The sequence below is a fragment of the Falco rusticolus genome, chromosome W (genome assembly GCF_015220075.1).
Source record: "Falco rusticolus isolate bFalRus1 chromosome W, bFalRus1.pri, whole genome shotgun sequence".
Taxonomy (NCBI): Eukaryota; Metazoa; Chordata; class Aves; order Falconiformes; family Falconidae; genus Falco; species Falco rusticolus.
Genome location: NC_051209.1, coordinates 22,925,222 through 22,997,310, shown reverse-complemented (window position 1 = coordinate 22,997,310; position 72,089 = coordinate 22,925,222). Strand labels below are relative to the sequence as shown.

General features: G+C 40.5%; 1 protein-coding gene across 4 annotated transcripts; it reads left to right on the top strand.

Moving 5' to 3' along the window:
- Positions 1-40,539: 40,539 nt before the first annotated feature.
- LOC119140772 (AN1-type zinc finger protein 5-like) lies at positions 40,540-66,062 on the top strand. Of its 4 annotated transcripts, none has more exons than XM_037372346.1 (7): positions 40,540-42,951; positions 48,271-48,428; positions 48,814-48,925; positions 49,060-49,245; positions 49,721-49,818; positions 63,808-63,933; positions 64,150-66,062. In XM_037372346.1, the coding sequence occupies exons 2-7, from the start codon at positions 48,278-48,280 to the stop codon at positions 64,296-64,298; spliced, it is 822 nt and encodes a 273-aa protein (XP_037228243.1). In that variant the 5' UTR covers positions 40,540-42,951; positions 48,271-48,277; the 3' UTR covers positions 64,299-66,062. The 4 variants fall into 4 exon arrangements, with proteins under 4 accessions (XP_037228243.1, XP_037228240.1, XP_037228241.1 ...); XM_037372343.1 differs by having other exon boundaries at positions 40,540-43,054; XM_037372344.1 differs by having other exon boundaries at positions 40,540-43,356.
- Positions 66,063-72,089: the final 6,027 nt, after the last annotated feature.

The following is a 72,089-nucleotide window of genomic DNA, read 5'->3' as shown; positions in this document are numbered from 1 at the left end:
AGTATCATTCTACTTGGTGACAACCAATGATGCCCCTTTTGTTCTAAACCTGCTAGAATGGCATGAGTAACATATACAGTGATAACTTGTCCCAAGGTCAATTTTTGAGCCTCCTGAATCAGCAGCACTGTTGCTGCCACTGCTCAAAGTCATGCAGGCCATCTCTTGCTTACTTCATCCAATTGTTTGGAATCCAAAGTAGGCAACTAGTCTTTTCTAATGTCCTAACATTTTGGTTAGCATTCCCAATGCTGTGTGTCATTATTCATGGACATATAACAGGAAAGGTTTAGTAAGTTCTGGCAATCCCAATGCTGGGGCCTTCATCAAAGTCTCTTTAATAGAATCAAAGCCTTTATGACATTCTGGTGTCCATTCCCCAGCCATTTTATAGCTTCATACTGTTATAAATTCCGAATCAATTTTTAGTTTTATATTTTTTATTTATGGGGTTAATAAAAGGCAAGTAAACAGCGCTGGGTGCGCGGGGAGTCAGGGGTCCTCTAACATGCACGCACGCGTTACATGAGGCGGCTGGTTTTTATGTTCCTAAGCTAATACATATTCATCACTACTTCTAAGAAAGGCAGGGTTATTACAATTAGTTTCCGGAATTCGACCCCTTCCACTGCCGCATGCGTATCAGTTCTCGATGGTCCCTCTGGGGGGTCGTTTGGGGTCTTCCTCCCAGGCTTTGTCCTCCAGTCGTCCTTCAGTTTCCTTTTCTTCCTTATTTGGTAATCTCTTGGCTGGATGTCAGTGACTTGTGTAGTGTCCAGTGCAATAGTTAACAGTCATTTTGAAACTCCTTTGTTCTCCTGTCCCCTAGATCCAGGTCTCAATGTTTACCTTTTAACCCCTCTATTGACACGAATTGCTGGACCATTTCTTACAATACTAAGGCTTAGCCATTAGTTCATAATTTGTAATCCACATTCTGCACCATCCAGCCATTCCCAGGAAACTTTGGAGTTCCCTTTTTGTCTGTGGGGGAGCTATCCGGCAAATAGCTTCTTTTCATTCAATTCCCAACCATCTTTGTCCTTTTGAAATTTAAAATCCAAGGTAAATCACTGTTTGCTTTACTAATTGTGCCTTTGAGACACACTATAGCCTGCAAGTCCTAGGAAATTCAACAAACATGGTTGTTTTTTACACTGTTGTTCAGTTTCAGCTCCTAAGAGTAGATCATCCACATATTGTAACAAAGTAATTGAGGGATTCTTACCTTGCCAATATTCTAATCCTTTGGCTAAGGCATTACCAAATAAGGTCGGACTATTCTTGAATCCCTGAGGCAACACAGTCCAGCATAACTGCATCTTCCAGTAGTCCGACTTTCCCATTCAAAGGCAAACAACTCCTGGCTCTTAGTTTCTAATGGGATACAGAAGCATCTTTCAAATCAAAAACTGTAAAATAAACATCCTTTTCAGAGACATTAGACAACAACGTACACTGATTAGGAACTGCCAGGTGTACATCCACAACAATTTGGCTGATCACTCGTAAATCTTGAGCCAATCTGTGTTCCTGCAAACAACGCTTCTTCAATGGGACAATTAGGGTATTATATTTGAAACTACATTCACATAACAGTCCATATCATAAAAAAAATTATTTATCAAGGGTTCAAGACCAATTGTCACTTGCAGTTTTATAGGATACTGGCTTTTTCTTACTGGTTTTGAATTAGGCTTCAGCTCTACCTTAACTGGAGTTACATTCTTAGCTCTTCGGCGTCATTGGGTGGCCCATATCATGTGAAACACTGCATTCAGAATTTCCTCAGGTATTTCTTTGTTCATTTTGCCCTTAGCATCCTTGTAAGGGACAAAAATAAATTGACCTTGTAGAGAAACAAGGCTGAATTGGCAGAGCTGTTAGTGTACAGATAAGCGGCCAAATTTGGCAGTGAAACCACAAGCGTGCGAACAGCTCGTAATGAGCAACTGCTTTGCTACACATAGACAAATTCCCAGGTGCTCTGCTGCACGTAGGCACATTCCAGGGCAGAACGTGGGTAGATAAGTGATTATATATAACCAGCACTTATGTATGCAATAAACGATCTCACTTCTTCACTGACTTGGGGTCTGTGCCTTCATATGCCACAAATGGCACCCGAACAGGGGCTTGAGGGATAAAAACTGCAACTCCAGTGGCATAGCCCAGCTGAACCAGGGAAAAAGGGAAGATGGATACCCAAGTGCTCTCATCACCACCACAGGACGGTAGATGAGCAGCTGGGAACCATGGGACAATCATTAACATGGGAACAGAAAAATCATATGGATGTTTTGCAGAAAATTTTAAAGACTTATGGGGAGAGTGTGTCTTAACTATCCCTTGTAACCCTCTTGACATAGGCTCAGGACAATTGTTCTTGGTTCCTTAAAGAGGGCACGCTGAATATCACCATATGGAAACATATCGGGGATGAATTGGGACAGCAAAATGATGAAAAGTGGAAGAGTTTGCTGATAACGTGGCAGCAAGTGTTTTCAGCTCTTAGCTGCTTACAGACTGTTAATGCGGCAAAACTTCCGAATTAAAGCATGACAGCCTCATCAACAGCAAGTGGAGATAAAGAACAGCAGCCTGTCTTTGCATAACGATCCTAAGCCTGATGATCCTTTCAACCCAGGGAGCCAGATCTTTACCCACCAGATGATAATGATGCAGGTGTAATACCTCTGCCTCCAACTGAGCCAACAGCTCCATTTAACCCATTTCTAAAGTACAGTGCTTAGGCTTTGTAGCTGGCTGCACTTTCTGTGCAGAAGCCTGAGCCAAATTTTTGGCTGGGCAACAGTGGACCAATCTGAAGGAAGGTAAATACTTGTGGTCCTCGTGGCAAGTAATTAAATAGATTTTTTAGGACCTCTACCCTGAACTCCAAATAAATGGGAAAACATTTTAACCAGGGTAGAGATTGTCAGCGGTTTTAGGTATGGCCTACCCATGTCCTCAAGCTAGTATGAAATATGTAACTTTTTGATTAGGACAATGGTTTACACACCTACCTCTATCCTCTAAATTTCAATCAGATAATGGATCACATTGTAAAAGTAAAGATATACAGACATGGTCAGAAGCCCGAGGGATTAGGTGGATTTTCCGCATCCCTTATCATCACCAGACTATAGGTATTAATGAACGATGGAATGGACTAATTAACATTTGACTACAAATTCTCACTTGTACCAGTGAATAGAAAACCTCAACTAGTAGCTCCTCATATCATGGATGGCAACATCACCTTAATTATGCAGTTGCTGCTTTGAATAACCAACAGATTGTGACTGGTAGTCCAATCTGGAAAGCTTTTGATAGCAGCCATGGTGCAACTTCAACTTCAAGTGTAAATAATAATCATCAATTATCTATTGGACAGACTGTCCAGGTTATTAATCGTCTACAAAAAGGAAGATTTCCTTGCATATTACAAACACCTCTTTGAAGCAACATGTGGAAGGTCTTGGCTACCAGACCTCGGAGCACGGGCACAGCTCAGCTTAATATTAGCTCTCATTTTAGCTGTTGGAATTGTGCTTTTTTGTATTATATCTTGTATGAAATCACTGTGTGTATCACTTTTAACTAAACTGGTACTGTATACTCATGTCTCAATTGATAAACCCTCTCAGGAGTTACAACAACATTGGGCTTGATGTGGATATAAGTCTCTGCCTTACACACTAGAAGGCAAGGGACACACACCAGATATAGTGTAGTCTCACTCCTAATGACCCATAAGTGTCTATAGGCCAAGGGGTGGAGTGAACCAGTAAACATACTGACAAAGAAGGATATCTCCTTAACCAGAGTCTGAGACATCCCTGATAAGTTCACATGAAGCTTCCTTGATGGGGAGTATTTGGCAGGACAAAGAAAACTTGATGGGTGGCAGGACAAAGAAACTGTGATGATGAACTGACCTTCCAGGAGAACAGAAGTCAGCAACAACTATTCTGAGAACTGATGTCCTATACCCACTTATGTATCTACACTAAAAGGTATAAAAAGTAACTCACTGCCTACTCCAAATGAGCTTCTCTGCAAAAGCCTCTCTGCATGAGATCTCCCAGACAGACCAGACCCTCTCTGAGGATGCCTGGCTGACTTGGGACTGTGAGTGGATCGTCTTTGTGAAGTGAGACTTTTTCCGTTGTCCGTTAGCCCCACTTCTGGGAGTGGTTTGGTGAGTGTCCTACCAGTAACACCTCATGTAAAATATTTATAGGCACACACAGGTAAAGGTTCATAAGTATATAATTGTTTCACTAGTTTAATTCTATAATATCTTGAAATATACATATATTTCCTTTACTCTTGTTATATCTATATTTATATTTATAAACTTGCTTTCCTAATGGTAATTTTGTAGTGACTTGCAGTATATATGCATATATATATGTTTTTACTAACAGTAGTTTTGTATAGCAATTAGTAATAAATAAATTCTTAGAAACCCAGAACTCTGTATCCTTGTGTATTGCAGAATTTGGAGACCCCCACAGTCATGATCTTTACACACCTGTGGATAGGGTAACCCTCATAGGTTGTGAAAATGACTGTTACAGGTACAAATCCCCTTTTTGAAGCTGCTAAAAAGTGAATTGCCAATCTGAACAGAAGCCAAGTGGCAACCTGGCTTGCAAGCAAGGATGCTTACAGCTTACACAAGGCTGCAAGAAAGCATTTTAAAAGATACAGAGTGATTGTGGCACAAGTGGATGTACAATGGCAGGTAGACTTGATGGTTATGCAACAGTTTTCCAGAAACAATGATGGTGTTAAGTACATCTTAATGGTGACAGACATATTGTCCAAGCCTGCCTGGGCAATTGGTCTAAAAGAAAAAACAGGTTCTGAAATAGCTGGAGTTTTAAAAGTAATTTTTAGCAGGGGGCACAAGCCTCAGAAATTATAGACTGACTGGGGAAAAGGATTTTTAAACTAGCCTTTAAACAAGCTTTTAAAGCAGTGTAATGTTCACCATTTTGTTACTAACTGTGGAGTGGCTGGAAGAAAATGGGCATATTATGAGCAATCCAGACCAAGTAACTTTGTTGTAATAGCAGGCCAAGCAGGCTGAAGCTGTAACAAGCGGCAGCTGTTGTGAAGGACATATGCAAGGCCAAGAGAAACAAAGAAACTGTGTACTGGCAGAGAGATAAGAAAGTTGGACTATTAACGAACTGTACCTGGGAAAGAGATAAAGGAGTTGGACTGAAAAATAAGAAAATAGAATGTCAAAACAGAATGTAGGTGAGGAGCATGGATACCACGCCGTGACCAATCATAGAGTGCAGGAGAGTGAATAGAAAAGCAGCTTTAGCCTATAATAATAGGGAATAATAAGGAGGATGTAAGGAAAGAAAGCATTCGACTCCTAAACTTTCTTGCACAAAAGGGACTACGGGTATCACAAGAAAAGTTACAATTTGTGGAGGAAAAAGTGAAATATCTGGGGCATTATTTGTTTAACGGCAAGAAGATATTGGATCCAGAGCGCATTAAAGGAATTCTGGAATTACCTATGCCTGTCACTAAGAGGCAAATTCGGCAGGCATTAGGGCTATTTGGGTATTGTAGGCAATGGATAGAGAACTACAGCTTTAAAGTTAAATTCTTATATGAACAACTGTCTAAAGACAAAATGCCCAAGTGGACCCCTCAGGATCAAGAGCAGTTTGCCAGTCTCAAAAGGGAGCTAAGTCAAGCACCGGTTTTAAGCCTCCCAGATTTAAAGCGGCCATTCCATTTATTCGTTAACATACATGAAGGAACAGCATTCGGAGTATTAACTCAGGAATGGGCCGGACAAAAGAAACCGGTGGCATACTTATCAAAGCTGTTGGACCCTGTGAGCAGGGGTTGGCCGAGTTGTTTACAAATCATTGTTGCTGCTGCCCTATTACTTGAAGAAACGAATCGTATTACCTTTAATGGAGAAGTTGTCCTATATGCGCCTCATAATATAAGGGGGGTGCTTCAACAAAAAGCAGAAAAATGGCTTACAGATAGCCGACTACTAAAGTATGAGGGAATACTCATAGAATCTCCAAAACTATCCCTAAGGACTATCGGAGCGGTTAACCCTGCAGAATTTCTATACCCAGGGGAAAGTACTGAGTTAGTACATGATTGTCTTCAAACGATTGAACAACAAACACGAATTCGACCAGACCTAGAAGAAGAGGAATTACAACATGGAGAAATATTTTTCATAGATGGGTCATCTCGAATAGTGGCAGGTAAACGATTGTCCGGATATGCCATCGTTAAGTTAGAAAAAGGAGAATTTAAGACAATAGAATCGGGCCCCCTGAGTGCCAGCTGGTTGGCTCAAGCCTGTGAGTTGTATGCATTGTGGAAAGCATTAGTGTCACTGAAGGGAAAAGATGGAACTATATATACAGACTCACGCTATGCATTCGGAGTGGTACATACCTTTGGAAAAATATGGGAGGAAAGAGGATTTGTTAACTCACAGGGAAAAGAATTGATACACCCTGAATTAATTCGGCGAGTTCTGGGGGCATTGAAAATGCCGAATAAAATAGCAGTTGTACATATAAAGGGACACCAGCGAGGTACAAGTTATCAAGTTAGGGGAAATAATGCAGCTGATACAGAAGCAAAACGAGTGGCAGGCAATTATAGTACGATTTTGACTATGCAACAAATATCTGTTAGTAAAAATTTGAGTTTTGAGTCTGCAGAAAAGGAAAAACTAGAACAAATGGGAGCTAAGGAACAGGATGGTAAGTACATATTGCCAGATGGGAGAGAAGTCTTGCCGAAGGGCATAGCACTTGAAATATTTTCAAAAATACACAGTAAAACACACTGGGGAACCCAGGCGTTAGTTGATCATTTCAATCAACAGTTCGCCTGTATAGGCGTATATAACATAGCAAAGACAGTCATGGCAGCCTGCGAGACCTGTCAAAAGGTTAATCGAAACAACATGAGACAAAAACCTCTTGGAGGATGTTCCCCAGCATACAGACCTTTCTCACACATACAAGTGGATTTTACTGAACTACCCAGGGTAGGGCGTTACAAATATTTATTAGTAACGGTGGATCATTTAACACATTATGTTGAGGCTTTTCCTACCTCCAAGGCAACTGCTAACCAAGTTACTAAAGTGTTACTTGAACACATTATACCTCGATATGGAGTACCTGAAGTAATCGACTCAGACAGAGGAACACACTTTGTGTCAAAAATTGTTAGAGATCTAACAGAAAGCTTGGGTATTAAGTGGGAATACCATACGCCATGGCATCCACAGAGTTCGGGAAAAGTTGAAAGGATGAATGGAGAAATCAAAACTATTTTGACTAAATTAATGATAGAAACCAAATTATCATGGATTAAGTGCCTACCCATGGCACTATTAATTCTCAGAACCAGACCCCGAGCAGATGTAGGAATATCAGCGTTTGAAATGGTGTATGGAATGTCCTATAGAATTGAAAGTCCACAAACAAATGTTTTAATTCGAGACCGTGTGATTAATGAATATGTTTCACAATTAGCAGAACATCGTAACAAGCTTTGGGAACATGGACTGATTGTGCAACGACCCCCGTTGGACTTAAAAATTCACAATGTTAAACCTGGGGATTGGATATTGGTTAAAGTGTGGAAGGAAGAAACCCTAAAACCCAATTGGGAGGGACCTTACCTTGTTCTGCTCACCACAGAGACCGCCATCCGGACTGCAGAGCGCGGACGGACACATGCCAGTCGCGTTAAGGGACCAGTAAATCCTCCACAGTGGAAGACTGTCAGCTCACCTGGAGACACCAAGCTTGTGTTAAAACGATAAGTAATGATACAAACTGTTTTTCAGTATTTAGCAGATCTACCTTTTAGAAAACAGTGCGTTTTAGGATTGATTTTTGCGTTAATAATATCTTTGATTGTATATTATCTGTGGAAAATAGTTAAGTGTGGAAAAGGGGTATGATAAATTTATGCCTGCTCAGTTTGTAACCCTGTTTGAAGCCTTTTGGGCTTGCCCGTTGGAAGTTAATCAACAAAAATTTTGTTATTTGAAAGTCACCTCAACTTCTGCCACCTATACCTCTGATGTGAGGGTCAGGTGTGAGAAACCTGACTGTGAGTGTTATCCATTTATATGTTTTAAGTGCAAAAAGTGTCAGGAAAAATGGTGGACACACTGTAAGAGGGGAACTCCTCCTCGAGGAGTTTGTAGTTCTTGCTATAAAAGCGAGAGGCACCTGACCGATTGGGCCCTAAAACGATTTGGAAACAAATTTCCAGATTGGACTCCTGAACAGTGGTTCTATTTTGCATTCGGGATAAACCCTGAATATTATTGCTATCACCCTCAGGAAAGAGTACCATTTGTAATTGATATTGTCACAGTCCAATGTAGACGGGAAGTAAAAGCCGTAGGGTGCAATGAACATATGGTAAAGGCCAAAGCTTGGCCTGCTTATGCTCACCGTTTAACCAAGTGCGAAAGGCATATTCCCACCAGGGACTCCTGCTGCCGAGAAGATGGCAACCCCCGTGGCTGGCTGCAACCCAGTCGACGGGCGAGGCAGAGGAGAACCTACCAGAGGAAAGAGCCTACAACTTGGAATGCGCAAGCGACCCTGGCTGAACTCCCCCGGGACTGGTAAGAGCCTAAAATTTAATAAAAAACAAAACCCTCTCACAGTACTCTTTTTCTTGTGCACCTTTAACACATTAGTCTTACCCACAATGGCAGGAAATCCACACGAACCTATGGTATGGAAAATATATAACTTACAGGAGACACATGCAATTCAAAATATTACAACTCCAAAGACAGTAAAATTTACTGTACCATTAACTGCAATGATTATTGGAGGACATAAAGATAGGGCAGATCCATGTAGAGCATATTATGTATGTCCTGCATCAAACCCTGGTAAAAGCTATTGTAATCAACCAGGTCAATACTTTTGTGGCTATTGGGGTTGTGAAACCTGGGCTTCTGATTGGACAAGTCCTGGAGACAGATATCTGAAATTTGAATGGGAGCCTAAAGGGTGTAAGCGGCCAGACATTGGAAAGGATGGACATGTTTATGGACATTGTAATTCACCAGGATACTGCAGAAACATTAGTATCGAAGTAAAGAATCCTACAGAAGACTCATGGTTAGGTGGAAAAATTTGGGGAATTAGGTTTTGGGACACAGGGCCAGATAGGGGGAGTATGTTTAAAATAATAAAAGAAAGACTTCCTCATGATCCTTTGCCAATAGGACCAAACCTGGTCCTGAATCCACCCACTTCCTCTGAAAAAAAGGTTGCCCCCGCAAGCGTCGCAACCACTTCTCCAAACTCTCTTTCGGAAACAACTAATGACACTGTGACTGAATTCTCCTTATCCAGGGATCTAGAGTTGTCAGAATCCAAGGACCCCTTATGGAATCTAATGCAAGCCTCTTATCGTGCCCTTAATGAAAGCAAACCAAATTTAACTGAGGAATGCTGGTTATGTTATAATGTTAGACCACCATATTTTGAAGCAATTGGAAAACCAGGTAGGATTCAATGGTCTAATGGTTCAAACCCACGAGAATGTCCATGGGATGACCAGAGGAACCATACACAAGGAATTACTATTCAATTAGTAACAGGTCAAGGAAAATGTATAGGTACAGTGCCCGAAAAGTATCAGCCTTTGTGCAACCGAACAGTCACTAACACCAATATAGAGAAACACAAGAATCAAAATGACAAATGAGCTATCCCGACACCAGGAGCTAAATGGGTTTGTTCAGACATCGGAGTAACGCCTTGCCTATCCCTAAACGTGTTTAATCAATCTCAGTTTTGCGTACAGGTGATTATTGTTCCTCGTCTGATCTATCACACCTCTGAGGAGGTGCTACGCCACTTTGAAGGAGACCTGAATAGACAAAAACGAGAGCCAATTACAGTGGTAACCCTAGCTACACTACTGATAGCGGGTGGAGTTGGAGCAGGTACAGGCATAACCTCCCTAGTAAAAAGTCAGGAATTACAAAGTTTGCAGATGGCTGTAGATGAGGATTTAGCGAAAATAGAACAATCTATCCAAAATTTAGCCACTTCAGTAAAGTCTTTATCAAAAGTAGTGCTGCAAAATAGAAGAGGATTAGATCTATTGTTCTTAAAGGAAGGAGGGTTATGTGTAGCTCTCAATGAAGAATGTTGTTCTTTTGCTGACCATACGGGAGTAGTCCAGGACACCATGTCTGAACTCCGGAAAAGGTTAGATCAACGTAAGAAAGATCGTGAGGCGGGCAGGTCATGGTATGAAAACTGGTTTAATGTTTCACCTTGGCTAACCACTTTGTTGTCCGCTTTAGCAGGACCACTTATCATGTTGATTTTGGGACTTATATTTGGGCCTTGTATATTACGCTATATTTTACACTTTATTAAAGAACGGTTTGACATAGCTAAACTGCTTATTTTAACTACGAGGTCTGGGGCAAAATATAAGAGTGTATCTATTAATGAGGATGAAGATTGTTGTGAATGCGTTATGCCACGTGAGAACTATGCCTATTGTAATTGTGAGGTATTACCTTGTGAGTGTTATGATAAATGTTGGGATTGTGGAAAAAGGTTTGCTTGCAGTGCCGAGAATGAAAGTAGTGTTTAATAAACAATAAAAGGATAAAAAAAAGAAAAAGGGGGGATTGTAAGAAACTATGGACTAGGGTATTGTTTATTAAGATTTATGTTAAGCCCAATGTAAAGGTTAGGCAACAAAAGATATGAAATCGCTTATGCAAACAGCCACCAGACACCGCTTGTGTAAGATAGGATAACCGCAATCGCTTACACAAACTAAACCAGATACCGCTTGTGCAAGATAAGATAACCGCCAGATGTCCAGGAACCGACAGAAACAGGACAAACAACCCCATATAAGGACATATGGGTGAGGGGTCAACTACGGGACAAAAGAGGAAGACTTCTTACTTCGGCCTCAAACGACCACCAGGAGGCAGAAAACGACCCCCTAACAACAACTGAAGCATGCGCAGAGTACCTCCACTACTTCATGAACACGGAAGTAAAGTTGTATAAAAAGGGACTGTTTGAACTGCTCAGTACGGCAGTTGGCGGAGCGCAGACTCCCCTGCCATCCAGCGCTGTCTTTGCTCATATTCTACTTGCTATAATTAATAAAATTTTAATTGGATTATGATCCATTGTGGTCTCAATTTATAACACTCCCCAATGCATCTTATTAATAATAGGGCTGTGGTCCATATTAAATTGGATGGTACCACTATACGACCATCCCTTAAATAAGTCCACTTATTTATTTTTATTTTATCATTCATGTCCTGAATTACCTTTAAGTTTTCTTTAGAATAGTTTGGCTCCTGATCTGTACTTACAGTTTGGATTTTATCGTCTGGTGTTAAGGATAATTCCTCCTTTCCTACCTCCTCTGTTACTTGTCTGGCCTCATGGTGGGCCAGGCGGTTTCCAATTTCCAAATCAGTGCCTCAATGGGCCATCTTATGTTCTTCCTTCCTGGATGACCCTCTTATAACAGAGGGGGCCATTCCTCACATCAAGGTCTGGCATGGCATATGTCCCCACCACTCAACGCCTACTGGGTTGCGTCCAACAGCGGAGCTCAAGATTCTTCTTGGTGGCAAACACAGAGGCCAACCCAGTCTTGCCCTTGACTATGGTAGGAGGCACCTGACCAACCTTATTCCTTGTACTTCGTTGTCAATGCAGAGTTTCATCTGCACATCCCATAACAAGTCACTGTCATGGCAAAGCACACAGTTTTACATTAGTAGAACTACTAGAGAGTGTATTTTATTTTAGTTTTTCTGCCAATATCCCCCACAGCCTTGCTGACCAAGGGATATTGTTTTATCTGAACTGGGCAAGCCTCCCCCTTATCATTTTTACTGTAACAGGGAAAGCATTTTTCACCTTTCCTGGAATTTATTTTCAGATGCACCTGGTTAAAAAATTCTTTTACTTCAGGGAGGTCCTCTTTTCCTCTTTTCTGTTGAACTAAAGATAAGCTCAATATTTCAATTACTTGATCATTTTTAACTTTTAGTTTCATTTCTCCTTCTTTAAACGTCTAGATGTTCTAATAAATCTCATCCCAACAAAGATTTTGGTGAATTTGGCATTCTTATTTGTTTTCTTAGTTTGTACTTTAAAGGTTTCAGGATGTTTTCCTGGTGGCCAGCAGCTACCACAACTGTAACAATTTTTATTTTTTTTTACTGAAGTTTAACAAATAAGTTGGTTTTGTATTCACTAAAATTCCACCTCATTTTTCCTAGTCCCTAGTTCACCAGAACCCCTTGATGGTTCTTTAGCTTAGGGCAATCTTGCTTCCAGTGTCCGCTTTCCCTACAATATGCACAGTGATCCGATCCCATAGGAGAGGGATTCACTCTTTCACTTCTGCCTGACATTCCTCCTGTCTCTGCCTCATCTCCTCTACCAATTTAGCACGACCCAGCTCTTCTTCTCTTACCTTCTGTACACGTTCCCTGTTCCTTCTATCAACTTTTCTATATCACGCTTACCTAGTAACTCGAACCTTTATCTAGTCCTATTAGATCATCCTGACAAATCTTTCATAACCAACTTTCAAGCATCTAAATTTCCCATCAAAGTTTCACCTTTATTCTCGTCAGACCCGTTGCCTACTCTAAAGGGGCCGTTACCGGTCCTGTTGTACTGCAAATGCTGCAGCAATTGGGGTGACATTGTCAGGTCCTTCTGCTCAATTGTCAGCAATAGCAACCCCCTCCTCCTCACCATCAGAAGGGTTCGGGGCAGGAGATGCTCTTCCTGCTCTGCAGGTTACACAAGCCTGCCTCTGCAACAGCACTTCTGTTTTAACTCTTTCTTACCCTGAATGCAAATCTGCTACTTGTTGCTTTAAGTCTGTGTTCTTACATATCATGCCTTCGCAGGCAAATAACAAACACCCTGCCATGCATCCCAGCATGATTCAGTCGCACCTTCGAGGGGGTACGGGGGTTTGTACAAACTCACCCCAATACTTTAACACTTTCACAAGGTCTTTGATTCTCCACCCCTCCCACCCCCACCCCCACCCCCGCCTCAGGTTTTACATACATTAGTACAAGTTTTTATCTTACAACGTGTTTCATTCTGGTTGCTCCACAGAAGGAACCACAACCTGAGCTTTTTAACACAAACATTTCAACAAGAACATCTTTCTAGTTTAGGTCTCAGGTTTTTTTTCCTGTCCTTTTCTAGAGCCATAATCAAAGATCAGGTGCTGTTAATCCCACACTCTTTCTAGTGCTAGTACCATAGGATCCCGAGGGGGTACTAATCCACAGTCCTTTTGCCACTCAGGTTTGTCCTGGAGGACAAAGAACATGTCTGCATACGATACTTCGTCCCATTTTCCTTCTCTTCTCAGAAACAACATTAATTGCAGGAGAGTGTTATAATCTAACATTCCTCCCTCCTGAGGCCATTTCGCATCACTCCAATTTATACAAAGGCCACCACTGATTACAATATTTAATCAATTTCCTTCTATTTTCGGTACCACCCTGTCCTACGATATCCCTCCAATGTTTTAATATACAACCTAAGGGCAATTTTTCACAGGGCTTACTCCTTCCATTTCTTATTTCGCAATTTTAATTACTTTGTTTTTCTCCGACCGCCTTAGCCACCCAAGGTCGGAAACGCGGATAGAGCTCCTTACTCGTTTTGCACTCAAACGCGCGTCTCAAGCACTCTTTCACTCACACTCAGTCAAAATAATTAAGCTATACACGGAAAATCAAAATGCGCATCTCAACCACACCATTCACACTCTCCGGGCAGCCCTCAGTCACACAAGCAGTATGTTATACGGTACCGTGCACTTATGTACAACTTTTAGGAACACTGACAGTTCACAAAGTATGCATTTCAATGAACAATTGCCAAAAAACAAACAACAAAAAAAACCCCAAATTTTTCCTGGTCTTAAGCAGAGTGTTAAGTTTTCCGCTATTTGCCTAGAATTACCAGAATATTATTATTTTTCAGCATACATTTCATAACTCCAAGTTTTGAACATGTAACAAGACAACACATAGAACAAACAAGACACAGAGCGCTATTTCAGTTGTTACATTCTAGGAATTCCCCAATTCTTAAGACAACCTAAAGGAAGTTTTTAGCTTCCCCCTTTTTTTTTTTTTCCCACGCAAAAGTTTCCCTTTTACTTTTGCTATGAGGTCCCTTTTGTTACTGTGAGATTCCGCCTTATTCCGTCCCGCCCCGCGCTTTCCATCACGAGGCCTCCGGGCTTTTAGGAATGACAGTAACCTCGGGTTTGCTCGATCTGCCCTCAAGATCCCTAGCGGCCACCCCTTGGTCAGCAAACCCCCTCCCAAGGTACCTTTCCTCCTGGGGACTACGCTGCGCGCCGGACGTCTCCATGCGTCTCACCAGCCACCCCGTTTCTAAACATACCGTTTTATCCGTGGATCCAGGGGTTTCTCTTCTGCTCCCGGGTGAACAGCTGAGAAGAGGAGGCTCCTCCGAGGAAATCTCCCGGGGCGCGCCTAGGAGCGTCCGCTCCGCAGCTGGTCCCTCAGCCGAGCAGAAATCCTCCTGGCTGGCTCGCCAAAATGACGTGCGGAATTAGACTCTATAACTCGAAAGTTATAGAGTAGGTATGTTTATTGCACGCAGATGCACGGGGGATCGCTCCTCCACAAGCGTGCATGCCCAAAGTGACCAACCATCTCACATTTATACAATAAAACAAATGAATATTCAGTTGACGCCTATACATATTCGTTACCTAAACCCGCTTACTCTCGTTTCGTATGTTAATTAGCTTATCTGTCCTTTGCCTGGAATGTGGTGGTCTTGCAGGTTTGTAGGTGATTCATGTTCTTGTGACCATCCGATCTTCTCCAGCAAGGAGACTTAGCATTCCCTCCCTCTAGATAGCATTGGAATGTCTCTCATCCTTTTCTCATTCTTTTTTAAATAGCCCCTTTGTTAGAGGAAGAAGGGTAGGTGTCTCCTCAAAACTGTAGGCGTCTCCTCAAAGCTTTGTGCCTATGTGACCAGACACCGCACCCATGACCAGTCACCATACCCACATTCCTGAGCAGACCTATACAATCACAATCGATGTCCATTGTCCCCATTTCACACTATTTCTCCATATCAGTACTAGCTTGTCAGGGACTTTGTACTTCCTTTATTGCGCTGTGTTCCAATTGGCAGAAATAATGACGAGATCATTATGGTGACATATAAGCCACACTACTTGCTGGTAAACTGCAGCACATCAACATGAACAGCACTGAAATAAAGTCCAACCAGAACAAGCACATCTCATTTTCCTTTGGGAAGATGATTGTCAAGCTGCATCTTCAGCCCCAGAAGCCTTTTTAAGAAAGCTGCATCTTCAGCTACAGGAGCCTTTTTTAAGAATGCACACCAAAATGGTAGTGGTAAAAAATTGTGAGGACCCGTCCTTGTACATGAATTGGTAATAGTCTCCTTAGTTTTCAATGTATACTTATGATGCATGATGTTATAAACGATAACAATTAAAACAATTTTATTTTGGGTTCAATCAATTTAGGTTGAGAAACAACAAGCAAAAACAGCGCTGGGTGTGCGGAGAACTCAATCAGTTCCACCACACACACACCTGAGTCCTAAAAGCAGCATCTTTTATCCCCGGATCTTGACCAATCTCTTCTCGACGGATGTTCGTCCTGCTCTTTCCCCATTGGGTTGTTAGGGTACACCTTCTCCTCCTATTGGCTCTCCTTTGGCGCGCTTTTTCAAATCTCAGGGTCTTTGTCTCCTTTGGCGGGCCTTCTCTGGCGTGGTTTCACTTTCCTTATCTCCTTTGGTGGGCTTTTCCAAGCAGCGATTGCCTCAGGGGAAGGGGAAGCCATCACATTGTCTTAAAGGAGAACCACACGTGCCCACTCACCACAACTGCGATACAGGTCCCAGATTTACACAGGGTACAACAATTACACTTATCACAGTACATTCTATTTTTGACATGAATCATGACTGCGTTTATCACAATGATGTGGGCGTTGAAAGTATAGTCCGTAGCCTGTTTAGAAAGGCTGTCCCACTTTTAAAAAGGTGTTTGGAAATTGTTATGCCACACATTAAAAGCACCACTCAAGGTATTGCAAAAACTGTAGATGGCTATGTTTCCAAGGTTGTTGTAGATAAGGTGGAAGTTCTGTCAAATGAGGAGGGCTTGGGACTTGCTTATATTCAAAGACAAAGCCTTAAAAAAAAGAGAGCCACATCATGTCTCCAGAGGGAAGGTCTGCCCCAGCCCTGTAAAAGACAAAGGAAGTGTGGGGCCAGACAACAGTCTGACCAGGACAGGAAGAATTAAAAGAACAAGTCGGGCCGAACCATGAAAAAGAAACAGGAATCCCAGAGAAAGAGGTTCCATTCTACAGCTAGAAAAGGAAATATATTTTAAAACGGATGGTTTCCATTCATGGTTGCTTAGAAGAATGCACCAAATTTGAGCTGGATTTGTTTGAAGTGTCCCTGACACAGACCAGCACTGAGAAAAGCCTGTTTACTGAGGTGCCTCCACTTTCAGCTATTACAGAGTCTGCACTTCTGGACTTTTTCATAGCTGGGAATGGGAAAGATTACATAGATCTTGGCTGCAAGACTGTAAAAGCTGAAAGGTCAAACCTCAGAGCTGGTGAGGCCATGGGTCTCATGAATCACCCACTGGCCTCTATTTTTAGCCAGCTGGACATTATGCTGGGAGACCAACTGATAAGCCAGAACTGTTTATGAAGAAGGTTCAGCTGGTGTCTGGAGTGCCTTTTGGGCATGCTGAGGAATTACTCATGGCCAACACTAAATACCTGATGGAGCGGGTGGGCATGAAAGTTTTCAGCATATTGACCAGCAGTCATGTCAGCAACCAGGAAAATTTGTTTCTGGGTCAGGTACCCGAGCTTGTTGTGATTGGATTTGTAGATAATGACACTTTTAGTGGCAATTATGTGAAGAACCTTTACAACTTTAAACATTATGATATAAATTTTGTGGCCCTCTATGTGGATGGTAAACAAATGCAAACAAAACTGCTGCAGTCTGATTTCAAGAATGGCTGCTGTGTGACATCATACATACAGCTCATTCAGTCAATTGGCTGCCATATGAAAGAACATTCCCTTCTGGTTGATAGGGAAGAGTTCACCCATGGCTATACCCCGTTCACTGTTGACCTGTCTCCAGACAAAGAATGTTCTGATCACTATTCCCGATTAAAACAGGAAGCCTGAGATGAGAGGTACTCTGCAGGGGTCTTGACCACTGCCATTGATATCTTCATGTATGGTGTATTTGACAACGCGACAGAAATAAACCAGAGAAGACACATACTCTTTGACCAGATGTGAAGATGGACACTGAACAGGTTTCTTGGGTTTTATTAGCAGACCCCTACGCCATGGAAACATTCCTAAGTGTTCACTCAAGTGACAGATTCCCTAGGTCCCGTGTTTCTCAAAGACCAGCAAATGTCCACAACTGAAGCATCCCCTCTCCACAGCCCGCAGATACCACTGTCTTTTTCCTACATCACCATAACGAGGAGCTACTTTCTGAATAACTTTTTTAACTGTATTATAATGATTTAGTACAAAATACCCAGATGGTGATGCATTTTTTAAAATATAAATATGGAGATTTCCCATGACCAGAGCTACTCAAAATATGTTTCAGAAGACCCAGACCTGAATCTCTTGCAATGTTTTTGATAAAAGTATTCTGTAAATAAAACTTACAACCCAACTGCAAGGAGTTGTGTGCATCTTCTTTAACATCACCCCACCCCCCCACTCCACCCCTACTCCACCCCCACCCCTCCCCACCCCAATAAGTTTTTTTTAAATGGACAACAAAGATTTTATGAATATTTTATTTTCAAGAGTAAACTTTACAGGGTGAGTCACTGGGCTTTATTTGTCTTTCTCTTTTTAGGTGGTCTGTATGGTGCTTCTCTGTCCTCCGCAGTCACTTTTAGTTGTTCCAAGAGATCCTGGTTTGCTGTATGATCCATGAAAGAAGATGGGACATTCACCCAAGCCATGGCTTCCATAAAAACATTCCAGCCTTTAGGTGTTCTCAGGCTAGAAAATCTGAAGGATTTATCAGACTAAATCAAGCAGGCTGGACCCCTTGATGACATCTCCTTTGTATACAAAAGTTCCCTGGCTGTCCCAAGGAGAAATATGCTTGTTCTGCCTTAGTTTACTTAGGAGCACTTTGCATTCCTCTGATGCCATGGATGCACATTATCCAACACTCCCTGAACAACAGGGTCAGGGGTCTCAGGAGTCTATAGGGGCTTTTGCACTTCCATCTTGTTTTCTTCTGGAAAAACAAGAGTTACTTTCCCCCTTTCCTGGGGAAAGTGTCAGAGTCCCTGCACCAGGCAATGACGGTATAGGGACTGAGCAGTCAGTTACCCCAGTGATTATGGGGACAGCAGCAGTTGTGATTTGTCTGCTGAGGAATGGACTGGAGAGTCTAAGGATGAAAATGGAAGAGCAATCCCTGTGTGCACTTTGGTTATTAACAAAGCAAAAGGACCCCCTGGGGTGCCGCAGCATACAGTATCAGCATGAGACTACGCTCAGGCTGAGCTGTGGTATTAGGCAGACTCATATCAGCAGAACTCTGAGGAGAAAATGGGACAGTGGTTACTGCAAGTGTGGGACCAAGTAGGGGAGAGTGTACAACTGAGCCCCAAGTAGTGGTGCGTCTGGAAGCAGCTTCCCAATATTCAGTGCTAACGCAATGATTAAAAAAGACTCAGGCAAATGGAAATGAGAGTTACTGTCTTTGGAAATGGTTGCAGGGGGCAGGGAAAACATAACATCCCTCCCCATTTAATTGGAATGACAGAATGGTGACACAGAAGCATATAGATGTGGGGGCAGGGAGAGGGCAATATTTGAGAGAAATGGCTATTCAAGATATTGACAAACCTGCCTTCACTAGCCCTGACCCAAAGGTATTTACTTACCTCAGGAATGCAATCCAAATTGTTAGTCAGGGCACCTTTTTGTCTTAAAGGGAACATCATATTGATCCTGAGAGGTGCCCAGGGGACAGCAGTTGGTGATGCAATTCTAGCACTGAAGCAGTTAAGAAAATACCAAGCCAAAAGGTAAGATAGGACATTACCCTTTGTGGATAAACTGCAAAAGAAAAAAGTTACTTGAAAGGAGATGTTATTATTATTATTAGGTTACTTTAGTTCCTTTAGTGAATGAGCAGTTTAGGTTAAGTCGCTTAAAGATTCACCATTTAAGGTATGAGCGAAATAGTTTAATATGAGCTTATGGGAGCACGACTTCACAAAGTCCGATGGCAAGGTTCACTCTATTACTTATTATGTGGATAGAACACACACAAAAAAAAAGAAAAAAACAGATTAAAAATCAAGTTAGAATTAAGCCAAAATGATTTACACAGGGATCAAAGATATAAGGGGTAAGGGAGACCCTACCATTGAGTAACGAGGTTTAGAGAGGACCGCCTTGCTTTCTAAACTATTTGGTAGAGTTTAGGTGCAGATATATCCAATCTTAGTCTCAGACTTGTTCAACAGTTAATGTCTAATAGAAAATATATAAAGAATAGGACAAAAGAGTAGAAGAGACCTTTCCATTGAGTCACGAGGTTCAGAATGGACCCCCTTGCTTTTTAAACTCTTAATAGAGCTTAGGTGCAGTTAGATCCAATCCTAGTCTCAGACTTGGAAAACATTTTATATCTAAGGGTATATAGGGAATGAGGGTTTATTCACAGTTTAAAGTTGATCACAAAATTGTAGCAGCATTTTATCATCAATTAATTTAATATTTGCAAAGTAATTCAATAAGATTTACTTCAGTTATAACAGTGATTTAATTATGGATTTGAAATTATAACACTTATACTGTATTGGTTATGAGGTATCTAAATCAATTCACATGCACAAACACACGCGGACACAAACAGAAAGAGATAGGCGTATAGAAATATATGTACAAATTGGACAAAGGTATACACCTGTTAAAAGTTCCCCTCAATTTCAGTGAAATACGTTGAATGCCTTTGCATTTCTCAACGGGCAAAGTGTTGAGCCTCAGGAAGCAGGAAAATCAGCCCAGGCCCCATCGTCAGCTTTCAGTGACAGTCCTCCTAGTATCTCAAACTTGGGAGTTCACGAGCTCTGAGCAGCATCCCGCTCAGAGAGAGATGCTGGTCACAGCCTGCTGCAATCCAGGAGAGCTCAAAGGGTCTCACTTGGACTGCTGTTTATAGGGTCAGAGACGACTGCCTTTAGTCATCCATAAAATTCCATCCTGGTTGTTATCCAAGTTGGTCATTTTTCAATTACAATGATACCATTCCACTTGGGCTACAGTTTGGGTCAGGAATGTCCCAAGGCTGTCAGGGGATGAACGATTATCATTTTTGTTTCCACCTTTGCCAGGCAACAAGAATTCCTGGTACGGGCAGTACTGCTCCCCACCTTAGTCATACAAGAGTTGTTGGTACGATCAAGGGGTGCTTAACTGCCCAACTCATTACTCAAACACCAAGACCTAACAGGGATTCCTGATGTCATAGAGTGATCCAGAGAAGGGGGCAAGATGCATCACCACAGTTACACATTATTATTAGGTTACTTCATCCACAAACAAAATATATTGATGGCTTTCCTCTTACTGATTCTTTTGGTTTCAGCTGGGATAGAGTTAATTTTCTTCTTAGTAGCTAGTACAGTGCTGTGTTTTGGCTATGATGTGAGAACAATGTTGATAGGACACTGATATTTTTAGTTGTCACTGGGTGATGTTTATACTAAATCAAGTACTTTTTGTTTTCTTGGGCCCTGCCAGTGAGAGGGCTGGAGGGGCACAGGAAACTGGGAGGGGACACAGCCAGGACAGCTGACCCAAACTAGCCAAAGAGGTATTCCATACCATATGACGTCATGCTGAGTATATAAACTGTGGGAAGAAGAAGAAAGGTGGGGACATTTGGCGTTATGGCATTTTTCTTCCCAAGTAACCGTTACGCATGATGAAGCCCTGCTTTCCTGGGGATGGCCGAACACCTGCCTGCCCATGGGAAGTGGTGAATGAATTCCTTGTTTTGCTTTGCTTGCGTGTGCGGCTTTTGCTTTACCCTTTTTTCCCCACCTTTGCATTTTGTTATTATTATTATTGTTGTTCTTACCTCTTTATTCTGTTTAAATTATTAAATTGTTCTTATCTCAACCCTTGACTTTTACATTCCTTTCCAATTCTCCTCTCCATCCCTCTGGGTGAGGGGGAGTGAGCAAGTGGCTGCGTGGTTCTTGGTTGCCGGCCGGGGTTAAACCACAACACTGATTAAGCTATTGGAAAAAAAAAAAGATTTTCACTGTGAAATTGCCTACCTTTTTGTGAAAATAAATAGGTCCACGTTATTGTATGTGTAATCCAGCAAATTTGGGCACCCACTACAGAAACTTCTATTAAGCCAGTGGAGATATACTCACAGTGTCTCAGGCATGTCAGATGAGTTAAAATGGTTGCAACTATATTAGCATTGATTAACCCATTATGGCCCAGTATCTTTCTATTATCCATGAAGATCTTACATGAGCTTCATTCTATCAAACTAAATTATTATCTTAGAGATGTTATTTGCAGGTTTTGACCTAAGAACTAGATATGGCAGTTTCCTTGTTTCCACTCCATGGTTTGATATTTTTTCTAGCAGAATGATATAATAAATTCAAAGGATGAACAGTATTAGAGCAACTACGTGTATCAACTGCTATTTTCTCCAAAATGGGAATCATCCACTGCCTGGTATACTACAATGGTTCCCACTGAATTAAAACTTATGTTGAAATTATTACTACTCTACTGTTCTATAGGATATTCATGCCAGCTCTGCTGTATCTATTTAATGAAGAATTTCGCTCTTAATATTTCAGTTCATACTATCAGATACACATCAAAGTGGACCTATTCATTCATTGTCTCAACTCCATGCTTATAGCCTAACTCTCCAAGGTACTGATTTCAGTAGTTGCAGCCAATATGACTTTCCATTCTGGATCACTCTCCTGTCGATGTCTGAGCCAATCTGCCTCTTAGGTTTTCTAATCTTTTAATGTCTTTGAGACATCGAGAAATACATAACAGCAAATCTGTTTATAATGACTACCTTCTGACCATCTTTATGTTGACACAAACTGCAACAATGTCATGAGGTGAAATCTGCTTTCAAAAACAGAAATTGTGTACCATCTATATTTAAAACAAACAAACAAAAACATACACAGGTTTTAAAATGGACTTAGGCTTTGGGCTTGCTATCTGACTAGAAAATTAGTTTATCCCCAAATTCATGTTTACTACTGTATCATATATTAATTAATATAGCAGATAGAAATTTACCTTAGCTAAGTTGTTCCAGAGGTTCTTGTTTTTATATTTTTATAGCTGTTTTTCTTTGAGTAACGAATTATCCCGTTCTGAAAAACTTCCTCAATCTGAAATTCCCTCAGCATATGCAATTACAAGTCCCCCACACACAGAGATAGAAATAGCCAGACCAGCATGTAAATCCCACTTTCTCTGAAATAGCTAGAGATATCTTGGAGAACAATGTAAAGCTTATAAAACTAATGGAGAATTTTAATAACTATTCAAATGTTGAATAAATAGGAATTGAGATCAAAGTCAAACATTGTCTCATGATCATTGTTTGTTTCACAGAGCAAAAGCGCACATGATGAAGCTCAAAAAATAAAGTTTTGTGTGATTAAGCTCTTTGGTTGCAAGACAGTGATACCAGACTGACTCATGCATGGATGAATAATTTGCTTACGGGAGTAGTATACAGGCTACGGGAGTAGTATAGCATTGATCAGGCAACATGGAAATGTGACTATAAATGAACTTTACTGAATTTAAGAAAGCATGGTCATTATTCTATCTACAGCAACAGATCTAAATTCAAAAGCATTTTTATGGTGACTAATTTCTTCATATTTAAAGACACATGGCATCAGAATAGTGAAAAATAATGTTCTTCATTAAGTTATGTGAAGACTTCAGCTATATAGCCATGTAAGGTCAATAAGGTATAGCACCTATTTTATAACTGGCTATTATTTTAGTTCCCTTAACATAAAATTTAAAACCATTCAGAATAATTTGGTGGTGCATATCATAGCATTATGGGTAACAAGATAAATGAATGCATGTGGGAGTCTGAAACGAGAAAAATATATTCTAGAATATCTGAATTCAAAACCTGAAGTCCCTTCCTCCTCACAAGATATTTTTTCTATTTCTATTACACGGAACAAAGACTAAATGATGAATGAATTTTAGGTATTTAGATCATTGTATGAGAGGATTTAATTATGATATTTTAGAATAAGTAGGAATCTTGGGGTGGTAAATCCATACCTACCAGCTTCTTTTTCTTTTCCTTCAGTGATCCTGAATGGTCCTGGCTGACAGTAGGACAGTGTAAATTGTGAATTTTTAACATCTCCAGTGAGGGAAAAAAAATCTTGTTTTAATTTATTTTAATCCTAACTTTTTAACACTATTTCCATGACAAAGTTCCTTTTTACATTGTCTCTATCTAAGCCAGTGTCATTGTCATTTCTAGTAGTGAAACAAATGATGAGTAACTGAAGAATTAAATCTTTATATATGAAACAAACTCACATTGTCATAAGAAACAGTATCAAATATTTCCTTAATCTGTCTGCCCTTGAAGATATTAGACATGGTGAGTTCATAGAGTCTCTTCCCATTGCTGCAAAGCAGGTATCTAACAAATAATCATTCTGGGGAAAATTTAAAAAGCAATTTTTAGATTTATTTCAAGAAAAGTGTCTTGAGTATAAAAATTCAAGATATTAAAAAAATCTGTGATATCAACCACTTGCAACTCTGGATATGCAGCATCAACAGTAAGAATTTCATGTATCTTGCAAACTGCTCATTCAGCCAGATATTCCCCCATTCCACAGTGAGTAGATTACCAAACCACTAAAATAGATTAATATACATATTCAGAAGCAGCTAAAGAATATACAAATAATTTGAAGCAAAATTAGCAGGTATAATGACTGGAAAGAGGGATGAAGAACAATGACTTTTTGCCAAAAAAATCAGCAAAAATACTTCAGACAGTGAATATCTGAAAGACAAAATCCAATCAAGAATAGAAAATCTCTTCTCTGTCAAACAAGCCCAGTGAAGCCTTCAACAAATGTGTTCAAAGCTCATTCCTATGTAGTATATTAACACATCAATCTTAGCACTGATTTCTTTTTTTTTTTTTCTTTCCTTAGGAGAGTATCTTGAGTACAATATAATATTCAGAAAACCACTAGAGGAAGACCACTTGAATTTTTTTTTTTTAAATAGAAATGTATGATGCAGGGAATACTTGTGTTGGAAGACATAAGAAGACTCAAGTTGATTCTGTCTTCACAAACCCCAGATCCAAAAGGGTAAACCCCAAAATTTTAGCTCAGTCTACTATAGGGAGCCAAACCTTGTGCCTGAATGGAAAAGCACTCAAGGTTAGTGCTTGCTAGGCTGCATTACTAGGGCTGTAAAACCTATACCTTTTAACTCACCAATCTAAAGGGTGCTTTTAGGATCAATGGGAATATTATCTTGAGTAGACTGAAAGGGTTTTACCAAATGTTTAGGGCTCTATTATTGGGACTGTTTTTGAGAAGTAGCTAGAAAGATAGATATGTATTTTTAGATTAATTTATAGCTTTGTACGCAAATAATATATTTATTAGCTATTGCAGTTGTAGTGGGTTTGGCTGGGGTAGAGTTAATTTTCTTCTTAGTAGCTGCTACAGTGCTGTGTTTTGGATTTAGTATGAAAATAATGTTGATAACACACTGATGTTTTAGTTGTTTCTAAGTAGTGCTTACTCTAAATCAAGGACTTTTCAAATTTCCCATGCTCTGCCAGCAAGCAGGTGCACAAGAAGCTGGGAGGGAGCATAGCCAGAACCGCTGACCCAAACTAGCCAAAGGGATATTCCATACCATAGAACATTATGTTCAGTATATAAACTGGGAGGAGTTGGCTGGGGCCTGCTAATCGCTGCTCAAGGACTGGCTGGGCATTGGTCAGTGGGAGGTGAGCAATTGTATTGCATATCACTTGGGTTTTTTTGTTTTTTCCCTTTGGATTTTATTCTACTCTCTCTCTTTCATTATAATTGTTGTTGGTTTTATTATTTTATTTTACTTCATTTTATTTTATTTCAATTATTAAATTGTTCTTATCTCAACCCATGAGTTTTACCTTTTTCCCCGATTCTCCTCCCCATCCCGCTGGAGGTGGGGTGGGGGGAGTGAGCAAGCAGCTGTATGGTACTTAGTTGCCAGCTGGGGTTAAACCATGATAGCAGTACAGCTAGTAACTATAGCAAGTTATTAGATATCATGGCTAATAGCTATATTTCACAACTAGACTAATAGCAAACTTAAAGCTAATTTATGAATCAGCTGAAAACTTTTTTTAGCTTCAGTATGTTTTTTAGTAAGTTGTCACTAGCTGTCAAACTTGAACTGTAGCATTAAGTTCCTGATTTATAGTTTATGTGAACAGTAACTACTCATAAGTGATAAATTCTACATGGATATACAATTCTTTCTTTTTACTATTGTGACAGAAAACAGCTTAAGCTGTGATCCCTAGGAGTATTGCTGAGCTAATATAGGAAAAGACTGGATTCACCACCTTGCTGTACATTATCATTCCAGGAGGAAAGATTATTTGTAGTTATATAACTATCCAGTGAGTCAATAAATGCAGAGAATAATCTTCAAAATAGAACCAGTGGGTTTGTTATCAGTAATGCATATAATGCCATGTCTTGATGAACTTGTATGATAAATGATCAAAACTGGACTACCTGATGAAACAGTTTATGTCCTATCAGCATGGTCACCCAAAATTTCTTAGATGCTGAAGATGGTTTTGGATCATAAAGCAGAGAAGTGTCTCTGTAGGTAGCCAGGCCCCAGTTTTCCATAGCTCCTGACTGAAAGTCGGGGACAACAAGAAGATTTGAAAAGAGCACTTCTTTTATGTGTAGGAATCGAGCATCATTGCATAGTTCTAGTAAACAACTGAAAAAAAATAACCCCACTAATGGTCTGATTTAGTGCCTCTTGAAATCAGCAGGAGCCTTATAATAGGAATGGAGCTGGACCAGGTCCACTGTGTGGAATAAAACAATCACCTATAGAGATCATTTCTGTGAGACAAACATAAAGCACCAAGTCACTCTAATAATTTTCAGTAATCTAAAATAACTGATTTTAATAGGAAGATTTAACTCTTTATAGGGTACTTTCCATCAAAAATTATCAAAAGCAAAGTATCTTCCTCTATTGTGCAGTATCTCTTTGATTACAAACAAGTAAGAGCTTTGCCAAAAGCAGCAACTGTTTCTCAGAGAAACTAACAGACCCAAAAGCAGGTTATCTCCAAACTCTTTCTAACGACTTGTATTTGTAAAATTCTTAATGGATTCACCAGCCTGTCAAAGATCTTGATTGGCAATTTTTTAAAGAATGCCCATAACGTATTCCTTAAGGACATAATTTGCTTTCTGTCTCACTTCTAATCACTGACCACACACTAGCAAGACGCTCTGAAAAAAGCTAAAAAAATAATAGTGGGAGTATGAGGATATAAATTATATATTTTACTTCATCACTTCCTTCATATTTCTTCTCTGTTTTGTCTCATTTTAGCAAAAAACAAATGCTTGTATTTAATTTTTAAATAATAAATTCTTTTAGCAAGGAATTTATTCTTTTATACTATATAAATAACAAATAGCAATAACAGTTTCAACATACTCCATCTCCCACAACTTACTTTACATCATATCAGACATGCTACTCATAGAACTCTACTGTCTTTACAGTAACATCCAGTGTGTAGTAGACTTGAGGCACCTTCTCTGGATTAGCATATACAGACAGCTGTTTCAACAGGGGCTAAAACACAGCACTGTAAAGGTTGTCCAGATGGTTTTCAACTAGTTTAACAGAAGGAAGAATACTGGTATCTTCCTATAGCCAGATAAAGAGCATCTCCAGATCTCACAAAGCAATGAGAACATGCCTATAAATATAAGTTTCTGTTGCTTCCCATTCACGTTTTCCATTTTCAATAATGCAGTCAAGCACCTCTGTGACCTGCTGCTTACAGTCTGCATTTCTATAAAGAAAACTACTGGCTTGTCTCCAAAATTTTCATGAAAAAGACTGATAACTTTGGAAAGATGTTCTTTAGTTTTTCATCATATGATCTCATTTTCTCTCACATTCCTGATTCTTTCCAATCCACCTTTCCATTTGTAAGCAGGATACACTATCACTTTCTTGCCAAGAAGGAAGGAAATAAGTCAGAGTTGGGCTATCACCTCAGTGAATGGCAACTTAAAATGTTTAATTTTACATCTTATATAGGTTTCTTAAAGCAATTACATAATCCCTAAAGTCCAATCATAAGAGTCCACCTAAAGTTTCATCATCTTTTTGATTCTTCTATTCTTCTTGGTCAGCTGGAAAGTACTTTGAATCCATCAGCTGATTCTCATCATTCAATCCGACTGTTGACCACATAGATCATGCTGTTCTCTTCTTGACTCAAAATCATAGAAGTCATTTATATCTAATAATAATTATCTGACAGGCTTATTTGATTATTAATTACTGTATAACATATACATTTATTTTTATCTACTGATTAACTCATTTGAAGACTAAATCAATCACAGAAAGAATCATAAAATGGACTTGGTTATACTGTTATTGCTGCACCTGCATTTTTACTGCTGCTAACAATTAATCTTACTACTTTAACCTACACAATACTGCTATTAATCTATGATTAGCCTTTAACACCTGGGTAATGTTTATACTAAGTCAAGGACTTTTCAGTTCCTTGGGCCCTGCCAGCGAGAAGGCTGGAGGGGCACAAGAAATTGGGAGGGGACACAGCCAGGACAGCTGACCCAAACTAGCCAAAGAGGTATTCCATACCATATGACGTCATGCTGAGTATATAAACTGGGGGAAAAGAAGGAAGAGGGGGATATTTCGTGTTTGTCTTACCAAGTAACTGTTAAGCACGATGGAGCCCTGCTTTCCTGGAGATGGCTGAACACCTGCCTGCTGATGGGAAGTAGTGAATAAAGTCCTTGTTTTGCTTTGCTTGCATGGGTGGCTTTTGCTTTACCTATTGAATTGTTCTTATCTCAACCCTTGAGTTTTACATTCCTTTCCAATTCTTCTCCCCATCCCTCTGGGTAGGGGGGAAGTGAGCAGGCAGCTGCGTGGTGCTTGGTTGCAAGCCAGGGTTAAACCATGACACTGATATAAAGATTTCATTTAATCTCTCAGTTGTTAATGAAACAGGCTGATGGAATTTCATAAAGAAAATGGTAAGTGATATCTAGCTGATTATAGTTGCAAATTTACAAGGTCTGGAGTTACAAAATTGTGAAGCAGAGAAGACATTCTGTAACAAATTTTATCAATTTTACAGTTATTTCCATGGGGCCTTAATGCTTTCAGCCCTAGTAAGGTCTGTGGGACTTCTTTCTAAGTGAAAGTTCAGAGCATTCAGAGCTGTTCTTCCTATCTAATTTAAACTTAGAATTCCATAGTAATTGTTGGGGTCTGCAGACAAGTTAGTTGACTTCAAAGACTTAGCCGTGTACCTTTAAGACAGCCACAAATTGTCAGGTATGTAAACAGGGTGTGTGGAACAGGAACTTAGAACCGCAGCATACGGGCACCTACAGCAACAGCAAATAGCAAGCAAGAAGAAGAACACAAAAACCTATCAGGATCTGACACCTGCACTGTCTAAGATATATAAATAGTTTGTATAAACAAATAAAGACCATTTTGTCCGAACCCATCCACACAGACGTAGTGTTTTTTTCAGTCCGCCTTGAATTGCATCACCACATTTGGTGACCCTGATGTGCCGATGTGATCCCAGTAAAGGGTATCAAAAAGAGACCCTGAGACTGTGCCGATGTGACCCCGGTAAGGGGTGTCAGGAGCGATCCTGAGACTGTGACCAGCGGGTTGCTGGGGAGGCGGAGCCTGGTGAAGCGGAGTAGCGCAGCGAGCGGCTGCAAGATCCTGGGAGAACGTGACACCGGTAAGGTGAGCCACCAGGGACAGCATGGGGATGAAGTTATCTAAAGAAGATACCATAGTGCTATCACTGTGGAAATTAGTATTAGAGAAGCGTGGAATTACTTTAAATGGGCTTCGGTTAAAAAATATTTTATTGTGGGCCAAAACACATGGAGTGGAAGTGTCCCCCGCGACTGCTCTTAGTGTGTCAACCTGGGACAATTTAGGATCAACACTGTCAGAAGCTCTGGAGAAAGGGGACGAAAAGGCGTCGGGGCTTTTGCCTACATGGGGACTGCTTAGACATGTTGTAGGGGGCTTCAAAAATCTGCAAGACGCAAATGGGGGCTTGAAAAATCAGCAAACTGTGACTGGGGGCTTGCAAAGTCCGCAAGACCCGAGTGGGGGCTTAAAAAGTCAGTAAAATGCGAATAAGGGTACATCGTTCAAACCTCCCCTGTATCCCCCTCCAGAATACAGACAAGAGGATGAGGGGGTGGGGGAGGGGGAGAGTCTGTGTCCCTTACCAGGCGCCACTCCCCAATGCCCCGAATCCCCTAAATCTCTCCAACTGCATCGATACCGATTCCGAGGAGGAGGACGACAAACAGAAACCTCGGTGGACCGATCCCAGCCCTCCTGACTCCCCCCAACATTTGTGCCAGCCCACACCCTTTCCTCCCTCGGCTCCGGCCCGCCCGCCCGTCTACTCGGCACCACCCGCCCCCTCGGCACCGCCCCTCCCGCCTGCCCCCTCTGCTCCGGCCCTGCCTGCGCAGGATGGAAATGCCGAAAACCCGGATTCGGATCCAGCTACGACAACGTTATCAGTCACAGGCAATGAAGAAGGTGGAGGTGGTAAAAATCCAGTTTCCAGTGGTACAGTAATGACGCGCGACCCTCGCCGATTTTGGCAGGCTGTAAGAGATAGGGCATTAAGAGATGGAAACTGGGATTTAGTAGAACTGATAGGCGGACCACTCCTTGATCTTCCTACGCCTTCCACCGATGCACCGCATACATATCCTATTGTAATAGGAGATGCGGCTGATACACCATTTGCTTGGAAAGTAGTACAGGACTTGCAAAAAACTTTCTCAGTACGGGGTGAATTCGCCACCTACAATGCAATTGCTGCGTTTGCTAACCATGGGTGCTTTGACTCCTTTTGATATTTCTCAGCTGGCACAGATTATGTTCTAACCTGTGCAACTAGCCGTTTTCCACGTCACCTGGCGGGCAGCTGCAGAACAGCAGGGACTGCATAATATAAACCTTCCACAAGCTGATCCCCGGTTTGCTAATGGGCCTGATCCGTTGATGGGTCTTGGGCAGTATGCCAACCCTCAAGATCAGGCTCAGTGGCCCACCATAGTATTAGATCAAGTAAAAAATATAGGCATGCAAGCAATATTGAAAACTGCACAATTAGCAGAGCCAAAACAGCGTTATACAGCAATTAAGCAAGGTCTAAAAGAACCATTATTGCCATTTGTGGAAAAATTGCAACATGCTATTGCCTCTCAAGTGTTTGACCCTCACCTGTGTGACATGCTAATAAGGCAATTAGCCAAAGATAATGCTAATGCTGATTGTCAAAAAATAATAGAAGGATTACCATGTGAACCCAGTTTAGAAGCAATGATATCAGCCTGTGCCAAGGTGGGCACCTTGGAACACAAACTAGCAGTAATGGCTGCTATGCAAATGAAATGTTATTCTTGTGGCAAGTCAGGACATTGTAAACAGGACTGCCCCTCCAAAAAACAACACACGCCATGACCTAAACTGTCCTCGGCGATAATTCCTTGTTTCCGCTGTGGAAGGAAAGGGCATTTTGCAAAACAATGTAATTCTCGTTACGATAAAGAAGGATTTCACCTACCACGCCAGGGAAATGCTCACAAGAGCGCGAGGAGGCGTGCAATGACACAAGTACTTCAGGTTGTCATACCAACTGGCCAGCCTTATATGACCAATTATCAGAGAGAACCCAGGGATCAGCAGGGATGGATGTATACACCAGTGAATCAGTAACACTAACCAACCATGGAGTGTTTAAGGTCCCTTTGAATGCTCAGGGGCCAATAGGTAAGGGCCTTAGTGCCTTACTAATAGGTCGATCTAGTACTACTTTGCAAAATATCCAAGTCCATGTTGGTGTTATTGATGCAGACTTTACAGGTCAAATATGTGCCTTAGTTTCTACACCTGTGCCTCCTGTTACAATTCCAAAAGATACATGCCTTGCTCAACTTGTGCCTTTTGTGAGTTGTGTTCCCAGAACAGAGCCTAGGTGGCGGGGTGATGAAGGATTCGGCTCCATAGGGGTACCTCAAGTGTGTTTGAAACAAGAACTATCTTCACAACGACCCAACCTGACCTGCACCTTGACGTTATCGGGAGGCACTCCTGCAGAAGTGAGATTGAGTGGTCTTCTGGATACTGGAGCAGACGTAACTGTCATATCAGGCAAAGACTGGCCACCTCAATGGCCTTTGGTAAATAATGCAGCAGGAGTTGTAGGTCTGGGGGGCATGACTACTAGCTACTTGTCTGTAAAACCTATAAAGATCAAAACACAAGGACAGACTGCCACCGTCCGCCCATACGTTGCCACTGCACCATTCACTTTGTGGGGTCGAGATTGTTTAGGACAATGGGGAGTTTGTATCACCACGGATTTTTAACTGGGGCCACTGTATTGCAGGGAGTGAAACATCCTACCCTTGGTCTCACTTGATTAACTGACAAACCAGTATGGGTAGATCAGTGGCCCCTGCCCCAAGAAAAGCTGTATGCCCTGCATGAATTAGTTGAAGAACAGTTAGATGTAGGCCACACTAAAGAATCACATAGCCCATGGAACACCCCTGTATTTGTGATAAAAAAGAAGTCTGGTAAATGGCAATTATTGCATGACCTGCATAAAGTCAACGCAGTGATGGCCCCTATGGGGGCCTTACAGCCATGATTGCCATCTGCCACCATGATACCAATGGACTGGGACATTTTAGTTATTGATCTGAAAGACTGATTTTTTACCATTCCTTTAGATCCAAAAGACAAAGCAAAGTTTGCTTTTACAGTACCATCTAGAAATAACTCTGAGCCCACAAAAAGTTACCACTGGACCGTGCTGCCTCAGGGCATGAGAAACTCGCCAACCATTTGTCAATGGTTTGTGGCCCAAGCCCTGAGCTCTGTGAGAGACAAATACAAGGATGTTTACTGTTATCATTACATGGATGACATTTTGCTGGCAGCACTGTCAACAGAACTGCTGAACGTAGTTGAAAAAGATGCCAGACATAGCTTAGCAGAGTTTGGATTGGTTGTAGCTCCTGAAAAAGTTCAGATACAAGAGCCTTGGAAATATCTGGGCATGAATGTGCTGAAAAGAACTGTGTCTCCACAACCTATCAAATTGAAACTGGACATAAAGACTTTGAATGATGTCCAAAAACTTGCAGGAATGCTAAATTGGTTATGGCCTTATTTAGGCCTTACTAATGAATAAATGCAACCTCTTTGGCAACTTTTAAAAGGAGACACAGATCTTTTAGCCCCAAGGTATTTAACACCTGCAGCCTTAGCACTTGTGAAGGAAATCAAACAGTTGATCTCTTTGCAACATGTGTGGCATGTAGATATCACACTTCCTTTAAGTGGTTTTATTTTAATGGACCAATCTTGCCCTTATGCTATGTTGGCCCAATGGAACCAGGCTTGGGAAGATCTGCTGCATGTACTTGAATGGTTGTTTTTGCCTTTGCAGCCTAAGAAAACTTGTTGCCGATTTGATCATAAAAATCAAAAAGGTGTTTAGAGTTGACTGGAGCTGATCCAGCAACTGTAATTATCCCTGTACAACAATACTATGTTGAATGGGCGCTGTTGAATTCTGCTTCCCTTCAAGTGGCTCTTGCCAATTTTCAAGGGCAAATTCAGTACCATCACCCACCTCATCCACTTCTGAAAATGACTGTAAAACTAACTTTGCAGCCACGGCAACTAAGTCAAAGACAACCAGTTGAAGGTGACACAGTATTTACAGATGGATCTGGAAAAACGGGAAAAGCCGCAGTTGCTTGGAAAAAAAATGGGCAATGGCATTCCCAAATTGTGTATCAGGAAGGATCCCCTCAAGTTGTAGAGTTATGGGCTGCAGCTTTGGCATTTCAGTATTTTCCAGGCCCTCTTAATCTTGTTACTGATTCGGCATATGTGGCAGACCTCCTTCCCAAGCTAGATATGGCTGTCCTTGGCCATGTCAACAATCCCAAGCTTTTTGCAATTTTGACTTTAGTTTGGGAAGAGATTCGGAAATGCCATTCTCCATTTTATGTTATGCATGTTAATAGCCATACTTCCCTACCTGGTTTTATAATTGAAGGCAATGCTCGAGTTGATGCTCTAGTTTCTGTGGCTCTGTCAGTGCCTGTTCCTGATGTTCACCAGCAGGCCGTGTTAGCCCACCAATTCTATCATCAGAACTGGCGATCCTTGTATCATCAGTTTGGCCAAAAGGGTCTCTCTCAGGCTGCTGCATGCAGTATTATTGCAGCCTGTCCAGACTGTCAAAATGTTACTTCTATGCCTAATTATGGAGTTAATCCTAGAGGACTTCAAGCTTTACAACTTTGGCAAACAGATGTAACTCATTACAATGAGTTTGGCAGACAAAAATATGTCCATGTTACAATAGATACATATTCTGCTGCAATGATTGCTACTGTCCACACAGGTGAGACCAGTCGTGACATCATTTGGCACTGGCAACGTGCTTTTTCTGTGCTTGGTGTCCCTCTTGAAATCGGAACAGACTGTGGACCTGCCTATAGTTCCAGGAATGTCAGTCAGTTCCTTTCCCAATGGGGGATCTCCCACAAATTTGGTATTCCCCATTCCCCTACGGACCAAGCCATCGTTGAACGCATTAGTGATACTCTTAAACGCCAGCTTGAAAAACAAAAAGGGGGAATGAAGGGAATGACCCCAGAGGCACGATTAGAGAAAGCATGTTATGTTTTGAACTTTCTGAAAATCTCTGCCGACCATGTGGTGCCTCCCATTGTGCGACATTTTGTGTCAATTGGTGACAAGCAGCAAAAGCATGAAGGTGTCTTAGTACGCATGAAAGACCCTCGTACCGGGCATTGGTCAGGACCGCATGAATTGTTAACTTGGGGGAGAGGTTATGCTTGTGTTTCTACAGATGAAGGTCCGCGATGGATACCTGCTCGCTGTGTGCGGCCTGAGCTTAGAGTGCCGGTTCGTGGGAGTGCTGCTGCCGCCAGTCAACCCAACAACTAATGTGTGGCCTCCTTACTGAACCAGTCCTTGTCTGGTGTGCCCTTCCTTGAAACTGACTTGCAGACATTGTTGCAAAAAAGTGAATGTATGCGGGGAATGAAGAATCTTACTGAAAGTCTTGATATTTGGGATAATTGATTACCTCTGTATAATGTTAACCCAAAAGAAGTTGATATTGTTTGCACTTTGAATGTTGATAGTTGTCTTTATGTAGATGCTAATGTAGTGAAAGGCTACGATGGGTCCATGACACCTGCATAAATCAACACGTGAACATGTTGATAAGCATAATGTGTTTAAACACAATATAACTTTGGATGAAGCATGTAATGATGTAGTTGATTTATGGAACTGATGGGAACGTATTGCAGCGGTTCTTCTCTTATCCAGAGTAACAGCAGGGAAAGCATTAAAGAGTTAAATCACCTTGTTTGGTAGGCAGTTAAGAATGTGAGTCAAATTTGCCACCATTACATACAAAACAGAGCAACTATTGGCTTTTTGCTGTTGGCTCAAGAACATGGCTGTGAGGATTTTGATGATATGTGCTGCATGGATTTTAGGCGCCCCATTGTAGCAACATGTTACCAAAATCTAAGAAAATGTCAGCCATTTTGGCATCCATTCACTCAATTGGCAGTACTGTTTGTTTGCTATTGCCTTGGTTGCCGTCATATTTGCAAGGGCCCTGCAGAACATGACAAACCTGGTACGAGCTGTTCAAAAAACAAAAAGGGGGAATTGTTGGGGTCTGCAGCGGGTCTGCAGACAAGTTAGTTGACTTCAAAGACTTAGCCGTGTACCTTTAAGACAGCCATAAATTGTCAGGTATGTAAACAGGATGTGAAGAATTAGAACTTAGAATCACAGCATACGGGCACCTACAGCAACAGCAAATAGCAAGCAAGAAGGACACAAAAACCTATCAGGGTCTGACACCTGTATTGTCTAAGATATATAAATAATTTGTATAAACAATAAAGGCCATATTGTCTGAACCCAGCCACGCAGACATAGTGTTTCTTTTAAGTCCACCTCGACTTGCGTCACCACAAGTAATGATATAATACACAGCAGATCTGCCTCACTTCACAAATCTTTAAGTACATTTTTTTGTCCTGGTTTCTCTCACCACTATATAACTGCATTGATTTCAATGGGGATATTTCTGATTTACCTTAGTTTAAAAAGTGAAAAATGCAGTTCCTGTATATTTACATAAGTTCCTGAACCAAAATAATTTCTTAATGTCATGGTGTAATCCTGGCTCGCAACTAAGCCCTACACAGCTGCTCACTCACTCCCCCCCACAGTGGGATGGGGGAAAGAATTGGAAGAGTAAAATTGAGAAAACTCATGGGTTAAGATGAATACAGTTCAATAGGTAAAGCAAAAGCCACGCATGCAAGCAAAACAAAGCAAGGAATTCATTCACCACTTCCCACTGGCAGGTTCAGCCATCTCCAGGAAAGCAGGGCTCCATCGTGCTTAACAGTTACTTGGGAAGACAAATGCCATAACACCAAAAGTCTCCCCTTTCCTTCTACTTCCCCCAGCTTATATATACTCAGCATGATGTTCAGTGATATGGGATATCCCCTTGGCTAGTTTGGGTCAGCCGTCCTGGCTGTGTCCCCTCCCAATTTCCTGTGCCCTTCCAGCCCTCTTCCTGGCAGGGCCCAAGAAACTGAAAAGTCCTTGACTTAGTATAAACATTACCTAGGAACAACTAAAGACATCAATGTGCTATGAACATTGTCCTCGAAGCAAATCCAAAAAAACCTCACTTCACCAGCTACTAAGAAGAAAATTAACTCTATCCCAGCTGAAACCAGGAAACTAGACTAAAAAGAACCAATATTTTGGAAACTACTATAAAAAAGCTACAGAAGGGAAAAGGTGTTGATAAAAGCAGATATATAGGAAATGTACATTTTCACATATGATTTTTCTGAAAGTTTTATAAATAAATGACGTTAATCTTTACATCTACCATAATTCCTTCCTTCAGGAAGGCCTTTGACACTGTCTCCCATAAGATCTTCCTGGAGAATCTGATGAAGACAGTGTGGTGGTTTAAAACCTGCCTGAACGGCTGGTCCCAGAAGGTGATGATCAGTGGCACAAAGTCTAGTTTGAGGCCAGTAAGAAAGAGTATGCCCCAGGGATCAATGCTGGGTCCAATCCTGTTTAACATCTTCATTAATGATCTGGATGCTGGGACAGAGCGTACCCTCAGCAAATTTGCTGATGACCCAAAACTGGAAGGAGCGGCTGATACACTAGAGGGTCGTGCTGCCATTCAGAGGGACCTAGACAGGCTGGAGAAATGTGAAGACTGGGTTAAAAATCACAAATTTCTTGCTGCTTTTGTTGTGTATCAATTAACAGATATTGCTCTGCCTCTTCATCAAATATTCTTTCAGTTTTTCATTCAACAGGTAAAAGAATTCTTCATGTCTCTGGATTAAGAGTTCACACCTTTGTCGTGCCCAACAAGCTATTGAAACCACCAAAGACAATATACAGTGAATGGACAGAAATTTTGAGAAAGTAAAAACATGGGTGCAAACCAAAAAATTAAATTAGGGCATCTTATTTACATTTGTCTAACTGAAAATTCAGGGCTGGAGCAAAAGCTCATTTTTATAAATTTGTTTCTTTAGAAAGAGTTCTAAGGCAGCCTAACCTTACTGCTCAGTATTTTAATATTTCATGTTTGTGGTTTTCTGGGAACAGAGCTTGACTGGTCATTGATCTTTTTCACCAGATAACAGATTTAAGAAAAGAGAATTTGGTCACTGTACAGTGAACTAAGGAGTAGGGAATGGCTGATTACTAGAAATCTAAAATTTATTTATTTATTCTGAAAAAGCAGATGTTCATAAGAGACAAATAACCATGTGAAACTTTCCATCTGTGAATGGCTACCGTTCCTGTATCTTTTCCACAAAGGTAAAACTAAACTTTATTTAACACTGAAGTGCATTTAAACCATGGAGCTATGATGGGTTAACCTTGGCTAGCCACCAGGTGCCCAGCAAGCTGCTCTATCATTCCCCCTTCTCAACAGGACAGGGGCAGAAAATATGACAAAAAGCTCATGGGTCAAAATAAGGACAGGGAGAACTAATTTAATTTATTGACAACTAATAACATAGTAGGATATTTAGAAATAAGAACAAATCTAAAACCACCTTCATCCCACCCCTCCCTTCTTCCCAGACTCAACTTCAATCCCATCTCTTCTACCTCTTCCCCCCCAAGCGGTGCATGGGGGTAGGGAATGGGGGCTGTGGTCAGTTCACACATTGTCTCTGCCACTCCTTCCTCCTCACACTCTTCCCCTGCCCAGTGTGGAGTCACTCCCATGGGAGACAGTCCTTCACAAACTTCTCCAGTATGGGTCCTTCCCATAGGCTGCAGTTCTCCAAAAATACTGCTCCAGCAGGGGTCCTTTCCCCAGAGTACAGTCCTTCAAGAAATGGACTACTCCAGTATGAGCTTCTCTCCACAGGGTCACAGGTTGTGCCAGAAAACCTGCTCCAGCGTGGGCTCTTCTCCACAGGACTGCAGTTCCTGCCAGGAGTCTGATCCACAAGCATGGGCTCTCCATGGGGTCACAGCTTCCTTCAGGGTGCTTCTACCTGCTCTGGAGTGGGGTCCTCCACAGTCTGCAGGGTGGATATCTGCTCCACTGTGGACCTCCATGGGCTGCAGGAGGAAAACCTGCCTCACCATGGTCTTCACCACAGGCTGCAGGGGAATCTGCTCCAAAACCTGGAGTACCGCCTCCCCCTCCTTCACTGACCTTGGTGTCTACAGTGTTGTTTCTCTCACACATTCTCACTCCTCTCTTCCAGCTGTTGTTGCACAGCATTTTTTTCCCCTTTCTTTAATATGCTATCACAGAGGCACTACCAACAACACTGTTGTGTTTAGCTTTGGCTTCTGGTGTCTTCTCACAGAAGCCACCCCTGAAGCTCTCCCCACCCCCACCTTCAGCTACAAAAACCTTGCTACATAAACCAAATACATCAGGTTAACATGAATAACAATGCAGGCTCTGAATAGTGAATGGTTATCACATGCAACAGTGGCATACAAAGCCTTTTCTGAAATTTTACACAGCTTGGTAAGAGGTTTAATGACTCTAGTCTGCAATTGCCACACTACAGAAATGTAAGCAAATAATTTCTGCTTCTATATACTACATGCACACACAAATACATATATAGATTGATTACATAACAGATATGAACTTTCAGAGAGGTAGAAAGGAAAAATCACGTAAGAATGTATGAAGTCTCCTACATCAAGATGGGGAACAAATGTTTTTAAACAACTTTTTAATATATTTCCACTATCATTATTAGGTAATCTGTAGGAAATAAGATTATATTTTTCTTATTTTGTCTTATATTAGATTTTAATTTACTTTTTTAATTTTCTATGAAGTTAATCTGAAAATCTTCTAGATGATTAACAAGTATTTGTTCTACACCTTCATATTACCCACCCCAATCACTACTCATATATATTTCACAGAATCACAGAATGTTCAGGGCTGGAAGGGACCTCTGGAGATCATCTAGTCCAACCCCCTGCTAAAGCAGGTTCACCTAGAGCAGGTTGCACAGAATCGCATCCAGGTGGGGGTTGAATGTCTTCAGAGAAAGAGACTCTGCAACCTCCCTGGGCAGCCTGTTCCAGTGCTCTGTCACCCTCAAAGTAAAGAAGTGATTCCTCATATTCAGATGGAACTTCCTGTGTTGCAGTTTGTGCCCATTGCCCCTTGTCCTGTCGCTGAGCACTACTGAAAAGAGCCTGGCCCCATCCTCTTGCCCTTAAGATATCTGTAGACATTGATAAGATCCCCTCTCAGTCGAAGAGGGTCCCCTGTGGAGTCGGCCAAGTCACAACAATCACACCAATATGGCTACATGCCATGCTCACTTTATTAAACAAACAGGTCATAGTTATAACTTAAACCAACCGCTGGTCATGTGGCTCTACACACAGGTGATTGGATAAATGTTTCTGGTCACGTGGGCGTCCGTGTCGCTGATTGGTGAGCATGCTGTAGGCACCTGATCAGAGTGTGCCGATGAGAGTGTGTTGTGGTTCCCAGGACTTGCTCTGCACCTGGCTTCTTGTTTGTGCATAGCTTGTTTTCTTTCTCACCCTGCTTGTTCCAAGGACAATTTAAAGTTGCTCTGCAGCTTCAACTAACAGGCCTGGGTTGTCCAACCCAGACAATGGTAACATATGTCCTCGGTCCTTTAAAAATTCCTCTACACTCAGTCTTCTCTTCTCCAGGCTTAACAGGCCCAACTCTCTCAGCCTTTCCTCATAAGGGAGATGCTCCAGTCCCCTAATCATCTTCGTAGCTCTCCACTGGACCCTCTGCAGCAGTTCCCTGACTCTCTTGAATTAGGGAGCCCAGAACTGGACACAGTACACCAGATGAGGCCTCACCAGGGCAGAGTAGAGGGGGAGGATAACCTCCCTCCACCTGCTGGCCATGCTCCTCCTAATGCACCCCAGGATACCATTGGCTTTCTCTGCCACAGGGGCAGACTGCTGGCTCATGGGCAACTAGTTGTCCACCAGGACTCCCAGGTCCTTCTCCACAGAGCTGCCCTCCAGAAGGTCAGCCCCTAGCCTGTACTGGTACACGGGGATGTTCCTCCCTAGGTGCAGGACTCTACACTTGCCTTTGTTGAACTTCATTAGGTTCCTCTCTGCCCAACTCTCTGGCCTGTCTAGGTCTCGCTGAATGGCAGCGCAGCCTTCTGGTGTATCAGCCACTCCTCCCAGTTTTGTATCATCTGCAAACTTGCTGAGGGCACACTCTGTCCCTTCATCCAGGTCAGTAATGAATAAGTTGAACAGGACTGGACCCAGTATTTACCCCTGGGGAACACCGCTAGCTACAGGCCTCCAGCTAGACTCTGTGCCGCTGATCACAACCCTCTGAACTCTGCCATTCAGTTAAACCACAACAGTGCCCTATACTTCTGCAGAGTTCACTGTCCTTCAGCAGAGTATAATTCCATTTACCTAAAAGTTTTATCTGTCTCTGATAGAAGCTTTTGGGTCCCAGGAGACATCCCTCTGACAAACAAGGAAAGAGATCAGCTCTAGAAGGCATGTCAGGCAAAAAGAGTTTTTTCTAATGATTTCAGTGGTATACTTCCCGTAAAGCCATACCTTCCAATTCTAGCTGTTTTCTTCAGATTAAATGGTTTAAAGAACCCCATAAATATATTCCCCAATATACTGTAGCCTCAGAAAATCAATAGTATATGGTAGAAACTTCATTTAAGGAAAACTGAATTATCTAGACAATTTATCTAAAGCAGCTTTGAATTTTACAGATCATCTGTTCCTAAGATACATGTATTCATGTAAGCATGGTATATTTACCTTCCATTTCTTAGAAATACTACCTTACAAATATTTTAATTGCCTTTATTATGACAAAGTAATAATTCTCCTATACCTACTAACTGTTTTGAAACTATAAACTACCCTGTGCTGTTCCCACAGTGAGCAAGAAGCCTGAAATAACAAGCTTTATTCTTTCATTTCTTTTTCCTCTTCCCATACTCTTGCACCCCCTTCTAACTTAACTCCCTCTCTCCACAGTGATGTAACCTTTGTGTCTCTCTTACCTATCTAGGTCAGTGTTAGATCCTCTGAAGACATAGTTTTATTGACATCCAATAGACACAAAGCCTGATCTAAAGTTTGGACATGCAAAAATATATATAAATATTTAATCTTGAGGTTCAGTGACCCACAAATTTGCAAATCTGAATGCATCGGTATTTCAAGTTTACCCTATGTTTATAGGTGATCACAACCAATAAAGTCTGTGAGAAAGACAGCAAACCTTCAGGTAGACCACAGAACAAAGAGATTTTATCCCATATACAACAAATCCCTTCCAGTCTCAATTGTGTGGAAAACATGTGTTTCAATCTGATATCTTTGTATACTATAGAGATTTCTTTGCTTTTAGTAAATACAGTTTATAAACACTCATAATTCAAGAATTTTAAATCAGTAAAAGTCACAAGAAATAGAATTTCTTTATACTATAATCTCAGAAAAAAATCCACCATCAAGCACAGAATTATCCAATTTCTTTTATAACTAACTTACTGCAGACAACTCATTAAGTCAGATAACCTATTAAAAAAAAAAGTAGCCAACTAGTGCTTTAATAGTTGTTTAGGTATAAAAGTGTAAGTAGACAATAGCCAATGAATCCAGAATATAGCTACAAAGGGAGTGCGAGGTTAAAAAAAATAAATGGCTGCTTGTGATGGATGCACCCACTCTGAATGAATGAACAGGACTTTGATTCAGGCATCACTGACAAGTAGGCCTGACTGAAATCATCTTTGACGTGCAAACCTTGAGTCTAGATCACACCTTATGAGGAGCTAACAGTACCAGCCTGAGCTGGGACTAGACAAAACTAAAACTTCTACAGCTTACACTCCAGCACATACACCAAAGGGGGGTTTGACTACAAGTCAACCATTTTATGCTATAAATATCTGTAGCCCCCCAAAGCCCATTGAGCTCTCCTGTACAGCAGCAGGCTGCACAGTAGCAATCTCCCCCTCAAGCAGATACATCTCTTAAGGCTACTCCTCAAGGTTGAGAGACTCTTTACCCAATATCTGATATCTACGAGGTAAACATTTTAAATTAGAACTAAAAGTACATTGTATGCTCGCAACACATATATATACATCTATAGCTTAATTATTGGAAGTGTAAATAGTAGAGTGTTTGACCACTGTCTAAATCATCATCCATCTGCTGTCTAAATTATCATTTAAACAATCATTTAAATAATTTTCAATCAGTGTTTAATTACCATTCAATTATTGCTTAATCACCATTTGATCACTATTTAATTTTGATTCAGCCATCGATTAACTATCATTTGATCATCCTTTAATAATAATTAAAACTCATTTAGTTAACCCCATAACGATGACTTCTCTTAATAATTCACCTGTGACACTGCTGCACGTGCAAGTTCAAACAGAAACATTCATTAGGGGTGGAGGTGTCTGCTATGAGGGTAAATGAAGGGGGGGAGGGGGAGGGAGCGGGCACGCAGAGCTTTGTTTCCTTTATTTCCTTGCGCGTAGTTCTATCCTGCTCCTGTAGGCGGGGTGAAGCCACGCGAGACAGTCGTCGCTGCTCTGGATTCGGCTCTTTCCGCTTCTCCACCCCTCCGGGGGGGCAGGAGACGTTCTCTTGACTACGCGCGGAGTCTCAGTTCCTGTATAGCCCTCAGTCTCGGGGAGGAGGAGGTTGGTGACTCTGCAAGCGATGGCGGCAGTACTGTGAGCCATCTCGCGTGTGCCTTGTCCATTTTTCCCTTCTCCCTAGCCGCCTCCGCGTGGGAGCGTGCGGGTATGTAGGCCTCGGCAGCAGTCAAGAGGAGGCAGAACTGATGCGAGCGGACCGGCGGGTTCGGGTCTCTCCTTATTCCGCCGTTCTTCCTTGATTCTTTCTCTTTCTTGCGTCTTCCTTTCGTCCTTCTGCGCGTCTCGCTCTGTGCTGCTGCCGTAGAAGGAAGAGGTGGTAGCACTGCTAGTTTTGTGCCCCACGCCCTCTTACCCTTCACTCTCCAAGAAACAGTCTGGAGCTACCTGCAGCGTCTCCGACGTCGGTCGTGGGGTTTCTCGCTCTGTCCGCCCCCTCCCTAGGAGCAGGTACGCGGGCGCTGAGGGGCGGCTGGGGGGGATGCGGGCTCAGTTGCCGAGTGGGGGCGGGGCGGGGGAGGCACGACAACAACACGCACTTGGGCCTCCCTGCGGCGTTTCCGCTGTATTCTGTGAGGCGAGGGGTGGCAGGGCGTCTCTTGTCTCCTCTGGCGGACTTCTTCCTCTCGCTCTCTGACGCGGCGGGTGCTACGAAGGGAGGCTGCGGGCAGGGCTGCCGCGCACCCCGCGCACCCCTTAGTGGGGCAGACAAAGGGAGCGAGATGATGAGGCTTCCTCAGCCCTCGCTGGAAGAGGGGCGGTGGGGAATGAGGGTTGCTGCGCGGCACCCAGTGCGAACATGAATCAGGGATTTGTGAGAGGCCCTGACGCTGTGGGGAGTGCCGCGGGCTCTATGTTTCCTGCTTGGCATCCCCTCCTTCCTCCTCCACCCCCCGCTTCGTAGCCTAGCAGCCCCCGAGTCTTTTGTGTTCCGGTGTCTTCGGGGGTGGTGGAGAGAAGGCGACTGAAACGTACCACGCTTTGAGCACTTGGCAATGCCTTCCTTTTTTGTCTTACTCATGGAGGTGGATTTCTTATTGGGAAATGTCCGGGTTTGATCTTTATTCTTCGCATTTACTTTGTCTTTTTGTTTCACCTAGAGCACTGTTAGAGAGGCGTATACCTGAAACATCCTTACTATTTGTTTGATTTTTGGGTTTTTTTGGTGGACCATTTTCTAGCTGAGGATATTCAGATAAATAAGTATTTATTCAGCCAGTTTAGCTCCATCTCTGACTCAATTTTAAATCAATAATAAAACCTTGGAATTAGTTTATATTTGTGTTCCCTTTATTATATTAAGTCTTAGGATAACTTTAAGTGCATTTATTATGCACTTCATGTAATGCATAAGCGTTAGGATTCAGTTGTAGCTTATTGGAAGTGCGCTCTGTGCAAAAAAGGCCTTGGTTACATTGATCATTCCAATAATCTAAATATTTGCCGTTATTAAGTTGACTATGCCTCAGGTTAGTTGTAATTTGGAACTAAAAAGATGTCTTAGTTATGCGACTTTGTTAACTTTAAGGATAATTAAATTTTTATGTTTCCCTTTTACTTTAGCTGAGTAAATTTCCTAGTAACTGAAGATCAGTGACATAAATTACTGTTTAAGTTAACACGCTGAATAAAATGGCTCTTTTTTTTTTAATATTGGGAGGTCAGGGTTAAACAAGGATATCTTTGAGGGTTAAGACTTCTTCGAAGCTTTTGGGGGTAGAAGAGATCTTTATAATTTTTTGCAAGGGTTTGGTTGTAACCACCCAACCAAAAGGTTGAGGAATGTATTTGTAAGACTGTGAGAGAGTAATCATCTTGCATCTCTGATCATAGCTAGTTGTTTCCTGTGCTTGCTGTGAAATAGATATGAAAATGTCTGAGGTGACTACCTTGTGATGATGCGTTTTCTTGATTGAATTTAAGTATCTGCACTCCCTTTTCTTCTAGAAAAGAAGCTGTAGTCATGTTAATCGCACTTCATGTTTTCCTCTTATGGTTGGTGTATGCTTGGCTGCTTCAGTTCTGTGGGTTGGAGTTGGTAGTCTTCAGAGATATAAATAGAAGCTGATTTTAGAGGCCCCTGTTGACATGATTTTGTGTCTGTGCCTTTAGCTTAGCCTTTCACACTGCAGCCTTGTAACAGGCGGAAGCTAATGTGTTCACCTATGTGATCCAAGTTTGAGAGAAGTTCAGGAAAGCAGATATGTGATGGTATTAGCTAGTTTTCTAGGGAAATAGAACTGAATTTCTAAGGCTTTAGCTAGTTATTGATCTTGTTAGAAAACCTCATAGGGAAGAATTGGAGAAGTCTAATCTGTGTCTTCTGAAACTTTACTTTCACTGTTGGTTCAAAAGATTAAATGGTGTATTTTAATGTCCTGGTTAGCAGGTTAAATTCTGGAAAGTGTATTATAACCTAGTGAGATGATACCTAGACCTGGAGTGTGAAAAAGCATGGTTTCTTAAGCATTGGATAACAGCTTGATTTTTCAATTAGGGGCATGTATTTCAAGATGTGAAAGACTGTGCTGACAAAGGAGCCATGAAGAGTCTAGTTTGTAATATGTTAATACTAGCATTAATACCTAAAGCTAAACTTAGTAAGTGGTAAAACGTGCTAATTTGAAAGCAGAGCAAGTCAATTGAGATAGCATTCTTGATAGTGCTTTGAACATACCTGCATAATAAGGGCAGAAGTACAGTATTTATTTGTATTATAATAACATAGAGCTACAATGACATGAGAACATTTTTAGGTCTTAAATTTTTCTGTTGAGTCTGTTGACTTAGTGTATGGCTGTAAACTGCCATAGAGGTATATCAGAATAAATGTAAGTTCACTTTGTAGTACTGAAACAAAGGTATAAATTGATGAAGTCCTGTGACCGCCATCAGGCAAGCAGATTAATTTTACTCTTCTGCTTTTGATTTACTTTGATCCCAGATGTTTAGATTAGCTAGACAAATGCTGCTGTCAATTAGTTGTCATACTGTTGAGATATATGGTTACAGCTTGTAGTGTGGCTTTTTTCAAGCTATGAAAAGTATTTCTTAATACATTAGAGTTAATTAGCATTTGGTATGTTTTTCTCATAAGCCTCAGCAGACAAATATCCCTTATCCTCTTAGAGGAAGGTAGTAATCTAGTTTTCACTAAAATGTCTCCAAGTGCCATAGGCAGTACTTCCACTAAATCTAAATTTTTGGAGCACAAACACAATATTATTCTTGTCTTCAATTTGTAGTAGATAGCTTGATTACTATATTCCGGTTTTATTGCCATTGGGAACTAAAGAGTTGGTTATGATACCAGGTTTTCTGCTAGCTTTGTTTTGCAGATTAACTACCAGTGAAGGTAAAGTATTTTTATTCGCAGAGATGAGGGTTAGCATTATCTACCTTTGGGAGGTACAAAAGTCTGCCTATATCTTTAAGACAAAAGATTTAACTGGCTTTTTGGAAGTGCGTAGGCTGTGTAAATGGATGTATTTGACAGTCCATAATTGTTTTATTTTTCTTGGATGAGTAAAATCTGGTCTAAGCTTATTTCAGAAATGCTTTTTGATCATCTGTTTTGAGGGCCTGTTGTATCCATGTTGTTGCCAACTAATAGTATTGGGCTTCATATACAATTTAAGCAGAGTTAAAGGTCTTGTTATGGAAACTTCTAAAGATATAAAATACAGCTTTGAAATGACTTGCCCATGCTTCAGTGGATATTTTTTTTTTAACATGTTGAAAAAGTATGAACTGCTAATAATGGGATTAATATCAGAATGAGGCAAGATCAACATTACTGAAAGTGGAGTTCATTCTTTTGGAGACAGCACAGCTTATCTTTGCAATCAGAATTGTTTAGTAGACCCAAACTTAGTCTTTCTTATTCTATCCATCTAGCTGTGGAGGTTTTTTTCTACCCTGTAAGTGCTCAAAGGTTGGTATATAAAGCTGTTGTTGGCTGTTAAATTCAATTTTGTTGTAACCTGCATGCACAGCATGGTGTCTGACATATATTACTTCTCAGTATTACTATGTGTATTGGGCTTGTGTGGCAAGGTTTTGGAAGTGGGTGGGTGGCAGCTCACAGGAGTGGTTTCTGTAAGAAGCTGCTAGAAGTTTCCCCTATGTCAGATAATGCCAATGTCAGCTGGCACCAGGACAGACCTGCTGCTGACCAAAGCTGAGCCATTCAGCAACGGTGGTAGTGCCTCTGTGATAACATATCTAAGGGAAAAACACTGCTGTGCAACAGCAGCCAGAAGAGAGGAGTGAGAAACAACTCTGCAGACACAGAGGTTAATGAAGGAGGGGGAAGAGGTGCTCTAGGTGCTGGAGCAGAGCCTTCTCTGCAGCCTGTGGTAAAGACCATAGTGAGGCAGGCTGTCCCCCTGCAGTCCATGGAGGTTAACAGTAGAGCAGATATCCACCTGCAGCATGTGGAAGATCCCACGCCAGGGCAGGTGGATGTGCCTGAAGGAGGCTATGACCCTGTGGAGAGCCCATGCTGGAACAGGCTTCTGGTGAGACCTGTGACCTCATGGAGAGAGAAGGCCATGCTGGGGCAGGCTTGTTGGCAGGACTTGTGACCCTGTGGGGGATCCATGCTGGAGCAGTCTGTTCCTGAAAGACTGCGCCCTGTGGAAGGGACAAGTGGAAAGGACCCATGCTGGAGCAGTGTGAACTGTAGCTTGTGGGAAGGACCCATGTTGGAGAAGTTCATGGAGGACTGTCTCCCATGCAAGGGACCTCATGCTGGAGCAGGGGAAGAGTGCGAAGGGGAAGGAGCAACAGAGATGTGATGAACTGATTGCAACCCCCATTCCCTGTACCCCTGTGCTGCTTGGGATGAGGAGATGGAGAATTTGGGAGTGAAGTTGAGTCTGGGAAGAAGGGAAGGATGGGAGGAAGGTGATTTTAAGATTTGGTTTTATTTCTCATGTTTCTACTCTGATTGGTAATAAAATAAATTAATTTTCCCCCAAGTCGAATCTGTTTTGCCTATGATGTTAATTGCTGAGTGATCTCTCCCTGTCCTTATCTTGACCCATGAACCTTTCATCATATTTTTCTCTCCCTGTTCTATTCAGGAAGGAGAGTTAATAGAGCAGCTTGGTGGGCACCTGGCATCCAGCCAAGGTCAACACACTACACTGATAATGCTTTTTACTTCTCGGTGGTTATTAATGATGTTACTTATCAATACAATAGAACTATTAAATTATATCTTAACATTCATATAGCCATTTTAAAAAATGCAAACATCCCTTTTTGTGGGCAATGTAAGCAGACCTGCTTTAATTCTTTAACTCTGTAATAGTTTGGTGAAACATCAGTTCCTAATGTAGTTTTTGGTTTTATTTACAGCGTTGAAATGGCTCAGGAGGCAAACCAGACCCCAGGGCCCATGCTGTGTAGTACAGGATGTGGATTTTATGGAAATCCTAGGACAAATGGGATGTGTTCCGTTTGCTACAAAGAGCATCTTCAGCGACAGCAGAATAGTGGTAGAATCAGCCCAATGGGTAAGGGTTTGAGTCTTTTTTTTTGTCTAGGTGATGAGGAGAATTGCAGAATGTATTTCAGGAGATCTTCCAATAGCTGCATACTAAAACTATGAATACCAAAGGGAATAATACTTAAATCACTGTAAAAATAAAAATGCATTTTTGTGTAACATATTCTTGCCCACTTGGTGTTGAGCCTTAATTTGCATTTCTACTTGCCTTCTGCTATAAGTATTCTTACACAGTCCCTGTATTTTGGTCATTAACAATACAGTTTGTCTTTAAGGAGATGCAGTAGAATGATGAATGATTGGAAATGGTTTATAACTGTATACAAAACTACTTGACTAACTTGTACCCTGTAACTTGCTTATAATTAACTTCTCAAATTTCTGTTATATAGGGACAGCTAGTGGTTCAAACAGTCCTACCTCAGACTCTGCATCTGTACAGAGAACAGACACTAGTTTAAACAACTGTGACAGTACTGCTAGTAGCACACCTGAAAAAACAAGGTAAGATTATAGAATCATTTAGATTGCAAAAGACCTTAAAATCCTGGACTCCAACTGTTAACCTAACACTGCCAAGTCCACCACTAAACCATGTCCCTAAGTGTCATGTCTACGTGTCTCTTAAATACCTCCAGGGATGGTGACTCAACTGCTTCCCTGGGCAGGCTGTTCCAATGCTTGACAAGACTTTTGGTGAAGAAATTTTTCCTAATATCCAGTTTAAACCTCCCCTGGCAAAACTTGAGGCTACTTCCTCTTGTCCTATCACTTGATACTTGGATGAAGAGACTGATACCCGCCCCACTACAACCTCCTTTCAGGTAGTTGTAGAGAGTGATAAGCCTCCTTTTCTCCAGGCTAAACAACCCCAGTTCCCTCAGATGCTCCTCATAAGACTTGTTCTCTAGATCCTTTACCAGATGAAGGTATTATTTTGAGGTTTGAATGATCTGGGAGTGCATAGCAAGTTAAAGTAACATTGCAGTAACCTTGCCCTATTACAGTGAGTTTTTGCAAAGGAAAAAGGGACAGTGTACCTGACAGTGTTTTTTGAAACTTTGGAAATGAGAACTAATTAACATTTGGTCTTGGACTACTGCAATTAAAAGGACATTTCTGGATTATCTGGGGAAATATTTGCTACAGATTGTCTAGTTTATTCTAAGGAAGAGAGATAGAAGTACAGGTCAGGAATGTGTATCAATAACAACTGATCAGGTAGTCTATTGATGTATTTTGGTGGTTTAAGCTCTTATGAACTCAAAACTAATTACCCATTTCACTGTATGTAAACAGAAATGTGCCTGTTGCTGCTTTGCCTGTAATGCAGCAAATGACAGAAATGAGCATTTCAAGAGAGGAAAAAGTATCACCGAAAAAAAAGACCAAGCCAGGTATGTTTGCAGAGTAACACTGGGTACAACTGACTTCACAGAAGCTGACAATTTATTTACTTTCCCTTAAGTAGGCATATCCTTCAAGTGATGACCTTGAGGAACTGTTAATTATGGATGCTTCTTGAGTATTAGTACCCTTAGAATCAAGAAAAATGACTAGCACTGGAATAGTTTTCAGACACATGTTCAATTTCAGTAGATAACTTGATATTTGAGGAGTGTTTTGACTATCAAACCTTCATTTTTAAAAGACACTCCAGTTGTATCTAGGTGCAAGATGTTAAATTTTGAAGTCAATGTTGATTTCTATATAAAATCTAGCAATACAGTTCCTGCTGACTCATGGCAATCAAAATGGTTTGTTGCATCTGAAGAACAGAGTTCTTAAATTCTATTCTTCAGAAGCATGAAAGTGGGGGAGAAGGGAATACTTGATTTTAAAATGCTAACAAATACTGCTAAAGGTTCTTGGACTAATTGAGTAATCAGTAGATCTAACCAAAATATTATGTGGATATAGAATACTTATGGCATTAATTGTTTAGTGAGAATATTCAGTTTAAAAGTTTTACTCCTGTTCAGGAAGGTTGTACCTGTAGTATTTAAACTTTGAAGTGTAAAATATTTCTTTGTGTGAGGTGGGGAGAGAGTGCTTCCCTAACTACTAGTGAGTGATTGAATTAATGTTTTATTATATAGCAGTTTATTCAAATGGGTATCTTAATGTACTTGTTTGATATCTATAGGTATTGACACTTAATTTTAACAGTTCCGAAACAGTTTTAAAACATTAAAAGCTGATGTTTAATAGGAAAATCTCTTCACTACAACTGAAGATAAAATGATTTTTTTAACGTCAGAGTTAAAAATTCCAGAAGGTACCGCTCAGCACTATATAGATGCATCTTTGTCAATAAGACTGCTGTTATAGCTGACAGTTAATTGCTCAGTGTTTGTACACAGGTTTTACTATTTTGTCATGTTAAGTTAAAATTGTGACTTGAACTAAATTACAGTTGGTTTTACTATATTTTTTTTTTCATTATGTACAGACAGAGGAGATTTTTACATGTTTTGATTTCTTGTAACTTATATTATCTGAAGAGGCTTATTGTATGTAACTTAGAAATTTATACTTTGTTACAGTGTTTATAAACTCATATTGTCTTGTTATGAATTGCTACCTGAAAAAGTGACAGGCAGGAAAGAAATACATAAAATAGTAGCAGTGGTTAAATAATAGCTGAATTTTTGTCTTACTAAAACTGCCAATAAGGATTTGTCACTTTGCCAACTGTAAAGGTCAATCTTATGTTTGACACTATCCATTTTCTCATAACAAGGCAACTAAATGGTAGTGTCACGCAGCATTATTGACTAGAATGGGGGGAAAAAATTCCTAAAAGCAACTCAAGATTATTATTTTACAGGTTGAAACCAGTAAAAGCTCTGTTAAAGCTTGTGTAGAGATGCCCTGGTTTCAGCTGGGATGGAGTTAACTTTCTTCTTAGTAGCTGGTACAGTGCTGTGTTTTGGCTCTGATGTGAGAACAATCTTTATAATGCACTGATGTTTTTAGTTGTTGCTGGGTAATGTTTATGCCAAGTCAAGGACTTTTTGATTTCTCAGGCCTTGCCAGCCAGAGGGCTGGAGGGGCACAAAAACTGGGAGGGGACACAGCCAGGTCAGCCAAAGAGGTATTCCATACCATGGGACATCATGCTTGGTATATAAACTTGGAGGGTTAGCTGGGGCCTGGGGATCGTTGCTTGGGGACTGGCTGGGCATCAGTCAGCCGGTGGTGAACAGTTGTACTATGCATAACTCGTTTTCCTTTCTCCCTTTTCCTTTGGATTTTATTCTTTTCCAATGTTTCCATTATAACTATTATTGTTGTGATTGTTCTTTTTTTTTTTTGTTTAAATTATTAAATAGTTCTTATCTCAACCCTCGAGTTTTACATTCCTTTCTGATTCTCCTCCCCACCCTGCTGGGTGGGGGGAGTGAGCAAGTGGCTGCATGGTGCTTTGTTGCCAGCTGGGGTTAAATCACGACAAGAGATAATTGGGAAAACTACCATGGAATTTAAATGTTTGGAAAAAAACAATTTCTATAACAAAATTGTCTTCCTTAGTACATATCCATAAATTCTTGAAACAGTCTTCAGCTGCTCTAAAAGTAGAAGTTCATCAAGTTGGGGGTAGATTTTAGGCAGCATAGAACAGTGTCCTTATACACTATTCTTAGATTACAAAGGGTTTATTGGACATTTAAGATATACCAAGTGTTTGCTTTATTCACTAGTACATTGATCTGGTAAGTGTCTTGCAGTCAAGAAAAGCTGGCCTCAACTCTTTATAAATCCCTATTGTGTTTGGGGTAGTCCCATTTTCTTTTTTTTTCTTTCTCTTTTCCAGCAGCAGCCAGTCATGTGTTGGCCTCTTGAGGAGGAGCTGAAACAATAGTAGATAATTCATGTCACTTCATAACAAAGAGATTACTTTCTATGAGATGTAATTCTTTAAGATAGTCTGTCACAACAGTCTTTTTATTAGCAACATTTAGTTTTGTTGTCTTGCCCTGGCAATTGAATTTCATAACTGTCTATCAGATGGTAGGTCAGGAACAAACATAACCTTCAAGCAAAGTATGTCTCCTTTTTTTTTGTCTTCAGTACTATGAAGGTTTGTTCTCGTCTGCAAGCCAGAAAGTTCTAAATAGTTAGATCTGGACAATTGTCTTTAAGTCTGTGGACTAAAAGTATATTGTCTTTCTTTTGAGACTTAAACATCTGAATCTAGAAGGTTCTGAAGCTGAGAAAAATAAAACTTTACAGGTTTGTTGAGGTTGTAACCTGGGTTCTCATTCAGAACTAATCAAGTCTGAAGGCAATTAACTGTATCTTAGCATTTGAAAGAAGAAAGGTATGACGGATGTAACTGGCCTAGTCAGTTGTAATTTAGATGTCTAATATGCTATATTTTGTTGTAACTTGTAACTTGCAATTTCTTAGTTTAACTTTGTTTGCTGTAGTTCTGTAATTGAATGGTGGCATGTGTTCAGTCCAGTTGCTTATCTGATGAACTGTTCGCAAGTCAGTGGAATAAAGACCTTTATATCAAAAACTCTGGTTCATACTTGGGTATTAATTATATCATGCATTTTATAGGCTTTTGATATACTTCTAAACTTATTAAGGATTGAGTTCTAGTCCAGTCTTGGGCAAAGTCAGGATATACCTCAAGCAGTCCGGAGATATTGTTCATATTTATGTTTTTAATGTTGATTTACAGGAATTAAATGCAAAAATACCTCTTATCTAACTCCTTTACTTTCCTTGTGTTGATTATTACATCAGAGCAATACCATTACCAAGTTGGTGAGGCATAGTTGAGGTCTTTAAGAAACCTGTTTTGTTTTAGCAGGTTTAAGCGACAATAAAAGATCCATGCAAAAGAGCTGACTTACATATTGAGCACTAAACTCAAACTGTTCTGAAAACAAGTATGTTTAAATAATCATTGAGTAGATGTTCCTGGTTGAAACAATTCTGAAATGGAACTAATAATCTCTTAAGTCTTGAAGCTGTCTATCTTTAAAAATATAAGACTGAGAACCCAACTGTTGGTCCTGTACTTGTTGCTGATAGGATGCTATTGTATCTTGAGTGATGTGCAACAGACATTGTCTTGATGGTAACTAAATTAAGCCATATTTCAGTGTGATACTTAAACAGGGGTATCTGTTATATTGAAGTAAGAGTAAAAATATTTGATGTGCTTGTCAGTTGTTGGGCATGTGGGAGGTTAGTTATGTGCTGCAGAATAGTTTTATGCCAGTTCTTTGGCATCAAATTAAAAATGCAATTTATTCTTTAGCTTTTTATCATGGGCACCTAGATCAGCATATCAATTGCAGTTTCTAAAGAATAAAATATTCTCAAGCTTGATAAAGCATAACAAATACTATCCATCTTATTTTCACACATTTGCACATCTTAATGTGCAGTGTAAGGATTACATAAATATGTGGTATAGTTTCCAATTCTGGTACTGCAGAAGTGCAGTATGTTTTTCTGATGGCTTTTGGGTGCTTTTTGTACATTACCTTTATTCCTTTTTCTGTTTTAATTTTCCCAATTTTTCCATGGTGGGATTTGAGAATTACCTTCATGTAAAAGTAGTTAGAATGCTTAAAACAAGATAATTTTTTTTTTGTGTGTGCTCTCAAGCATTTAACTCTTTACTGGCATGCTTACTGCTTCCCTAGTATTGGGGAAGTTAATGCAGCTTGTTAAACTGTTAGGGTCCTATTTTGGATAATTTGTTTGGGTATAGAGATTGCTTTAAATATGAGGAGGTGTAGTGGGTTGACCTTGGCTGACTGCCAGATGCCCTCAGAACTCAGCTGTTCTTTCACTCCTCAACAGGACAGGATTTAAAAAAAAAAAAAAATGGAAAAGGTTATGGATTGAGGTAAGGACAGGGAGATTGCTTACCAGTTGCTGTCACAGGCAAAACAGACTCAACTGGGGGAAAATGAATTAAATTTATTGCTAATTAAAAAGAGAGTGGGATGGTAAGAAACAAAGAGAAAACTAAAAATTCCCTTCCCCCCTTCCCAGCTCAACTTCACTCCTTTATTTCAGACTCTTCTACCTCCTCACTCTAGTCCGAGTGATACAGGGGGAATGGAGGGTTGCAGTCAGTTCATAACAGTTCCTCTCTGCTGTTACTTCTTCCTTGCACTTTTTCCCTGCTCTATATCCTGTGGGAGGGACCCATGCTAGTCCTTCATGAACTGCTCCAGCTGTATTGGTTTATGTAAGGGAAAACCACTGTCACTTCTGAAAGTTTAGTTATTACTTTTTCAGAAGTCTCAGTCACTGTGGCTTGAATACTTTGGGATCAGAGTAGCATTGTTCTTCCTGTTTGTAGGACCTTTCTATGTATAGGTTGAATGGCTGTCATGCATCAAGCTTGTGGCTTACTTCCAATCATCAGACCTTGCTGTTTCCCCTCTGTCTGCTTTAAAGATGCATTGTATTTTTAGACTGAGTGAAGTAAATCTTTCCAAATTTACAACGCAACACTAGTGGCTTTTTTCAGGCACTTGTACTAGGACTACGTTGGTCCTAATCCTAGCAGAATTATGATCATAGACTAGTTTGGATTGGAAGAGACCTTTTAAATGTCATCTAGTCCAACCCCCTTGCAATGAGCAGGGACATTTTCAACTAGATCAGGTTCCTCAGAGCCTTGTCCAGCCTGACCTTGAATGTTTCCAGGAAGGGAGCATCTACATAATCTCTGGGCAACCTGTTCCAGAATCTCACCCTCATTTAAAAAAAATAAAAATAATCTTCCTTGTATCTAGTCTCGATCTACTCTCTTTTTAGTTTAAAACAGTTGCCTTTTGTCCTGTCACTACAGGCCCTAGCAAAAAGTCTGTCCCCATCTTTCTTATAAGCCCCTTTTCTATATTGCAAGGCTGCAATAAGGTCTCCCTGGAGCTGCGGCAAATGAAGAGACGGGACGCAGCTTGATGCAAGCAAATGTCAATTTATTGTACAGAAGCACGAGTTTATATATACTTTCAGAAGCTGTGTGTTTTAAACAGCTTCAAGAACCAATCTAAGCATTGCATACTAGGCAATCCCTGATTGGTGGTTAACTACCAGCAATTAACAGCAAGGTGTTGCCTTTCCTTGGCGCCATCTGTCTCCCACTCCCCTATGCTCTGTAAAGATGTCTCATCATGTTAATTGTCTAGACAAGCTCGAGCACATTCCCCTCAGCTAACGGATTGCCACGCATGGTCCTAGTTTCCAGACCGCTCCTGCATCTCCCCCTTCCTGTTGCACAAAAGAACCTTTGAAACCGAATGAGTAAAAACAAGGTAAAAGTAATAGGACAAATAAAAAAGCAACTAAGACGTCTTATCAATGTCAAAATAACCCACTGTCTTTGTTCCGTACAATTTTACAATTTCCCCTTTTTATTTTTGAACAGCTAGTACCAGTTTTGCCATGTTCTGCAGGGCCCTTGCAAACATGACAGCAACCAAGGCAATAGCAAACAAACAATACTGCCAATTGAGTGAATGGATGCCAAAAAGGCTGACATTTTCTCAGATTTTGATAACATGTTGCTGCAATGGGGTGCCTAAAATCCACGCAGCACATACCATCCAAATCCTCACAGCCATGTCCTTGAACCAACAACAAAAAGCAGTGGCAATTTTGACTCACATTCTGAACTGCCTACCAAACAAGGCGATTTAACTCTTTAATGATTTCCCTGATGTTACTCTGGATAAGAGAAGAACCGCTGCAATACGTTCCCATCATAGCCTCCTACTACATTAGCATCTACAGAAAGACAGTTATCGACATTCAAAGTGTAAACAATATCAGCTTCTTTTGGATTAACATTATACATAGATGGAAGGGCACACCAAACAAGAACTGGTTCAGTCAAAAAGTTCTAAACATAGCATGCCTTCTCTGAACATACCTCTGGGGTCATTCCCTTCATTCCATCTCTTTTTTTATGCAAAGAGAAACACTTTTACCATAACAGAGAAGCCCCTATTTACATCTCTGAGCCCGGGCACAAACCACAGCTGTATGCTCCACCAGGCTCAGGGCAGGAATCGTTCATGTAGTTACATAGCTATATATCTCTACAAGCGTGCAGACACCTATTAAACACTAGATAACCATGTTCATCTTTCCTATTCTCCTTCACAATACCTAGCTATTCTCTCATCTCTTGTTAGGTCAAATATTCTCCAGTTTCCTCTCCTATATCTCTCTTCAGACATTCTCTATCCTCTTTTTTGCTTGTCAATTGCGATGAGGCAAAGGGGGTGTGTAGCTGGGTGACCATGACCTGCTTTATGTTACAATAAACTAAACACTGAATACAGGAAAAAAAAAAAGGCATGGGAGACATAAGGCAAACATCAATAAGGTGGTTAAAGATAATTATAATAAATCCTGTAATACTTTTGAGTCATGGCCCAAAGTTTCCCAGCCGTGAGAAGAGACCAAAGGCATCCCGCCCGTGACTCTGCTGCAGGTCTTTGTTTTAAGGCCTGTAAGTTTTGTATACTTTTGTAAATTAATTCACAGTGGTCATTCAGATTCACGTAACACATCCTATCAAAGTCTTCACACTAGTGTCCCTGTGCTAATAATAAAAATCAATAGCAACTCGGTTCTGTAGCAACATATGATGGACAGAATCAACATCTGTTAATAAGCCAGAAAAAAAGAACAGTATTTGTAGTATTACTTTGTTTAGCAAGCTAGCAGCCTAATTTACTAAGCAAGTTAAGAGCGTGTACTATTCTTACAGAAGAGATTAGAGAAGCAAAAATCTGTTATGCTGCATTCCAGAACTCAGCCTGAGAATTACAGTCTGCTGTGAGTTCTGCGTTACAATCATTTGACACATGTTGGGGTTGCAATTGTGAAAGTTGCCCGTTTACAATTTTCATTGGCATTATAGCTAGTTGTTTTAAAAGCAACCCTTGAGCTTCCTGATGTTCGACTTGTTGCAAAATATTCTGAAGCCAATCAATAAAGTTAGTATTAAAGTTAGTGACTCTCTAGGACCCTGCAAGACTGTGGCAAGACTCACGCATCCTGACTGCCTTAATAGCCATCTCATTCATTTGCAAACAGTTGTCCCTGGGATACCTTGCCTGAGTCACAGAATCGGCACAGTTAATTTCTCCAGCCAACTGCTCATAGTTAACAGCAATTCCCCGATTAAGGTTTTCAGTCAAGGCCACTACACATAGCTCACAAAAATCAAATAACCACATCATATACCGTATCAGTTAGTACCATACAAAGCAATAACTTCCAATCATGCAGTGTGAGCGTATAAGGCTCTGCCATCACTTCAAGAAGGGACATAGCAAATGTATTATGAATCCTCCCTTCCTGCACTGCTTTGCTTAACCCTTTAACAGCCTCGTATTGCAAAGGCTGCCACTCTGGAGGTTGATTTGTCTGACAAAATGCTGAACATGCCATAGCAACTCCCAAAACCCCTCACTTAAGCGCTTCCCACTTGCATTCTTGCCACCAATCCCTCAGATTTCCTTTCACCCTCCCCAAAATACAATCAATGCATCAGGAGAGACGAGGGGGTGGGGGAAAGGTCTAGCTCCTTTTCCAGATCTATAGGACCTGGATCAAAAGGTTTATCAGTGTCAATAAAATCATTGTCCGAGTTGTCCTGTTCCCGTGCTTGCTCCTGTGTTGTGAGGGTCGCTGCAATCAGTGACAGAAGCTTTGGGGGCAGAGGAGGTGTGGACGGAATCGCCATCACTGATGGTGTGTTGAGAAGAGTCGCACTGTCGGTGGAATTTACAGCTTCCTCTGGTTTAGCACCATTAGTAGAATTAGTCTACACTTGGCAAAGAGTAGTCAGAATTTGCCACCATGATGTTAAATGCATTCCCGACACGGAGTTCCCCTCCGCGGCAGCATCATACAATTGGCTGCTGTATGTACACACTTTCATTCTTTCAAAGTCTCTAAAGTTTCTTGGCTGCTCACCTGTCTCGATGAATACAGGTGTTATCCTCAGGGTTTAGGTTGTCCGCCTGGTCCAGACAGCAAGACGATCGTTCAGCCAAGCCGTCTCCTCCGGAACACAGCCCTCTTCCACGAGCTGTCTTTTTTCCGTCCTTATTCTTCCAAGGCTTCGGAACACCACCATAGGGGTCACCATTTGAGGAGACTGAGGCACGGACTCCCTGATCTGACTAGAAGACCCTTTATGAGTCCATATACGTCTCTTTCTGGGGACAAAGCCTGATTCCCCATTACGGATTTCCCACAGCTCACCTCTCAACTCTGGAGGGATTTCTGGCCGGCTCCTGCTTCCTTTCAGCAGATCATTCAAAGTTCTGTGGGATTCGCTGCATGTCGCTCAGTTAGGTGATTCGAGAGCCCTTCACATCAGATCCCTAAACGTATCACGATGGGGTCACCAATTTGCGGTGAATGAAGAGACGGGATGCAGCTTGATGCAAGCAAATGTCAATTTATTGTACAGAAGCACGAGTTTATATACACTTTCAGAAGGTGCGCGTTTTAAACAGATTGGTTCTTGAAGCTAAGCATTGCATACTAGGCAATCCCTGATTGGTGGTTAACTACCATCAATTAACCGCAAGGTGTTACCTTTCCTTGGCGCCATCCTTGGCGCCATCCGTCTCCCACTCCCCTATGCTCTGTAAAGATGTCTCATCATGTTAATTGTTGTCTAGACAAGCTCGAGCACATTCCCCTCAGCTAACTGATTGCCATGCATGGTCCTAGTTTCCAGCCCGCTCCTGCATGGAGCCTTCTCTTCTCCAGGCTGAACAACCCCAACTCTCTCAGCCTGTCTTCATAGGAGAGGTGCCCCAGCCCTCTGATCACTTTTGTGGCCCTCCTTTGGACCTGCTCCAACAAGTCCATGCCTGCCTTGTCTTCTAGGACACCAGAGCTAGATTCAGTACTCCAGGTGGGGTTTCATGAGAGCAGAGTAGAGGGGGAGGCTTGCCTCCCTTGACTTGCTAGCTATTCTTTGTATGTAGCCCAGGATACATTTGGCTTTCTGGGCTGTATGTGCATATTGCTGGTTCATGCCCAACTTTTTATCCACCAGTACTCCCAAGTCCTTCTTGGCAGGGTTACTCTCAATCAATATCTTCTACTTGGCCTTGTTGAACCTAATGAGGTTCACATGGGCCCACTTCTTAAGCTTGTCCAGATGGCATCCCCTGTGCCTGTTTTGTTCCTGATAGTACTGCATTTTACAATGCCTGTGGCTTAACTTATTGTCTTTTATTAATAATTAAAAAATAATGCCCAGTTCTGAAAACTTATTTTGTTCCCAAGTTCTTCAACCTTGTAGCAGGAGAACTGGTCTCATAAAATTGAAGTGAAACAAAGCTAATCTGGTAACCTGAGCTGATGGTTGGCAAGAGAAATGACCATGGTGATGGAGACTACGTGCCAACAAGAACTCTGTTAAGGTGATAAAGCATGTGTGCACATAACAATAACAACCATATTCCTAATATTGTTTCAGCTTTTGTCTATTGATTTAATTCCTGATGATTAACATGGTATGATTTCTGGTATTAAATGAATTTAATATATTGAATGGCATTGTAGTTGCCCAGTTAATTTGGCTTGTATGCTAGAGGGAGCTTCTTGTGATGACCAGTTTTCAGGATAGTATCTGATGAATTTGGCTGCTAATGTCATGCCAGAAAAACTAAAACTTATAGTATTTCATTTGAGACACGATTTGAAAAAGGGAGTTTTGTTTTGATGTGTGAGTTTTAGTTAAAGGGTGTTGTCCCTGTTCTAGCTATTAATCAGAAGCTACTGAGGACTTCATTATTAAAACTAATGCCAGCACAGTTAGAGCTATTAATAAAAGTGGGAAGATACTTCCTCTCTGCAGGTGTTGCCTGTTTAGAGTTATAAACTGAACACTTGAATACTGGTTTAGTGGGCCCTGCACAATCTCCTTGTATTGGGACCTTTTAATTGCCCATTTCTGCACATTATCTGCTTTTCCTTTTTGGAATATATTTTAGTTGTGGGAGAAGGATCCTGTTTGGCAGCTCTTTTGAGAAATGGGCCTTTACACTTGGGATTATCGTTGTGTTCTAGTTCCCATGTTGTTGGTTGTGGCAGTGAACGCTTCTCAGTGTTTATATGGAGGAGTAAGAGGTACATTTGTAGAAGTTGGTAACATTTTCCCTTGGATTAATTTTTAATTTTTTTTTTATGACACAATGATCTACTAGACTACCTTTTTGCCTTGATGGTTCAGTGAGCTCAGGTCAGATCACTGCTGTACTTGAACTGCTTCTTGTGAGGCTTGTCCTCCACTGGTTCAGGTGGTTTCTGCTATAGTCATTCCTATAACATGAAACTCAAATCATGGGTTACAATAGTTTAAAGGTATATCCATTATAATCTCTACCCTGACCCCTTTTTACCAGGCCATAGGGCTTAACATTGCAATAAACCCCTTGCCCCTGCTCAGACTTGGACTTAACCACAGACTGCAGTCCCTTAGGGTTGTACCTGCTCCAAGTGGAGTCTTATCTATGAGCCACAGTCTCTCCAGGGGTATACCTGCTGTGGCATAGACTTAACCACAGCCACAGTTGCTTTGAGGTGCACCTGCTCCAGCACAGCCTTCTCCATAGGCCACAATGCTGTTAGATATACCTGCTCCAGTGTGTCTTTACACTCAGCCACACTCTTTTCAGGAGTCTACCTGCTGTGTTGTGGACTTATATCCACAGCCACAGATGCTTCAAGGTGTACTTTCTCCAGTGTGGACTTATCCTTGGGCCATAATACCTTCAGAGGTAGACCTGCCGTGGCACAGACATACTCACAGCCGAATGCTTCAGGGTGTCCTACTCCCATGTGGACTCATCCACAGGTCACAATCCCTTTGACTTGACTTCCCATGGAGTTCCAGCCTGTTCAGAACAGCAGCAATGCCCTGGCCATCTGCCAGCCCACATGCATTGCCATCACTGTTTACAAAATGTTCCCAGACACAGCAGAGTAAGATAAGCAGTGAAGTGGTACAGCAAGCAGTGAAAGCAAAAAGCAGCCACTAACAAGCACTAGACTCTAATATATTGTGAGGCAAGCACAGGAGCCTGCCAAGTAATAGCTAAACAGTAATTACGGCTATAAATTTGATCTAGCACGTTCAAGATAATGACACATTTGACTGGAACCCTTCAAGACCCTTTTGGGTCCCAAAAAGGCCTGTTGTGGATTAACCCTGGTAGGTAGCTGAACAGCACACTGCTGCTAGCTTGCTCCCCCAGAGCGGGATGGGGGAGAGAATCAGAAGGTTCCCTTTTTTTGTCTGCCATGGCTTATAACTAGTGTCTTATTTTAAACAGACTGGGAATATAAAAAATCTGAAAGGAGTTTGACTATGCTTCTTGGTTTGGGAGATGTTTAATCAATTTCTTAATGCTGTAGATAATGCCTGTCAGCTAAGGTGTGTGGTATCAGACAGGCTTACGCTGTGGTGTCAGTATTTTCTAACCTGATTTTTTTTTCTCCGCAGGCTCTCAACTAGATTATCTGATACTGAATGCTTTCCTTGGGGTTTAAAGACAAGTTTAAAAGATTACATCTATTAATCTAGAAAATATTAATTGTCAAGACAAAGGAATTGCCTTTTTAAACTAAACAGCTGTGGAAACTACTCTGAAAAGTATTAGTTACAGTAATGATTTTAGTTCTGTACCTTTTGCTTTTTACCAGTAGCATGCTTAAATATGGAAAAAAAGTATCGTATATCTAAGACTGAATGGTATCATTAGCCTCAGACTTGGCAAAATAGTGTTGACACCAAACTCTTCATGCTCTCTAGAAAAATCTATAGAATATATAAAAAATAAAATTGTTGTTCCTTAGGACTGTTATAGTTATAATATTGTAGAAGAAAATATTGTTTTCCTGTATAAAACTTCTTTGGTACAAGCACTGAAAGTTCCTAGTTACCTCTGAAAGTTTGTCACTTCTGAATTTTATTTACAATCTGGAACATGGACTACTGACTGGAGGTGCTTTCAACTTCTACAGTGAATTGTGAAATGGGACTTGGATCTGTGAGGTCTTGTGTTAGTGATAATAGGCATATGAACATAATTAAAAAGTTAAGGGAGGAGGTATTAATAGTAAAGATAATAAAATATTAACTATAAGGGGTTCATGATGTCTGGAAAAATCCATTTTTTACAGAATACAATGCTTATTGATCCAAAAGGTTCTCAACTAAGAAATCCTGTTTGTGTACATAAAGTTGGCTACAAATGAGTCCTTTAAGCCTATGTTCTCAATCATTAATCCTGGAATGTATTATATAGTTTGCTCACTATCTTTTTTTTTTTTTTTTTTTTTAAAACAAACAAACAAACAAACAAACCCAATAGATATAATCATGCAACTGAGTGTCCAGGAAAACTGAACAGGAATAGACTCCTTGGGTTGTATGTGTTAAAATTGTTATATGAACATACCTCCCTTGACTTTCCTCTACTAATTTGAGTATTAAAAGGATTTTAATCAATTGTTTTTAAAATCAATTTTTCAAAGAAAACAGATCCACAGAAGTTCACAGGAGGACCCACTTTTATCCTGCAGAGAACTTGAGTAAAATGTGACAAATTTGACCAAAAGTGTTCATGACAAAGGCAATTGAAAAAGTGATTTTGACTCTACCTGCTTGATCATTAAGGTTGCATATAGTACAAAGATACAGATATCCAATGTAAATATGTACTTTTTTTTCTTTAATTTACTGAAAAAAGTGTCTGAAACGAGGGCTCTTTTGAGCTGCATGGTTTGTACTGACATGTTTGGTGTATCACAGAACCAGTGGTTTGAATCTCAAGAATGTTAGCTGCTCTGGTTGACTGAGGTTTTAGATCATCTGACTTTGCAAGTATAGTGGCAGAGTAACTTGGTGCTATGATAAAAAAGCACTACTTTAAATGTCATTTGTTTATAAAATATGTTCCTACCGACTTTTCCACAAGTACCCCCTCTGTTCAACAACTTTAACTGACAATGTTATTATTGTTTTAGATTAATTGAAACTAGATAATATGACTTTTAATGTTGTATGTACATGGAACTTCTGGAATGCTTTCCAAGCCTTTACACCTAATATGGGTGTATACAGTTGATAACGCTAGGTATTCTGTATTTTCTAGATGATGGAGCAGTGGGGAAAACTTTATCTTTCTGTAGAGATAAAAGGGAAGCTAACAGAATACCTATTCTACTTAGTACTTCAGACAAACTTCAGGGTCTTAGTAGAGGCAAATTAACTGTTAATACAAGCATGCTACTGAGTGGCTAGTGAAGTCAAGAAAAAGGAAAAAATTAACCTTTGTTTCTCTTGCTTGCTTTAACAGTTGTTACTCAACCAAGCCCATCAGTTTCTCAACCTAGTATTTCACAGAGTGAAGAGAAAGGTTCTGAACTGCCTAAACCAAAGAACAATAGATGTTTCATGTGCAGAAAGAAGGTTGGCCTTACGGGTATGAGAGCACTTTGTCAATATTGAACAGATCTATATGACTAGTTGCCTCTTACTAGATTAAATTTGTTGAAATATCCATAGTCATTAATGTCCGTTTCACTTAATCTGTTTGTTAAAGTAGATGCAAAATACCCCCATTGTACTGGGTAAGCCCTTATAGCTTGCTTAAGTCTGAAGCTTCCTAGTAATGCTGCTTCTACTTTTCTTTGTACAGGATTTGATTGCAGGTGTGGAAACTTATTTTGTGGACTTCACCGTTATTCTGACAAGCATAACTGCCCATATGATTACAAAGCAGAAGCTGCAGCAAAAATCAGGAAAGAAAATCCAGTTGTGGTGGCGGAAAAAATCCAGAGAATATAAACTAGCCTACTTGAGAAAAGACTGACTTGTTTTATTTTAATATACCCTAGGAAAGTGTTAAAGAGCAGATGCATGGCCATTTTCCTTTGTTCTCCAGAGTTTTAATTTTAGCTTTGTTTGTCTTTATGACACTTCAGAATGTTTGAGTGTTTGTTACAGGCAGAATTGGATAGATACAGCCCTTAAAAATGTGTATGTTCTCCTCAGAATGTGACTGGATGATCAGAACCTGCACAGGAATACACATGCATAGAAGACAGGCTCTAGTTTACATGTGCTGAACAGATGCATACTATCTGCATGTTTGCAGCAATTGGCCTTTTGAGATGTTCAAGGTATATGACACCAACCAAAGATTATATGCCTGTTTGGGAGAAGGATATGTCAGAAAGGTTGTTGGGTTTGCTCCTATCATTTAAAATTTTGTTCTACTTCTAGTTTCCACACTGTTATTTTTCAGCAGAATGTAAGCTACCTTCCAGTAAGATGAGTGGTGGTGTCATAGTTAATAAAAAGTCTTTTAACAATTGCAATGGGAAAGATGGAAAAAAAACAGATATATATGAAAGAAAACTATTTTGGAACAATTATGTTAACTTTAGAGTCATAACAATAGTTTCCCAAAGGAAATGTCCTGTTAGAAATTTAAGAACTGGCTCGCAACAGTTGTCTGATTTTTCTTGCAAAGCTAAAAATGTTGTGTAGCACAGTATTGTGCTAAGATTGATTTATAACACAAAAGCTTAGTGTGTGGTGTTTTGGACATACCACAGCAGCTCTGTCCAGTGACACGTGCATCTGTAAGTTGCAGAAGTATTGAAGCAGTTTATTAATGTCCTTATTAAATTCAGTGTGTTCTGAGTTAAAAAGGCTATTAGGAGCTTTTTAAATGAAAAAAAAAAATTAAATGTAATAATTGCATGTGCAACAACTGTTGGGTATGGAAAACCATACCCAACATGACTCCTGTAGACTTAAATGGGAGCTGGAACCACTCTTGGAGGGCTGCTTTTTCACTTCTAATTGTACTTGGGTGTAGGACTAGTGTTCTTGGGTGTATTGCATGGGCTCAGTTATCTACAGCCTTGTATAATAACTAGAAAGGGCAGTATAGTTCACTGATGCTTGTCTGGTAATATCACTTCTGTGTTATAATGGAAGGGGTTTTTGTGATGTATGAAACTTGTGGGGTTTTTTTATATAATCAAGTAGACTAGTATTATAGTAATGCCTCTTATCTGTAAGTAGCTGTATATGTACACGAGATGCTACTTCTGACTTTTATTGCAGTGTTCAGTCCTTAAGGTTTTTTTGCTACTAAAAGCATTGGGCTTTTGCTTTAATTTTGTTCTTCCAATTTAGGTATTAGATAACATGTACAGATAGTTTATACTTGGATATTGCACATAATCACACTATCCAGCATCTCTGCTCTGTATTATATAAATAATAAAAATCATGTACAGAAGGAAATACTTTTTGTGATAGCTCATTGGTTTTGCTTATTGCTGTAACTTGGAAGTGGCCCTGTAGAGGTTGGGGGTACAAAGCTTGTACTAGGTTTGTATAGATGTTTTTTCCTTAAACCCAATGTCCTTGTTTCTTATTTTGACATACCAACTTGTTTAAGATTCTTTGTTGAGGTCCGAAACGTGAACAGCTGGAATACAGGTAACTACTTGATGACCAAAGATGTTGGCAAAAAACAATGTGCTTAAAGGGAATGAAGGAAATATTAGCAGTAAACTTTAAATATTTGTGGTTTGTCGTGTGTTTTTGTTTGGATTTTTGGTGTTGGTTTTCGGGGGGTTTTTTTCTCCTTTTGGCTATGGAAGTTATTTCCAGTGGATCTGTTTTAATACAGCCAGTATACAGACTACAGTGTTTTGTTCAAATTTTTGCCAGCAGGCCTGGGCAGAGTTGTCTGGGTCTGTATCCAAATATGGATGTCACATATGCCAGACACACTTCCCAAGGAAAAACAAAAGTACAGAGCGCACAGCACATATTGACTTTGGAAGAAGCCATCTTCACTGACGAATAATACATAAAAATTGTTTATCAGAAACACATGTATCCTGTCAGTCAGCTAGTACTAACACTCAAGGAATAAGTTGTTATTGCTACCACTGTATATATTTCTGATAAGGGAACAAGGCCAGGTTCTGGGCCTTCATATGCCAGGTTGTATTTTATTTTTTTAATCATGGAACTGTTTTAAATCATCAAAACTATAATTTTCCCACCTTCTCGTGTTAAAGTAAAATTAACCCAACTGCATCATAAAAAGATTGTTGGTTTGGGGTTTTTGTTTTGTTTTTAGTTTCTTGTTGAATGCAGCTTGGAACTGGATATTTGAGGAGAAAGTGTCCAAATTTGTGATACTATCAGGGTGAGACTATTTTAGGAAGGATAACTATGTTGATACTGGTACTTTAACAATTATGATGGTCTCTCTCGCATTCATTTGCTTTTTTTAATCTGTACAAAAGCTTGTTTGAATAATTTCTCAGCAGTTCTGAGGAGGAAAGTATGGTATGAGAAATCCCTCATTGTTCTGTAAAATAATTAACTGTATGTAAATTGCCCACAGGTGGGATATAAGCCTGTATTCAAGACTAAGCTTAATTATGTTAATTCATATAGGGTCCTATCATTCAGGAGGACTAATTCTGTTGAGGCTCATCAAAAATTCAAAGAGGGGGAAGGCTGTTTAGTAAGAGTGGGTACTGACAAAGTGTGATGAATGAATATGTAAATTTTGGTGCAAAGTGTGGTACGTATCCCTTGGCAAAAAGATTATGAGTATAGGTGCAGAACACTTTGTGTTTGGGTCATTTTGACTTCAAATTTAAGTGACAAATGCTTACAAACAATATACCTGTGGTGTATGAAGGTACGAATTCAGGTTGTGGTACAACCAGAGACACTTTATTGTACAGAGAAGCTCATATTTATACCTCTGAGTCCAGATACAAATTCCAGCTGTATGTACCACCAGGCTCAGGGCAGAAACCATTCATGCAGTTACATAGCTATATATTACTACAAGCATGCAGACACCTTTTTGCTACTAGATAACCATGTTTATCTTTCTTGCTTTCCTTAACAACACCCAGCTGTTCTCTCATCTCCTGCCAGATCAGACATCCTCCATCTTCCCCTCACATATATACCCATCTTTCAAGAAGGCAATGTGATCAGTTAAGATGATACTAGTCCTTATTTAATATTTGGCTGTTAAACTGATATGTGATCAACTTGTACATAAACATGCTGTTATGGGAAGAATCTTCCTATGCCCCTGACAAGTTTACCAAATGATGGGGACTTTTTAGTTGGGGCATAAGAAAGAACATATAAACAAATGAGTAAACAAAAGTAGCTACTTGACTAAGAATTATTTTTCTCTTAAATGTCTAGCTAGGTTTATGGCTGCATGATAGCGGGTTCCACAGGATTCTTTACAGACTTTAATCTGAAATTTGGAGGAAGAACAAGCTTCCTGTGGTGGTTTCAACCAGTTGCTCTAAGGCTAATAAATTGTCAGATGATTAGGTTGGTTGTGGTTTATAAAAATATAATGAACTTAAGAAGCCCTGACTACATCCTGAGACCTTGCTGGTATTTGACATTTTAAAAAATGTGGTTTTGAGGGTCATAATATTTTAAACCGAAATATTACAGCTTCACAGGCATTTTCAGCTATAATTTTTTTACTCTAAATGATTCATAAGCAGGTTTGGCACTTCAGACTGATCTATGAAGCCTACTTTACTCTGTCTATAGCAGGGGTCCTCAAACTTTTTAAACAGGGGGCGGGTGCGTGGATGAAGTGGCAGGCAGTCATCTGCGGCTGCTTGGTTTCCCCCCCAACCCCCGGTGGGGGGGGGGGTGTGTCTGTAAATACCGGGGGCTGGATTGAGGACCCTGGGGGGCTGCGTCCAGCCTGCGGGCCATAGTTTGAGGACCCCTGGTCTATAGGATAATAGATGAGCTTTCTTCCAGTATTTCAGGTATCTACCACCAACTGAGAATGGAAGATGTAATGTTAAATCATGTAACTAGTTAAAACTTGACTTTTTGTTTATGCAACTGCATGGCGCACAGATTTGCATGACAAAACATATAAACCGTTATACTCTTTTACATGCATATTTTAAAATAAAAATCAAATTAAGATATCTAGTAATTTTAGCTTCTAGATGTTGCTATTTTTACTTTTTATTTGTTAAAAGTGTATTTGACCGCATACAAGTATTAACATGACTCGGGGTTAACAAGTTGATTGTCATTGATTATCTTCTTAACTATATAAATTGGCTCACTTAAATGCCATGAGGCTTTCTGTGTGTGGTACATTTAATGTATTTTCATAAATCGGGCAAAAGAGAATGAGGATAAAGTTTCAGTTTAATGTATGTGATGACAAATCCATGGCAAACTTATGCTTATAAAGTTTTCTCTTCAGTTTAATTATTTCCTTTTGCATTAAGATAATGTAATTTTTTATAGGCTTTAGTGTACAGGAAATGCAAAGGAACAGGTTTAAATTTCAGGCATTATTTTTACCTTTTCTTGTTTGAATTCAGACCTAGAAGTTACATTTGCTTTTTGTTTTTCTTTCCATAATGGAAAAAAACCCCAACAAAGTAGATAAAAAATTTTTCCATGGCATGCTGTTACTACTTACAACCAGAGAAATGGCAGGTGTGGGATCTTGAATTGCTGAAGAAGGGCCTGTAAGGATATTGGGAAGGTGGAAGTTTGCTCCATGAATAACTACTAAAGTATTTCAGCAAGGTGTGTCTCTCTTCCTCCCCATAGAGGCCTTAATAAAAGGGTTACTTTTGATGCAGTTACAGACAGGAAGTGCTTCTTTCCAATGAGTTTCACATATGGAACAGGATCTTCCCTAGCAGCATAAACCTCCTCAGAGATGGTACCAATTAACAGTAGTACCTCTACTTGAAATGCAACCAGTAGAACTGTGTAGGATAGAGTTTTTTCCCTTAAAGCACTATGAAGTTGGTCTAGTTTCAGGTTGTGGGGTTTTTTTTTTTAATCCTTTAGGAAAAAAGGACTATGGTGGGTTAACTTTGGCTGGTTGCCAACCACCCAAGAACTCCCCCACCTCAGCAAGATGGGGTAGGAAAAAAAGATGAAAAAGCTTCTAACAATCATGGGCAAGACAGACTGGGGGAAGACTGATTAAAATTATTGCCAATTAAAAATGGAGGATAGTGAGAAACAAAAACAAAACTAAAAACACCTTCCCCTCCCCTTTCTCCCCCTTCCCAGGCTCAGCTTCATTCCCAACCCTTCTTACCCACCCCCCAGCAGTACCAGTCTCCCATGTTGGTCCTTTCCATAGGGTGTAGTTTATGCTAGGAGCCTGCTCCTGCCTGGGGCCCTCCATGGGCTGCAGGGGAACAGCCTGCCTCACCATGGTCTTTACCATGGGCTGCAGGGGAATCTCTGCACAGGCACCTGGAGCCCCTCCTTCCCTGACTTTGGTGTCTGCTGAGTTGCTGCTTGCATCTTTCTCCACTTCTCCCTCACAGCTGCTGCATCATGTTGTTTTACCCTTTCTTGAATATGTTATTAGAGGCACTACCCACGTTGCTGATTGGCTAAGCTTTGGCCTGCAGTGTGTCCATTTTAGAGCTGGTTGGAACTGGCTCTGTCAGACATGGGGGCAGCCAGATCCTGGTGTCTTTTCACAAAGCTGTGCACCTCCCCCCCAACCTTGCCATATATACTCAATGCATTCTACCCTTCACCTAAACTGCCTTTATCTCAACTCAAGTGTAGTCAACTGGCTCCGTATTAGTTCAAACTTGAAATTTAGACAAAGTATGTAAATAACTAACAAAAAACCAAGAAATAATTTGAAAAACAGAGGATGTTACAAATACTTAAGAGATGGCCTTGGGAGAAGGAACAGTCACCATAAATATGTCAAGCTGGGACATAACAAGATAAGCTCAAGGAGAACCAAATGGTTAATGAGATGAAACAGAAAATTACTGGAAATGTGTGTGTGAACTTGTATACAGGGAGAAATTTTATTATCCTTTGTATTATTTGGAATAATAACGTTGTGTCTTTACAAGTATACCAACTTAAAATTAGAAATTAAATTAAATAGGTTAATAGTTGCCTCTTACTTGATCTTGCCAATACTCAAAGGTAACCAGGGTAGTCTTCCAGGTCCATGGGACCATAATGTTCACCTCAAACTAATTGAGGTAGCAATGAAAATTGTGAATAAGACAAATTGTTGAGTCTGTACACACTTCCCTGAACATGCAAAGAAAGGAATTTCACAGGAATCCCCATTCCAGCAGAAACATCTTGGCAAAACTTATGGAGAAATACTTCTTTCAATATAAGTTTAGATAGCCAATAACAAGAATGGGACATAGAAGTTCCAGGTCACCAGAGTGGTTATTGCAAATGTGTCCAGCAGTGTACGCCTCTAAAAGGCATTAGTAAATTTGACTGTAATAACAATATGGTTATGGTAGGGAACTATTCTAAGTGCAGTGAAATTATAAATTTGGGATGGAATTTTTGAAAGTCCTGGCCTGCTCCAAAAGGAAAAAGTTGCTATTGGCTTTGTGGGGAAAAAAGGCTAGAAAAATTTTACCAAAGAATTAGGCAGGAATATGTACCCTAGGAGCACTAGTTCCAAGCGTTATGGTAATAAAAAAAGTGAGATTCTAAAGCCTGGTTGAGAACTTATTTACAGAGACATAAAAGAGTCTGTAATCCACTGACTGACAGACCTACAGCTTTTCACTCTTTTGCTCAGTGGCTAGGAGTAAGTGAATTAGAAAAAGCTATTGTAAATATCTCTGCAATTATAGAAAAAAATGGGAATGAAACTGCTGATACCAATGCGGCTTTACAACAGGAAGTTAGACAATTAGCTGACATTGTAATTCAAGATAGAATGGCTTTAAATATGCTTTTAGCTTCACAAAGGGGAGTGTGTACTGTACTAAATTGTAGTAGTGTATATATGGATCGAAGTGGATGCATTTCTACTGATTTGAATGAAATTTGGAAGCAAACTAAAATTTTACATGAAATAGAGGATTTAAGAATAGCCCTACTTTGGTAATGCATTGGCCAAAGAACTGGAAGAGTGGCAAGGTAAGAATTCTTTAATTGCTTCAATATATAGATGATATCCTTCTGAACCAAAGACGAAACAGGAATGTCAGGCAGCCACCATTAGCTTACAGAATTTCTTGGGACTTGCTGGGTATTGAGTATCACAGAAAAAAAGCACAAATTGCTCAGCTAATTGTAGAATATCTGGATTTTGGGATATTTTTCAGGGTGAGAAGATCGGGAACAGAATGAAAAGAGGTGATATGCTGGATAACCCCTCAGAAATCAAAGAAAGAATTAAGAGGATTTTTAGGAATGGCTGGGTGGTGTTGCCTATGGATACCAAATTTCAGTTTTGTGGATAACTGGCTAGCTGAAAAGGGTCACATAGACATAGTCCAGCTGGCTGGACAAAAATGCACATCGCTCTCAGCTTATCTGAAGTAAAGCAAAAATACACTATCTTTGGCTGTCCTTGTTACACAATAACAGGAAGATTTCGGTGGGAAAAGAATGTTGCAGGTGGGAACAGATAACTACAGAAGAGAAACTAGGGGCGGACTTGGTATTTAGGCAACTAACCAATAATGAGCTTAACTTTTGTAATATGTATGAGCTAATTATAACAAGGCATAAAAGGTGACTGTAAGGGACAATAAACGAAGTCTG

Coding starts and splice junctions, on each gene's coding strand:
- LOC119140772 (XM_037372346.1), top strand. CDS start 48,278: ATGGCTCAGGAGGCAAACCAGACCCCAGGGCCCATGCTGTGTAGTACA. Junction 48,429..48,813: donor TGGTAGAATCAGCCCAATGG/GTAAGGGTTTGA, acceptor TCTGTTATATAG/GGACAGCTAGTGGTTCAAAC. Junction 48,926..49,059: donor AGCACACCTGAAAAAACAAG/GTAAGATTATAG, acceptor AAATACCTCCAG/GGATGGTGACTCAACTGCTT.